This window comes from Carettochelys insculpta, chromosome 3 (genome assembly GCF_033958435.1).
Source record: "Carettochelys insculpta isolate YL-2023 chromosome 3, ASM3395843v1, whole genome shotgun sequence".
In the NCBI taxonomy this organism is placed as follows: domain Eukaryota; kingdom Metazoa; phylum Chordata; order Testudines; family Carettochelyidae; genus Carettochelys; species Carettochelys insculpta.
Window position 1 is genome coordinate 135543693 of NC_134139.1, and position 61526 is coordinate 135605218.

At 43.7% G+C, this 61526-nt stretch overlaps 1 protein-coding gene across 3 annotated transcripts; it reads right to left on the bottom strand.

Moving 5' to 3' along the window:
- Window positions 1-15422: 15422 nt before the first annotated feature.
- Window positions 15423-59526, bottom strand: FHL5 (four and a half LIM domains 5). 3 transcript variants are annotated; one of them, XM_074990862.1, is made up of 7 exons: window positions 59383-59466; window positions 51341-51605; window positions 38171-38341; window positions 33499-33673; window positions 29494-29663; window positions 24524-24710; window positions 15423-20883 (listed from the first exon to the last, which is right to left on the bottom strand). In XM_074990862.1, exons 2-7 carry the CDS (start codon window positions 51347-51349, stop codon window positions 20732-20734), a joined length of 864 nt encoding a protein of 287 aa, XP_074846963.1. In that variant the 5' UTR covers window positions 51350-51605; window positions 59383-59466; the 3' UTR covers window positions 15423-20731. The 3 variants fall into 3 exon arrangements, with proteins under 3 accessions (XP_074846963.1, XP_074846962.1, XP_074846960.1); XM_074990861.1 differs by lacking the exon at window positions 51341-51605 and having other exon boundaries at window positions 38171-38337; window positions 59383-59526; XM_074990859.1 differs by lacking the exon at window positions 51341-51605 and having other exon boundaries at window positions 59383-59526.
- Between the last annotated feature and the right edge of the window lie 2000 nt (window positions 59527-61526).

A 61526-nucleotide genomic window follows, 5' to 3' on the forward strand; every position in this document is an offset into this window, starting at 1 on the left:
AAGCGTACAAGTTGTTCCCACCATTCACTCACTGGAAGTTGTCATTGCATCCTCAGCAGGAGATGTGCAGACAGACTTTTGGCTTCCTGGCAGGCTGGCTTGCTCAGTGTATCTTTGGGTACTTGCCAGCTATCCCTGTCTTGAAATGTGAAACACTCCAACATTCCAGCTGCCATTATCTTGGGCCTGGGTGCCAGAAGAAGGGGCAGTGCATAGCCCTCCTGCTTTTTACCCAGCACTTAAGGATGAGTGGCTGAACTGACATAATTTCCTGTGGTTTAACCACTGTTGAGAACTGCCTTGTCATATAATAAATGGTTAGCCTCAAAAACTTACATAGACCTGAAAGTCTTTTTATGAAATATGCACAATCACCACACTGCTATTCACACCTCTTACTGCAAAAGACAAAACCTCGAAAGGAGCCTTCATGGAGATTAATCTAGATCAGAGTCATCCTGTCTGGTACAGTATTAAATTCAGCTAGGCTCTGCCATTCAGAAGTGTTTTTCAGACCATAGGCTTTGTATCTTGCTTGTCAGGCTCACGTTCTCATCCGTACAATTTTACTCATAAAATAACTGGTCCCAAACCAAAATAATGAAATGACAAAGAAAGCTACTACAGATATTATAAATATACTGCCTCAGTCAAGGCATTTTACTTTGGAATGAGCTAAAAGTAGATGAGTCAAAGCAAGATTCACCTATTACAATCTTCCTGCTACAACAGGAGAAGAGGAAACAGTAATACATATAAATCTAGAGAGCAGCTTGAGGAGCCTGTGACAGGTGAAAAGCAAAACAGATTTTATAATCCAATAAGGACCTCCTCTTTATCTAAATTTCCTCTTTAGCTCTGAAACATGACATAGGAAATAACTTTAATATTAGAGGTCAGTGATTTTTTTTTAAACTTGCAGACAAATTTCATATTTTCATATTTTCATGTGAAAATGTTCACTGTTTCTGACCAGATTGTACAGTAATCAAGATTCTCAACAAGTTGCAATTTTCATGAATAATTTTGAAGCATTTCCTGCTTTCTAAGAGCTCTATTAACTATATTATCTAGAGTGATAGTCCATCTTCACCGTAAATATTGTGCTATCATATCATGGTCATTTTGGTCTCCTTATTCAGCAAGACGTGAAATACCAACCCTCCCCCCATAAATACCCAGAAGAAATTTCAAAGTTATAGTCGACAAGGATATGCTGGACAGGAGTTTGAGTATGATTGCTGAGCTGGATGACCTAACAAAACCTGGGTCTCTTCCAGCCTTGATGACTCTTAGAACTGCAAAAAGATTTTGGAAAGTAAAAAGCAGTCCTAGAGAGCCTAATGAAAAGGCAGTCTAGGTGGTACAATTCTCCTATCAAGCAAAGAGAAATCCAAACCACTGAGACCTTTCCAGCTATTTTTGAACTTAAGTAACTTTGCCACCAGGTTCTGCCTCTAGCTCTGACTCTACTTCCATTAAGGCTGTTCCATTAATGTGATTAAACAGGCAAAAAAGGCATTCCTGTAGCACTTTAAAGACTAACAAAATAATTCATTAGATGATGAGCTTTCATGGGATAGACCCACTTCTTCAGATCTGGAAAATTCTGATAAATTAAAACTGAGGTGAATTGAACAGAAAGATAGAAACAGCCTTAATGTCCTTGAAAGGTAGTTTCCTCGTATTTCAAAGTGGAGAGTGTCAGGAAGCAGCTTGTGAATTTGTTGCCCTTGGAGGTAATAACTCTCTGAGTGTGCCTAATGTGGTCACCTAATCAAAACAGCAGTCTTGCTGAAGGGAGGGGAAAAAAAGGAACATTAGTTAATTCCTATTTTTATTTCACCAATTTTTAAAATAGTGTGAAGTTTGCCTTATTGTCTAATACCTCATCAATTTCATTTTTTTTTAAAATACAGCAGTCCCTTGTGTTACGCAAGGGTTGCATTCCCACACTGCCTCACATGACTCAAATTTCACATAAGTTGGGTGTGGGTGTGGGGGGGGTGTTTCCCTGGGGGAACACACATTCTGCAGCTGGGGAAGCAAGAGGAGCATCTGGAGCTACTTTTGAAAGGTAAGTCCTGGGCTGTACGAGGCAGCTGGGAAGAGTTAAGCCTGGCGGTGGGCTAGGGCCATGAGAGTGGGGCAGGGAGTTAAACCTGGGGTGGGTTAGGGCTGCTGGCGGGGTGGAGTTGAGCTGAAGCCACCTGGCCCTGCAGGGGTGTTGAGCCAGAGCCGTACGTGGTGGTGGTGGAGTGATCTGGAACCATGTACTTGGGGGAGGGGTGAGCCCAGCCTCAGGGGGTTTGAACTGGGGCCATGTGGGGTCGGGGGGATAAACCAGGGCCGGGGGGAGCAGGATTTCGATTTTCACTTAACTTGTGTTAATGTGAGTTAAGTGCAAGTCGAAATTGTGCATTTCGAGGGATTACTGTACAGAGACACAGACTTTTTTCTTCTGGTAGGGGTGAGAGGAGTAGAAGAAAAGCTTTTTTTTTTTTCCCCCTTCCAGACTGAGATCTTTTGACTTTTCTTCTAAAATGCTCACTGATCCGGAACCTGTTTCCCTCATTTTCTCAAATCCATGGATTACTGTAGTTTAGCAGATTTCAGCAGCTATAAAATGCACAAACTCTTAACATAAGATCTTAGCCAATTTTATCTTGCCACCTACTCTGGGCATGCAAAGCCCTTCTGTCCTAGAAAATCTTTTTAATCATTGCTGTCATCGGCTTGTCAGAAAATAGAAGGAAAGGCCTGAAGACAGAGCAAACCTGTGGGCAAGAACAGAAGAAAGAGAGGAAAACAGACAAGTAGGATAATCTGAGAGTAGTGATCAGCACTGATATCCACTGGACCACAATTCAATTAAGAATGGGAAATGGAGAGTGGGATTGTGAGACGGTATTACCCTGCGTCTCATTAAATGTTTCCACATGCTGTTGGCTCTCTACCCACAATCTTCCCCAGTCTCCTAGGGGAAACCTACGGGGGCAATAGCAAAGTGAAACTGACTGGATGCGAGCACATCTTGTGCTGACCACATGGCCTTTGCAAGAGGGCCACAGGAAACATAGCTTTACTTAGTGTTAGAGAAGGAGCCACAAATACTCTCTTCTCTTTCCAAGATTCTTGTCCTGTTCCCTCTCTCCCAAAATCCCCACCTAGGGTTCTGCGATGAAATTCTAGCCCCACACCTCCCTTAGAAAGGAATTTGGCCAGTGACTTCAACAGAGCCAGGATTTTATCCCAGTGAACTGTTATTGGTCCTGAAAATACTGAACGAAGGACAAAATGGAGGAGGTGGTATCTTTTATCAGACCAACTTTTGTCTTGAGAGACATCAGTTTTAGAGCTTACACAGAAATCTTCCTCAAGTCTTGGTGTAAGCTCAAAAGCTTGTCTCTCTCACCAACAGACGCTGGTTCACTAGAAGATAGGTCACCCACCATGTCTTCCTAATATCCTGGGACCAAGAGAGGTGCAATAACACTTCATAATAATAAATGAACAAAGACACCCTTCTTTCTTGCTGTCAGTGCTCAGCAGCTCTTTTAAACCTCATGGTTCAGCCACCCATTGGCTTGATATCTATAAACTTTCAAACCTGTCCCTCCTCCTTTCTCCACTCTCCTAGTGTACATTAGGGTTCTGCTGGTTCTGTCTGCCTCTCTATTTGACTGCACTGTTGACCATGATTTAGTTTAATGTAGCTATATATTGACCACAGAATATAAAGGAGTAATCCCCACCCCCAATTCTTCTGTATGCTAGGCGGTAAGATCACATCAAGATTTCAAAACTAAGGAGTGAGACACCAACATTCTCCAGGATAGCTTTGCTTCACAGAGGTTAGTTTCACCTCTGCATCACCTTCCTCTGCAGTTTTGATCCTTCTGCTCTTGCCTGTGGACAGTTCTCTGCGCATCACCATATGAAGATCCATTTAAAAATTCTTCTAAACCACATTTTCAGCAGTGCTTGCTTCTTAAGGGTCTTCTGTCCAAAAGCAGCTGCAGCTTCATTATATTTCAGAGTTAACACTGCATTTCCCCATTTTTTAAATGGGATGATAGTATCCAGCCTTATAGGAATGTCATGAGTGTATGTTTGTGAGGTGGTCAGTACTACCATGACATTATGGCTCTACTTCCACTCTTTGGTATTTTTTTTTCCCTGTTACCTATTTATTCCAGGAAGTTTTTTTTTGTTTTTTTTTTTAAAAGTCTCAGTTAAGAATCTGTGTGGACTGTCAATAGAACTGAGCCTCAGTGAAGCCTCCAGGAAGTCATTCTGCTCACCACTTGTGCATTTGCTTCCCCTTTATGTTTAAGTCTGACCCTATAGTTCTTACTCATTTCTGTATTACTTTTAGAAGTGATTTTAGTTCACCATTAAGAGTGACACTGCAGTACCACTTACATTCTGAAAATGGGCCCATAAGGCATAGTTACTGAGAAGAAACAGAAACTAATGTGTGAATGACTCTGTATTTGAAATTGACCATTTTAGTCAGTTGCAACTCTGCTTTATCAAGCCACTGCATGTGACACATCAGTAAGTGCATTTTCTTGTGTCAATACCTTAAGATTCCCAGGAGCCTGAACAAATATGCTGCCCATTTTTCTTTGCAGATTGAGCACAGTGGTTTTTAACAGTGATTTCCTGCAAGAAGGCGATGCAATCAGAAAACTCTGATATTCTGCAAAAATTGGCGGGATATTTGCTTTTGTGGCATAGCCATTAGAACTCTGACCAAAGACCACTTGATAGGGGATTAGGTTGAGAGCAATAAGTAATCCCCTTAAATGCTGGGAGCTAACAATTAAAACACAAGAATACATATCCTCAAGCAGAAGCTGAATGAATGTACAATATTTTTTCCTTTAAAATAAATCAATGTCCCTTATACTCCTTGGCTGTAGAGAATGGGGAATCGTTTTTTGGTAAAGAAGCTGTGTTGTTTTCTCCCCTCCTCCCTTACCCTGTCTCCCCAGTTTAAGATGAATTTATCCTTTTCTGCCTCAAAAAATTTGTCATTCACTGAAACAGGATGTTCTAAAAGGTCATCTACATGCTAGCTCATAGGTGCCACTGGGGATTGGGGTTATTTCCCACTTCAGCTCTGTCAGCACTAGCATATTGACCTGGCAGGAAGGGGTGCCTGTGAATCAGTGGTGAGAACAGCTTAACTGGTGACACTTGCTGGTATGTCCTTGTCCTCAGAACCATTACAGAAAGGACGTTTAAAACTTTTCTGACCTTTGTGAACTGAGAATTGTCATACAAACTTACCTTTTTAACAGACTTTCCTTTATTATTCATAATTTAAAAAGCATTTGGGTTTAAATTTTCAATTAAAAAAGCACAAGTATATAGTTAACAGTATATTAGCACTTAAACATATTCAGGGTGTTGAATAAACTGTAGTTAACCTAATTTGTTAAATGTGTAGTATGAGATGAATACATGCACTGAACAAATAGAGGATCATTGTGTTTTCTTTGTCCTAGAAAAGAGAGAAAGGGGAGATGGGCTCAAAGCTACAATTTTACACACCCACCTACACAGAGCTGGAAGGGACCTCAGGAGGTTCTCAAGTCCAGTCCCCTGCCTCTTGGCAGGACAAAGCACCATCTTTTTTTTCAGCCCTAGAGCTCTAAATGGCCCCTTCTATGCTTGAACGTGCAACCCTGGGTTTAGCATGCCAATGCTCAAACCACCAAGCTATCTCTTGGGAAAAAGCTTCAGTTTAAATAAATAGAAATCTTGCCTTTGTAAAGAAAGACATCAATATTGTATTCCATTGAAAAATCATAAGGAAAACTCCATACACCTTTGTAAAATCACCTTCAACAATTGTGCAAATAAAGCAGAATCGGTTCCATTCAAACAAGTTTTGATGATTGTACATTTTACATCTAGTTAAATGTGTTCCAGGAGCACTGAGAAGTCTCAGCTGAGGGGAGACGTCATTCTGCTTCGTGCTGTATGTTTGCATAGTAACAAACAGTTCCTGTCCGGAAGATTCCAATAGTTAAGTAGACCAGATAGACAATGGGTAAGAGAAAAGAAGCACTGTTATTACCAGTTGACAGCTGAAGCACAGTTGTCCAAAATTATACAGAGAGAGAAGTTGAATTCAGATTGCCTGAGTTCCAGGACAGTGCCTTAATAATGCACCCACCTTGCTTGGTTCTTATACTGGGCTCCAAACTGTGGTATCTTAGCATCTAGGATACCATGATCATGAAGGTGGTTTTCCCAGGGTGAGGCTTATCCACTGTGCTGCTGGTGTGCTGACCCCTGTTATTTCCCTATATAATAATATTTTTTAAAAGGAAAGAAAAAACTGTCAAAAATCTCGAGTCTTCAGTTTTTATCTAGGTTTGTGTTATTACCAGCCTTAGGCAGAACAACTATTTCATTTTTCTTTTTGAAACTTTCATTAGTTTGAATTGTGAGTCATGAATTTTGAATGGCAAGCTTGCCTGCTTTCAAATCACTTTGGAAAGAGAAGGCTTCAATCTCTTACTAACTGAGGAAATGTTTGCGTGTCTGTGGCTGTGATTTTTGTAAATGACCTACTTTTCAGGCTATTAAGTGTTTGACACCTCTGATCTGTGAAATGGAGCACTTCCAGAACGTTATTCATTTGTAATTTTCTTTTTAGGTGTGGAAAAAAAATTACCATCTGTAAAGCTCAGAGCATGTACTGAACATCATGCTGGTGGCAGCAGGGTTGCCATTCATCCAGATTTGACCTGGCGAGTCCATTTTTTGGATTGTGTGTCCGGTAGGGTTGCTGACTATTTACCTGAACAAACTGAACACCCTTGGCCCACCACCCCCGGCCTGTTTCTCCTTTGAGGCTCTGCCCCAACCCTTTTCTGAGGCTCTGCTCCCTGCTCACTCCCTCCTCTCTCCCTGTGTCATTCACTCTCCCTACCCTCGTTTGCTCATTTTCATTGGGTTGATTTAGGGGATAAGGGCTTTGCTTGCAATATATTTATGCTTTGGGATTAACTAATGAACACTCCTTATATGCTATAGTCAAGAAAAAACAATAAAATAGAACTTATATTTGTTATATTCATTCCCCTGTACAGCAGTGGTTCTCAAACTCTACATACTGGCAACCAAGGGGAAAAAACACATATTTTTGTATATAAAACTATTTAAAAGGGATTATGTGAAAGTTTTTTAATATTGCTTTTCACAGCAGATGTGCTAGCAAGTTGAGAGGTCTGTGTTCACAAGCCCCTTGCCATAACCTCACAGCCTCCTGAGGACTCATGACTTCCAGTTAGAGAACTCTGCTGTATGGCATCCCTGTTGCCATACAGGTACACTCTAGTGCCATGGTGTCCAATACACTTCCCACTGGCCACATGTGGTGAATGGGAAACCGAGGTGTGGCGAAATGGAGTGCCCTCCATCCACTCTGTGCACACGTCCCACCACCTGGTGGGATAAACATGTGGCGGCAGCGGCTGCAGAGGTGGCTCCTCCTGCGGTACTGAGCTGTGGGACCTTGTGGCCCCGGTGGGCCACTGTGGGGCTCCGGTTGCACCTCGCTCACGGCGGCAGCTCCAGCTGCAGCTTGTGTGGCGTGGATCTAATTGAGTAATATCTGGGAGGGGTGTTCCTGGCTGGGAGGGGGCGACGCCTGGTGTGGGGGGTGGGAGCACATTGTTTGCGGAGGGGGCGCGCTGTAGTGATTGCGAAATTTCTTTTGGACACCACTGCTGTAGTGGTCTAGATCACTGTAAATTCCCAATGACAAAGAAAGTACAACTTACCAATAAGCCAGGTTTTCAGAAAGCCACTTTCAAATTGTGAGCGTGAAGAGGTTGCAATACGTGTCTTTCAGTGGCTTGTGGGGTCCTTGCCTCAGTGTTACCCTTAGGAGACCCAGCAGAGATTCAAGAGTCAGCTGCTACCCTTCTGCCAAACGATCCTACCTTAGGGTGACCAGATAGTGGGAAGTGCAGGATAGGGGGGCAATAGATACATGCATAAGACAGGATTCTGTATGGTGTGACTGTCCCTATAAAATTGGGACATGATGTCACCATATCTTAGCTAGGTGATAAGCTCTCGTGGGACATCACCTAATAAATGATTTTGTTAGTCTTTAAAGTGCTACTGGGCTGCTTTTTTTGTTTTGTTAGTATGTAGACGAGCACAGCGTTCTCTCTGTTATTCTATCTTAGCTAGTTGTGACACCTCAGAGATGGGCTGGATTTCTTCCACTGGGAGAGCCTGGGGACAAAGGGGGAGAAAGTGGTGCATTGCTGGCTGGAAGCCACCGTATGCCATTCTAAAGAAACATATGAATAATGTTCCCTCTAATCTTTTTCATCCATGTGCGGAATAGATATTTTATGTGCACTGTGTCATGGGTCAATGGGCACCACCAGTAGAAACAAAAAACCTATCTGAGGGTGTGCTTTCAGCTGGGCAGCACTGAATCTCTCCTGAGTGGTCACACAATCGCACAGCTTGCAAGGAACACTTCAATAAGACACATACTATTTTCTGATTGCTCTATTTCCTGACGGAAAGAACACAGCCAAGTATGTCTCAGTTTCGTTAACTAGCTCCTTCACCCACCCACCATAAATCTGAATCGCCAGAAAGGTTTCTTTGTGTCACATGTAAGTGTTTTTAAACCTGAGTCACAGCCGAAGTCTCCAGATTCCCAGCTTGCGATCCTGGTAATTGTGCAAGTAAACGTCCTGCTGCACCACTAGCTACTGTTTTGTGGATTTCACTTCACATTCTGTAGGCACATTTTGAGCGTGCTCATATTTTAGTCATCTGCTTTTAAAATCTTGACTCAGAGTGTCCACTCACATTTCAACTCCTTTTTGAGCTGTGTTTTAATTCTTTATATAGCTTTTTCTGTCCTAAAAATGACTATTCTGATAGTTGGCAGAGAAGACCCATTTCATGATTGTTTATCTATACATTTGAAAATGTTTTTCGTGCTTATCTTGGGGTTACAAAGTGACCCCTCAGTGGCTCCTGTGCTGCAGGGTTGGCCTAGTTCCCTGTTCTGGCCCAATGTCTCATTTTACTGCAGAACAAACTAGCAGTAAAGTAGCACTTTAAAGACTAACAAAATAATTCATTAGGTGATGAGCGTTTGTGGGGCAGGCCCACTTCTTCAGATCTGGAGAAGTGGTTCTGCCCCACGACTACCTCTCTGTTACAATTCATTTCACTTCAGGAACTGTCAGAATAGGGATAGGAAAAGGGGAGCAGTTGAGCGCCGAGACGGAGGGGAGGCATTGCCTCTTAAACCTGATGCTCAAGCCAGGGAAGACATGGCAGGATCGTAAGTATCCACTGTTTTAGGAGAGCTTGGTCAGCCCAGACCGAAGCCTGTGCACCAAGACTTCAATGCAATTTTTATCGGGGGGAGGCCGTGTTAGTCTGTAACTGCAAAAACAAGAAGTCCAGATGCATCTGATGAAGTGGGTCTTTGCCCACAAAAGCTTATGCTCCAAAACATTGTTAGTCTAGAAGGTGCCACAGGACTTCTCAGTGATTATGCTATTTTTAGCCATATTGGGTAGATTAAACTATCATAAATTATCCTACCGGGGCAGGAATCACACTTCCAACTACAGCAGAGACATACCCTTTGGGACATTCCTGGACAACACAGCAAAACAAGGTCATGTTGTAGTAACACAAGCTATGGGACTTGGTCTTCAGAGATTTCTGTTCTGGAAACAAAAACCTTTATTTTTATGATTAAACTCAAAACATAATAGATAATTTTGCTCCATGAATCTGACAATATTTCCTTGCCTTAATTAAAATGTAATATTGCGTTTGACTGGTATAAAATGCTGTTTTTTTTAAGGATAATACTATTCCATAAAATAGTCAACACATTTTCCTCCTCTTTCATGCTTACACTGTTTCCTTTCGGCTTGCTGGGCTCATCATCTCTGGAATGCTGTGTTTGTATGCTTAATGTTTGATATTGAAACGAATTCCATGAATGCTTTGGTTTTACTGCTTGTGAAGATAATTATAATCAATAAATGCTAGTTTATTTTTCTACTACCACACTTTCCTGTATCCTATTACACCATTCACTAATATTTAGGAGAGGCTTTCTTTTCTTCCATCAGTTAGACACAAATATCCTAGCAACCATGACGGAAGCTCTGTTTCATCTGCATTGCACAGATAATTCTCCTTAACACAAGACCATCTCATAAAACAAAGAAATTGCCTCAGTTGTCTGATATGACTTTGTCCAATTATCCACTACATACAAAGAATGGCAAAGAGCAGGTGCTGTTGGAAAGGGTTCCCAATTACTTGATAAAATGCTTGAATTGCTTCCTCCCGATTGGCTATAGAAGCACACTACCAAGGAAGAACTATATTATTTCCACTCCTGTCAGTGTTGCCATCTGACCCCAAATCTGTGTATCCTGCGGTGTCTGGAAATAACCGTTGGTCACCATGAGGTAGGGAGACTTCAGTAACAGGAGCATTTAAAATCTTTATGCTTTGGCCAGAATCAGTTGAACGGGTGACTTTTTAGGCTATTTTTCTCCGAATATTAATTTCAGGCTCTGTTCTTTAGAAGCTTGGAACTGACTGGGCTAGTGAATGCCTTGTTCTGAGTGCCACCTTGGCAGGTGCAATGGGGCTCCACAGCATGCTGGCACCTTCTGCAGGACATCTTGGGGATTAGCGCCGGTGGTCAGTGTGCCATCTCCCAGTGGTGCCTCACCCACTGTCACTTCTGCTTCTGGACCCTCATCACTACAGTGATCACAGTATCCTCCTCATAACATGGGCTATGTCACAATCCACACCATTCAGGGGTGAGGCCTGAAGTCCAACTGTCTTGTCACTTTGTCATTAGTGAGGGCAGCCAATTGTCTGGCTATTTACCCTCAGACCCAGCACCTGCTTCATCCTTGCCTCAGACACTCAGCCTGCCAATGCTAGCAACCAGCCAGGCATTCTGCAGGAAGCAACTGATCCTACTCTGTCCTGTTGCTCTCCTTATATGGTCCTGCCAGGCCCAGACTGGTTGTTCCTCACAGCTCCTCTCCTGTTGGTTGCTTTCTGTGCAGCATCCCTATTAACTTCTTAGAGGCCAATGTGTGTGTGTGTGTGTTGGGGAGGGGATTGTCAATGTCTCATCATGGCCTAGAAGATTGTGCTGGTATGTGCTTGAGGTTCTCCAACCCACCAATAGGACTACATGGATTTATATCTGTGACACAATCTGGTATAACTGATAAAAGATCAGGTAACTTGGATTGGGTTGGTGGATACTCAACCTGAATACATATGTAAAGCAATTGGTGAACTAGAGATACCGTGTTTATTTCCAAGCTATGTCAGTGGCAGGTGTGTTTATTTCTTCCTCACCTTTGGTATCACTTTGCAGGCTGCCTACTGCGTTTAAATTACACTAGAATTATATTGGCTGGCTGGCCAAAGTACAGTCTGAGCTGTGCTCTTGGCCAGATCATTGATGACAACAATGCCAGTGTTGCTCTGTGGCTGTTCACTGTGTCTTTGTCTAACTCACATTAGCATGGGAATGAAAGGAAGAAAATCCCTTGCCCAGACCTTGCTTGGTCTAGAGCAGCGGTTCCCAGGCTATATTCTGGTGGAACACTGGTGTTCTGTGAGCTATGGCAAAGTGTTCCACCATTGAAATTGAGTAATGGGTCTCTTCCTCATTCTCAGGGAAGTAATGGTCCTCAGAGTTAGTATGATCATGTAAAAAGATAAAGTGTCCCACAGAGAGCGCCGTGATGTCCAAGTGTACCATGACCAGAAAAAGTTTGGGAACTGCTGGTCTAGATCATGTATTCAGTGTGGTATGATTGTCTTTGTGCTCCTCACTGCAAACAAGTGGGTGGCAAAAGCTGAAGAGAAAAGCCTTGTGGTTACAGATTTTTCAAGTTTAACATAATTTCTTGGGACTTGCAATTAGCCTGGTGTTGCTGTTGAATTTTGACCATGGACCACTGTACAAAGCAACTTCACTACAGATGCAATGAGATATGCATGAAAAACAGGATCATAACTATATATTTCCACTAAGTCTATTGTAAAAAATCCATGGTCCCAATGTAGTGGGCCAAATCTAATTTATATGAGTATTTCCAGACTCTGAAAATAGTTCTTTTGAAGTCCATAGGACTATTCAATCAGCGCAGTCCTACTCAATGTGAGTAAGCATGGCAGAATCAGGCTCTAACTTAGCATTTTCTGTAGCACCCATTTACCTATTTCTAAGCACAAAGTTGCTAATGTCTGAATTGGGGCAATTCTTTGGAGGGTTAATATATTTCAACCTACATAATGGAATAGTTGTGGTTCCAAGTTTGTAGTTAAAGTTACCAATTGTATCATCCCCTTCCATTGACATCAATAGAGATATGTAGATTTACACATCTGAGAGATTGTATGAAGTTTTCTTTTCAATAGCAGGCTTGCACCTTTGCAACATCAGGGGTGCCTGTGGAAGAAGAAAACATTTTTGCATTGTTTACCATTTAGCCAGCAGCTGTATTGCGCCATCTAGTGGGTAACTGTTAGAATATTCTGACTGTATAGTCAGAATAAAAATATATCTACTGTCAAAGGGCCACTTAGCTCATCACCACTTTGCTCCTCAGCTTAAAACAGGTCTACTCTAGACCTGAAAGTCGATCCTTGATATGCAACTCGAGTTATGACAATTGCATAGCTGAAACTGACATATCTATGTCTGACTTATCTTACTGGGGGAATTCAATGGGAGAAACTCCCCCATCAACATCCCTTACTCCCCCTGATAATGAGGATGATAAGATAGTGGCCCTTTTGAAGTCTGGTAAGGAACTATCTGACCCTGCCCCCATTCATGTGATATTTTAAAACTGAGTGACTGCTCCAGTTACTGACCCACTTCTTATCAACAGACTGTCTTTCTCCTGGGTTGGTCAAGCACTGAAGAGTGTCTGAACCTCACTGAACATATAATGGAATAAGGACGGCTATGAAAGGGAACTGATTGCAGGAGCAGTGCTTATCTCTCAGTAGCCTATGACAAAGTCACTCAGTATGGTGATAAGGTACTGAAGGTAAGGAAGACCCCTCGCTTCACAAAAGTTTTGCTTCAGATGGAAATCTAGACAATACAGACCATACTGAAGAATAGAAGAGTCCTTGTGGACTGGGGTTTAAAACAGAGCTGATGGCGAAGACAGTACCACCACTGTCAAGGAAGTGTCTTATTACGTATATTATTCAACGGCAATATAATGACCAGCCAATTTACCCTTGCACTAGGTACTTTGTTTATGCAGCACATCTCTCTATCACCACAAAACAGAAGGAGTTTGGCATATCAGAGAGTACACTTCTGAATGCCTTTAACACCCTAGACAAGTACAGTGTCACCAATCAAATGCATGCAAACTCAGATCAAATGCTTCTCAGTTCATTTCATCTCAAAGACGGAGGGGCCAAGTGTGAACACAACATTAGCTATTTTGGGATTAAATTTACTAATTCCATAAATCCCAGGTAGTTTGGGCTTCTTCTTGACCACACACTTGTCTTTAGAGCCTTTGCTGAGACAACTAAAAATATATATCTACTGTCACAGGGCCACTTAGCTCATCATCACTTTGCTCCTTAGCTTAAGACAGGTCTAGACTAGACCTGAAAGTCGATCCTAGATATGCAATTCGAGCTATGACAATTGCACAGACAATTGCACAGCCAGGGCTGGGATATGAAACAACATTCTCAGCAAACTGTTTATATCAAAATTAGGTGTAGATTCAGTCCCTCTGTGATCAAAAGCACTGGGTACTCCTTGGCTGAATATACCCGTGCAGTGAGGGCATAATCTCATCACTCTAAGAAGGCAGATCGTGCACCTAACACCTGCTGCTATCCTACAAGATGCTTTGAGCCCATTAACATCAAAGGCCTCTAGATCCTTATATATGGCTTCTCTTGATATATAACAGGATATTACTAGTTGAGTGAAGCATTCAAGGTAACGTACAATCCAAAACACCTGTTGTGTGATGTAATACCCACACTGAGTTGGCTTACGGCATGACAAAGTTTTCCTCGTATCTTTATACCTCTACTATTGTCACGCAAACAGGCATGGATTCAGTTATGGCAAATAGGAGTAGAGAATAACTCTGTAGCCTGTGTGCTCCAGTGCCCATCAGTCAAGAACCTGTACCCAGCCCTGGACTATATGCCATTGCCGAGAGGAGCTGAGCAAGGTGTGCCTGGGGGCCCAGCTTTGTATTCCCAGAAGGGCTGGGGTCTTGGGCAGAACGGGCAGAGCTAGGGCAGCCAGCCCTCGGTGCCATGTGGCATGCCATGCCACAACCACTCCCCCCTCCCCCCCACCGCTCCAGCAGTCCTTGGAATTGCCCAGAGAATGCTGTGCAGCGCTCTGATGGCAATTTAAGGGGTATGGGGCTCTAGCCACAGCCACAGTAACATCAGTGGAGGCCAGGAGCCCCAGGCTGTTTTGAATTGCTGGGCCCTGGGGAACTGCCCCCTTTGTCTGTCCTTGTCAGTGGGCCGGAGACTGCCTTAGTCGGATCCACATTGGAACTGGCTGGTCTAGAGATATGATGACCAAACAGGGCTCTGTTGCTGGCCCTATTGCTATGAATGTGGCAGAGTTCCTCTAGTGTGAAGCAATTCCCATGATGCCAACCACACGCTCCATTGCTCTTCTGCTGCCCTGGGGCAGCACGATGATCCAGAAATTGCTTGTGCATGATGTGGTGGGAAGCAACGTGCAGACATGACAGCCAAAGAAAAAATCTGGATTTTCTCCTGTGCAGGCAATAGCTCCCTGCTTCCTTCAGGGAGTCCCCTGCTTCGTCAGTGGCTCTCAAACACCTGTTTTCTTAAGGGGGTCATGCCATGGAATAGGGTTCGTTGGCTCTGAGCCCACTACTCCTTAAAAGGGGATGGATCACCCTGTGCGTTTACAACATCTCAACTGTATTTAAAGAACTTTTACCAAGGTTGTACAGTCAAGCGCTTAGAACTTTTCAGTGGGAGGGAGATACCTAAATACCTTGTAGAATTTGGGCCTCTGTGGCGGAGGAAGGCGTAGATCTCGTTCTCCAGGACAGCAGTCAGAAGAAGGCTCACTGTGCCTAGAATCACGGAAGATTTTTAACTGATTTCTTCATACCCACTGAGCCTGTGTGAACTGCAACTTTTTAAAGGCTTATTACGTGGCCACATTTGTATGGATTTTCCCAGGGATGGCAAAAGGTATGTTCCCTGGGACAAATACCACCCCTTAGCAAGTACGTATCTGGTCCAAAACATGAGGGCACTCATTCTTCTTTTATTTTGTTAAAAAGCAATCACCAGAACTGAACACGGACAAACCACTGTAATTTTCAATAGCCTTATTCGCAGAAATACTCCATGGCGCCAACAGCTGCTGCAGGTGCTGGAGCAAGGTGGGCGAGGACCTAGCTCCATGTTCCAGAAGGGGTGGGGCCAAAGGAGGAAGGGGCAGAGCCTTGCCACCCAGACTGCAACACTGGTTCCCCCTTACAGCTGTGTGCAGCAGCCCTGCCATGGCAATTCAAAGGGGCTCAGAGCTTTGGTCACTGCTGCTGCTACTATCTTTAGAATCCCTTCTCGAACCAAGGTGAATTCTGATAACTAAATGACATTCAGATCCCATATCCTGGGGCAATGGTCACTTCAGGTGAGTTTATTTTGCCAATATTTATTTTAAAAATTCTGCAGCACAGTTGACATTTACCAATGGTGTAATTTCATAGCATAATTTTTGAATATCACAGCATGTGTGTCTGTTGCTATACTCTTTTTTTAGGCTACTCAGCCTCCTCCTATTTATGGTAGCCTGAGGCTTATCAAGAGTCTGTACTTGATGTAAGAAAAAGAAAAGATAAGCAGAGAGTAAAACAAAGGTAGGAACAAATCAGAATATGAACTCTAAAGACTCTCGTAGCAGAAGAGACTAAAAATCTAAACCACCTCCTCATTAAGCAAAAAAAAAAATCCATATTTTATTGATCAGAAAACAGAGAGTTACACACTTCTGGTATAGATTTTTTTGCTATTGCAGTTTGGCTTGGGCCCATTTTCCTATAGTGTACTTTTCCTTTTATGTCTTCTTAATGTAATTATTCCTTTCAATGAAATAAGAAAATACGATTCTTAAGGCAACTGAGGTCAATGAAAAGACTATTAACTGCAACAGACTTTTGCAGCTCGTAGTCAAACACCTGTGCTCCTGAAGTTAAAGTGAGTAAGATGTGCTTTAAAACAGGTCAACTGTGCAGTAAATGCTACAAAACCTGCCCTCAAATAGTTCATTACAAAGTTCTCAATGGCCCAGTATAATGGCAGTTTAATGACATATAATCATGGCACAACAAAAGGAAGAAGCATTTGTGACACTAATTTAGATGGTCTTTAATACAGGCACTTTAAAAGCTCAGCAAGCAGTTGAAATCCTCTTAAAATGACATAAATAAGATTTAGGAATAAAACTACATTGCCCTGTTGATCTATCAATTGTAATGAAAAGATTATTATTAAAAGCAGTGCTATGATGACGATAAATGTATATGGCTCTTAACAAATGAGCAAGACCTGCTGTTTATTCTAAAGCAACTGACAGTCTTAATATGGACAAGTACAGACATAAGAAAAGGCATTGGATAACTGCTCAAAGAAGAGCGAGAGAGGAGAAACACTATTCATGATGAGAAAGAAGGCTGGATTTCTGGAAAAATCGGTTATTGTGGGAGAGAGCTGTGAGTGGCTGATAGCAGGTGACTCTTGGGCTATGCCTGCACTAGAGAAAAGGTGTATGTTTAGTATGTGCTAAAATGCTAGTGTAGACAAGGCAGTGGCAGTTTTGAGGTGAGACTATTCACTAGCACTCTCTCTGATTGATGGGATCATTGATGTTGGTGGCAGACTAAAGTGTACTTTTATACAGGTATAGATATAGACCCACACACAGTGCTTTTTTTGTTAAAAAAGAGGAACGGGTACTCAGCTGGCTCCCTGCCCCTCCCCCTCCAGCCAATCCCTTGGTTGGGGCTGCTGGCACAAAAAACCCACTATGTGTATCTCCTGAGAGTGTGGCATAGCAAAGAAAAAAATACTTTAAATAAAATTAGCTAATTTTGGTAAGGGACTGTACCACAGAATCACAGAATCATAGGGCTGGAAGAGACCTCAGGAGGTCATCTAGTCCAGCCCCCTGCTTCAAGCAGGATCAACTCCCTACTAAGTCATCCCAGCCAGGACCTTGTCCAGCCGGGACTTAAAAACCTCAAGGGATGGAGAATCCACCACCTCTCTAGGCAATGCATTCCAATGCTTCACCACCCGCCTGGTGAAGAAGTTTTTCCTAACATCTAACCTACACCTTTCCCTCTTCAACTTCTGACCATTACTCCTTGTTCTGCCATCTGACACTACTGAGAACAGTTTCTCACCCTCCTTTTTAGAGCTCCCCTTCAGGAAGTTGAAGGCTGCTATTAAATCACCTCTAAGTCTTCTCTTCTGTAATTTGAACAAGCCCAAATCCCTCAGCCTATCCTCATAGTCTTTTGCTCCAGACCCTTTATCATTTTTGTTGCCCTTAGCTGAACCTGCTCCAGCAAATCCACATCCTTTTTATAGTGGGGGGCCCAAAACTGGACACAATATTCCAGAAATGGCCTCACCAGTGCCGAATAAAGAGAAATAACTACTTCTCTAGATCTGCTCGAAATGCTCCTCCTAATGCACCCCAGTATGCCGTTAGCTTTCTGGGCTACAAGGGCACACTGTTTACTCATATCCAGCCTTTCATCCACCATAACCCCTAGGTCCCCTTCCATCATACCGCTGCTGAGCCAGTCAGTCCCCAGCCTGTAACAATGTTTGGGATTCTTCCGCCCCCAGGTGTAGGACTCTACGCTTCTCCTTATTGAACTGCATCAGATTTCTTTTGGCCCAGTCCACCAATTTATCCAGGTCCCTCTGGATTCTCTCTCTACCCTCCAACATATCTACCTCTCTCCCTAGTAAGGGACTGTAGTTCATCTTTACAAATGATTAGCCTTGTAATAGATTTTTGTTAAGAAGGGCTAAGCCTTGATGCTTCAGGACACAAACCAACTACTCAATGATAGGCAGGGCTGGATTTATGAGCAAGCAACCCAGGTGACCATTTGGTGTGTCAGGCTTGAGGGACACAGGACTCAGGATGCTATTTTTGTTGCTAGTAAAAGCAAGGAAAACACAATGTTTGAAGCAAAATGTTTCAAAGATTCTATACGTGGATTCATTTTCACTTACCACGTCAGATGTGCGGGACCTTTATAGAAGCTCAGGGAACCTTCTCCATTTTCTGAGAATTACATTTTCCTTGAACCCACTAGAACGTTGTCAGCCATGCCTTCACAGCTATATAAGCAGCAGGGAAAGAACTGAAGTGAAGTTACACACAGCTGCGATAATGTGAACCTTGTTTTATTGTCTCAGAGGCGTAGCCGTGTCAATCTGCAACTTCACAACTAACAAATAGTCCTGTGGCACCTTAGAGACTACCAAATTTATTAGGTCATGAGCTTTGTGGGTACAACCCACTTCTTCAGATGAAAAAGTTTAGATCTTGTGAAGAAGTGGGTTTTACCCATGAAAATTTATAACCTAATAAATGTATTGGTCCCTACAGTGCCACAGGACTGCTTGGTACTTCTTTTTTTATTGTTTAATTGTGAAAGTGCACTTGTGTTTCCAGACTTAACGAGCGCAAGTGCCAGTTAATCGGGGCATATTTTGTGACACATCAAAGATATCTGAACCCCTACTTACATAACAATCTAAAATAAGTATTGTTACTTATTTTGCCATGTGTAACAAGTAACATTGAACGATTTCCTAAGTTTGTGGAACGTGGGCTTTTGCTCTCCCTAATACGGTCTCTTGGTATTGCAAAGCAAAGTACTATGCTGTAACAGTGGACTGCACTCCCGACATTAGTCACAGTGAAAAGATGTAATTTACAGTAAGATTTGTTGACGATGAGACTGTATCTAAGTAAAGGAACACTGTTTCTGGTCTGTGGGGGGGTCTAGTGGGGAAAAACTTGACTGCTGAGCCAAGACTTTGACAATGGTCTGACCATGAAGAGAAGAATTTGCGGTGTCCAGGCAAGGACCCTTGTCTGGAATCCAGGTGCTTTTTTTGTGCCTCGTGGCTGTCATTCCCTCAGCCTGATTGTGTTAGCTGCAGCATCATCTTTTTTAGATTCAGTATCTCTCTTCAGAGTACTGCAAAGAATAGTTTTCCGCATCAACTGTCAAGTAGAAGATCTTCATGGACAGCAGTAAAAATCGGACCATGAAAACTTTGTGACACTCACTGAGAGATACACATTGACAGCCTAAGGCCAGGGAGATTCAAAGTGACTGAGATTTACAGTCCCCTGATGGAACTGGAGTAGCCAAGTAAAGCATTAGCTGGAATCCAGCCTAAGGCATGAAGCCTGGCAAACCCAGATCACTGACTTCAAATTTCTGGTCTCCGTTGTGGTTTGGCATGGTATATTGTTGCAAATAAATATTATAAGCAAGACATTACAGTCAGTGGACATTGCAACTGCTACTCCTTGAAGAAGATGTCTTGAATTATTGCGGTCTACAGAGACAATGGATTTGAAGATACCATCACTGCTGCCGAAGAAATGGTGGAAATCTTAGAAACGGGGCTTGTCTTCAAAGAAGCTTGTATTTAGGAGAAGGAGAGAAAGATTGTTATGAAGCAGAGTTGAAGTGATGAGAAGCTTGGAATTAAAATTCAAGATGGAAGTTTTTTTGCTTGCTCGGTGACAATGCTCAAATATCCATTAAAGAAAGGTTTGAACAAATAAAACAGCCTCCTTTGTCTGCCCAGCAGCCTTGAGATTGGGCGGGAGGGGGCATTGTTTAACATATTGGCTACGTCTACACGAGCCCCAAACTTCGAAATGGCCATGCAAATGGCTGATGGGAATAAGGGGACTTTGAAGTAGGCGAGGTCCTTTCGAACAGGAGCCCCGTCTGGACGAGACGCGCGGCAGCAAGCCGCATCAACTTCGAAGCGCCGCGGCCGCCCGCATGCTAATGAAGCGCTGAATATGCATTTCAGCACTTCATTAGTAAACTTCGAAATGGCCATTTGCATGGCCATTTCAAAGTTTGGGGCTCGTGTAGACACGGCCATTGTGGCTCAGCGGTGAATGCATCTTCCCACTATCACTACAACTTTACATCTCAGAGTCTGCACTAGTAGAGTACAATCTTTCTTCATTCAGGTCATCCATTATATCTTCTAAATATAGATTCTTCCATAGTCATTCTTGGATTATGTAATATAAAACTCTAATGCCTCCAACAGCAGAGTCCACTATTTTACAAGGACAAACAGACATAGTTCCATTAAAATACATAGAGAAATTTCTTTTTGAAATATTTTCCTAAACTCAGCTGTGTAAAAACCTTTTTAAAAGATACAAGGCATGTGTGCAGCAGCTGAGCGCTGTGATAGAACTGAACTGTTGTGGGAAAGTGACTTGAATGAAATAACTCTTAGGGCCTTTAGATGAATTTCTGACTGCAGGGTAATGAAGTACTTGGTTACAGCATGTGAGAACAACGTGTCTCTCTAACTATATAACAGAGCCACATTCACGACAGAGAATGTCATCCTGCTGCGTGAGAAATCCTTGGCCCACAAGCGAGATGGAACATTTCGAACAGTTAAAGCAGTCACCGTGCCACTGGCGCTCTTCAAATGAGATAAATTTGGCACCTCCAAGGGCTGAAAAAGAAATTAGAAAAAAAGGGAATTCAGTACGGTTGAGAAAAGATCTGACATTCAATGGATTAGTTTTGACTGCATCATGTTGTCGTCTTTCACACTGAAATCTACAAACATCCTATACAAATAGATTTTTCCAACATATGCATGATAGGAACTGAAAAATTAGAGATGGGAAAAATATTTGCAACAAAGAGCCAAACTGTGAGATACTTGCATGTTTTCATATCCCATTATGACCTCTATGCATAGACATGGCTCATATATTAGGTTTACAAACCTTTATAATGGCCATATGCCCCTTGTCCAGCAATCTGCCATAGAAATCAGAGACGATGCTTATGGCGGCCTCTCCACCCCCCAGCAGCTGGACAGGGCGGGGAGCAGAATGGGAGTGACCAAAGCCACCTCTCTCATGCCCAGTTGGCCACTGGGACCCTGTTACACACAACAGCTACCTGATTTTGGGTGCCATACACAGCCATCTGTTTTGCATATGCTATGCTATGGGATAGCCCTGCTGGAATCGGAAGTGGAGAAAAAGGACAGAGCCCCCCCCATTCCTTCACTCAGGTAACATGGGTGGGGAGGAGAGTGCTGGCCTCAGGGCAGGTGTGTGGCAGGGCAGGAGACACATGGGGCGGTCATGTGGCATCCGCTTTAGATTTAGCACCCACAAGCATGTGTCATCCGTGACAGAAATCATGTAGGTTCATGTGGTTACAGTGCAAAACCAGGTGAAATTCAGCCCTTCCAACTGAAGATGAGGTCTGAGATGTAGGGATTTTCATAATCCAGGTCTCAAATGGAAAGTCACTAGATTTGAGCCACGTGTAACACAAGGTCCCAGGAGAACAAAACGAAACAAAACAATAACCATACCCTTTTGGCACAGTGGTGGATTTTTGAAACTCTATCGCTGTGTCCACACTTGCATTCTTCTTTCAAAAGAGGCATGCAAATGAGGGAATTAAAATGCAAATGAGGTGTAGATTTACATGTCTGGCACCTCATTTGCATATCCTTCATTCAAAATAAACTCTTTTGCAAGAATAATATGCAAATGATGCATCACAAATGTAAATCTGTACCTCATTTGCATTTTTAATTTCCCTCATTTGCGTGCCTCTTTTGAAAGAGGAATGCAAGTGTAGACGCAGCCCATAAGTTAATGTTAGTGAACATTTTGTCCATCTCAGATATTCCTGAATCTGTTCCTCCCTCCATTCTATAACATTATCACAGTTGACTGCTCCCCCCCCCGACTTTTCTTGATTTATTTATATGAATAGCATAAAAACTGTAATTAGCTGGTTCCACTACATTTCATCATTGGGCTACAAGAGTAGCTGTTTTACTACTAATAGTCTCAGAATCATCCGAGTGTTGACCTGATAGTGAATTATAAATCATCTAAGTATACAGGGCCAAATCATGATGCAACTATTCTACGAGCAGCTAGATCTCTTCATATGATAAATGTGCCTTAGCTAAATAGAACAGTTAAAAATAATTAACATACTATTGTACTAGTTTTATGTCTAAAAATAAACTGAATTACAGAGATAATGTATGATATGTTTGTGTGCCCAGGAGAATAGGGTGCTATTAAATGTCTCATTATGGCTGTGTCTACACTAGCCCCAAACTTCGAAATGGCCATATAAATGGCCATTTCGAAGTTTACTGATGAAGCACTGAAATACATAGTCAGTGCCTCATTAGCATGCGGGCGGCCGCGGCACTTCGAAATTGATGCGGCTCACCACCGTGCGGCTTGTCCCGACGGAGCTCCTTTTCGAAAGGACCCCGCCTACTTCGAAGTCCCCTTATTCTCATCTGCTCATAGGAATAAGGGGACTTCGAAGTTGCCGGGATCCTTTCAAAAAGGAGCCCTGTCGGGACGAGCCACGCGGCGGTGAGCCGCATCAATTTTGAAGTGCCACGGCCACCCCCATGCTAATGAGGCACTGACTATGTATTTCAGCGCTTCATTAGTAAACTTCGAAATGGCCATTTCATTTGCATGGCCATTTCAAAGTTTGGGGCTAGTGTAGACATGGCCTATGTGTCCTTAGGGATCTGAGTCACTTGACTTCACTTTGCAGCTCTTCCACTGCAAGAATATTGAAGACATTTATGTAAACCACAAAATAAGTCCTTTCAGCACCTAAAAACAATGTAATGCTGAACTCCTACTGAGTGACATGTGATATACATTTACTGAGAAGATATGTCAGCTGTAATATGGAGGGAAGCCAGAATCTATCTTCATTTACATCTGTGACACTCCATTTAGCAGTAATGAGTTTCAGATGCCTAAGGTTGTGTTTGCATAGATAAGAACAGAATTTGGTACATGGAGCTCACTTTCCTATGGCTGTGAGACTACAGTCTGTCCCTTCAATGGGGTAAGTTTTATAGCAAGAAAAGCTTTATGAAGAGGATCAAACAGATTTTGTTTCTTCCATCAATAGCTATTAACCAGGATGGGCCTGGATGGTGTCCCTAGCCTCTCTTTGCCAGAGGCTGGAAATGGGCGACAGGGAATTGATCACTTGATGGTTACCTGTTCTGTTCATTCCCTCTGGAGCATCTGGCATTGGCCACTGTCAGCAGGCAGGATACTGGGCTTGATGGACCTTTGGTCTGACCCAGTATGGCTGTTCTTATGTTCTTATGATTCCTGGCAGCATCCAAGTCTCTGACATGCCCTCCTTCCCTTGAGATAGGAGGACGTCACGGCGATGATGACGCATCACCTTCATCTGATCCTTTCAAAAGGTGCCCTAGGCTCTGGCATTTCAAAGAGGCCTGGAGGCCTGGTGATTGCCACTGCAACTTTGGAGGCAGGGGCTGGAGCTCTGGGCCCCTTTGAATTGGTGTGGCAGCACCGCTACACCACCGTGCACAGCTGTGAGGGAAAGGGGAGCCCAGTGTCAAGGTCTGGGTGGCACTGAGTGCTGAATGCCCTAGACCCTATGGGCAACTGGGCCCCCATCCCATCTTGCCCCAGGGCTTGCTGATGCTGCTTCCCACCCTGGGCTAGCAGGGATTAGAAACCAGGCCAGGGCTGGTGGGTCCCTGCTGCGCTGCCCTGTCTGAGCCTGCTCCAGTTGGAGGAAGAGTTTCAAAGAAAGCCTGTCTTGGGGTGTGACAGAGAGGTAGCCATGTCAGTCTGTATTCTATCAAAACAAAAGAGCAGTCAAGCAGTCAACTTTCTGAGCTAGCCTGTGAGCACATACACCCCAAGACAGAACAAAAAAGCAGTCAAGTAGCACTTTAAAGACTAACAACATAATTTATTCGGTGACGAGCTTTCATGGGACAGACCCGCTTCTTTATATGATGCAGTGTGTGCATTTGAAGCCCCATCTTGGAACTCAGGGTTCAACAGTTCCTAACCTTGGTTAACCTCACACCCTAGGTAAGCAAACCCAGGGTCTGGAAACATAGGTCCTACTATCAGGCAAGTCATATCCAGAAAGTACTTTTTAAAAGCAAGCTGATCATTAACATTCACAACAAGTAAAATTATTTAATTGGAAGGTAAATATTTTGTGTTTGCTAATAGCCATCTGAGCTGAGACAGGATTGATAACATTTCAGTGGCTGATCTACTTTAAATGGTTACGCTCACCAATAATGGGTTTGTTGCAGGCTGCACACTTCTTTGCATAAAGCTTGCTGAAGCAATCTAAGCAGTATGGGTAGTCATCTTGGGAAATAAACCGCTGCCCAGACAGCTGCTTCTTACATTCAGCACACAGAAAGCATTCTTTGTGCCATGGCTGGTCGTGGTAGGTCACTCCACCAGTAGTTATCATCTGAAGCAGCAACAAAAAGCAAATAAGCAAAGTAATGAAAACAAGAATAGCAATCTATAGCAATCAAGTGCAAAACCACAATTCTTCCTTATTTCCACAATTAGGATAATATCTGAACTCTAATTTCCAAGGTGCATGTAGTTTTCTTAAATAAATCCTTAGTTCTTTTCTCTCTGCCATATATAGAGTCGCTCAATTTTTTTCAGTTTGGATTTTAATCTTGACTGGGTCCGATTGACATGATATGTAGCTGCATAAGTTAGTTATGTTGGTTCCATGGCAATTACTGTAATATCTGTGCACCTCACCATGTTCAGTGTATTTTATTCTCACAACACCTTGGCTGTGGCCACACTAGGAAGTGATGGTGAAAGGGGTAATCCCTATCCGTCACTTCAAAGTGAGCTGCTTCAAAAGTAAGCGACTTCACGCAAAACGCAGATTGACGTTGCAATCTGCAACATCGAAGAGATGCCCTGTCATTTCCAAATGAAGCAGCTACATAGCCACAGCTTCATTTCGAAATAATGGGGCAGGAAGTGGCGAGGGCAGGTCGAATGGCTGACAAGCCCTTCCTGGAGCACAGGCCAGCCTCCCTATTAAGCCACCCTCCTAAACACATCCCCCGTGCACATGCTGAGGACCCCGGCTGCTTGCAGCATGCGACCTCCAGCACAGCACTTTGCAGAGCCTTGGTTAGCCACCACACCACTGCCTGCCATGGACCCTCAGCACTTCATTGACAGGGACACCCTTGGCATCATGGGCAGCCTGATGGCCATCCTGACAGCATGCCATATGAGGCTATGTGCTGTGCGACACATGGCCATCCTCCTGCAGCCTACCTCCTCCCCACCCGTCCACAGTACATCCAGAGCACGCCCTGTTCCAGGTCCGCCATCGCCTCTGGCAGTACCCCACCAGCGCAGAATGGTGGGATGGCATCGTCCACAGGGAGTGGGACGATGACCAGTGGCTCCGCAACTTCCGTATGACTCGGGCCACATTCATGGAGCTGTGCCGTTGGCTGGCACCAGCACTTCACCACCAGGACACCTGCATGCGGCCCGCACTCCCCCTGGAGAAACGAGTAGCCATCTCCGTGTGGAAGCTGGCCACCCCGGACAGCAACTGCTCAGTCGGCCACCAATTCGGGGCGGGAAAGGCTACTGTTGGGGGTTGTCCACCTTGAGATAAGGCACCTGGGCAACACACTCACGGCAGAGTCCCAAGAAGTGGGGGTCCCAGGGAGCAGGGCCCCGGGAGGGGTCCCCCCCCATATGCTACCACACACTAATAGGCACCTGTGCCCTCCAACCCCTACAGGTTGTTGCCACCATCAACAGGATCCTTCTGTGCTGCCTGATCTGCCTTGAAGATGTGGACGCTGCCATGGCTGGCTTCCAACAGCTGGGATTTCCCAGCTGCATCGGCGCATTGGACAGCACCCACATCGCCATCTGGGCCCCATCACACAGCTGGGGATGGTACACTAACCGAAAGGGCTACCACTCTGTCGTCCTACAGGCCCTCATGGATGCCTGAGGACGTTTCACAGACATTTGTGTGGGCTATCCGGGCAGGGCCCACAATGCCCAAGTCCTTCAGAACTCATAGTTCAGCTGTAGGATGGCAGAGGGCACCTACATCCCACCCCCAGGAGCTGCTGGTGAGGGACGTGACCATGCCCCCATGCATCATCGCCAATGCTACCTACCCTCTCCTGGCCTGGCTAATGTACCCCTACATGGGACGAGGGCCAGGACCTCTACAACACCAGGACCGCTACAATGCCAGGGCCCGGACCTCTACAACACCTGCCTCAACCAGGGCAGGAACACCACTGAGCGGGCATTCAGCTGTCTGAAGGTGCGCTTCAGGTGCCTCCTGATGCACCTGGAGGTAGGCCTGACTAGCATACCCGCTGTCATGGGCACCTGCTGTGCTCTCCACAACCTCGTAGAGAGCAAGCAGGAGCTCTTTGTGGCACACTGGGAGGCCGAGGCCATGCCGCACTATGAGCAGCCACATGCAGTCCCATGTCGCCAGGCACACTGGGATGGGGTGTGTGTGTGGAAGGGCGTGCAGGAGGCACAGGGAGGGGCAGGGGAAGAGGAGGTGGGGAAGGGGGGAGGCTGGGGCAGAGCGGGGGGCCATGACAGAGGAGGGTACTGGGGAGGAGGAGGGGGCTAGGGTAAGGGGAGAGCTGTGGGAAAGGCCATCCATGAGGCAGGCGGCTGGGACAGGCAGTTGGCAATGGCCTGGGTCAGGGTGTCAAGCTACCCAGTCATCCGGTCCCAGGCCACCCGCTCCCTAGAGAGCCATTCCCGCAGCAAGGGGTTCTGCTCCTGCCATGAAGCCATTTGGTCTGCCACCAGATAATGTGCCCGGCTGCAGTGGCAGCCCCTCCCACCACAGCACCCAGTCCAGGGAGCTCCCGGACACGTCCAGGGGGCTGGGGTGGCTGGCAGACGTTGAGGCTGTGAAGACATAAGGTGAGAGGGTGGTGCCCCATCAGTCATGAGCCTGGGTACCATGTGCCAGTGGCCTTGTCCCCATCACCATCCCACCCTGCTTGTGGTGAGGGGCTCTGGGGTGGCCCGTCTGCTGTGGGCTCTGTCAACATGGGGCTATTAGAGTGGCTACCCCAGCCCTTCCCACCCTCCCAGGCTTATGACCTTCATGGCAGCCCCTGGCCCCATGCAGGGACCACTCCCCCACATGCATGTCCCACATCTGGCAGCGATGATGGCCATCCCCGGGTCCCTGGCCTGTGGCCACGTGCCTGGGCCTGTGCGGGCTGTGTTGGGGACCAACCCCCTGCACAACCAAGGCACCCCATGCCCAGTCCTACTCGAGGGCTCCTCGGGTGGTTCAGGGGAGGCCCGGGGTGGAGGTAGCCCAGCTAGGGCCTTCGGAGGGCTCGGCGATCTACAGTGGTCCTTTGCTTCCCCTGTCTCTGTCCCCAGTGCCAACAGGTACTTTGGATCCTGAGGGGGAGGGGGGCAATCAAGGGTCCTGGCTGGGACTCCTCACCCTGCCCCTCTGGCTCTGCCGTGGCCAGGGTCTCCCTGGGTGGTGGAGCCTCTCTGGGTCCCAACAGCTGGTGGAGCTCCCTGAAGTAGGGGCAGGTGGCTGGTGCTATCCCAGACTACCAGGCTGAGTCCCTTGCTCAGGCATAGCCCTGCCACAGCTCCTTCACTTTGGAGTGGACCTGGTCAGGTGTCTGCAGAGGATGGCCCCTTGCGGCGAGGTTGCTGGTGAGGCAGGCGAAGGTGTCCACATTTCTCTTTCACCCCTCCATCCTGAGCAGGACGTCCTCGTCCCCCCAGACAGCTGGCAAGCCCTGGACTTCAGCTTCCAGCCAGAAGGCCCCCCTCCTCTTTGAGGGCTGCCCAGATCCCTGGGAGCCATATCACCTGGAATCCTTGGCTCCATGGGGATCCTGGGGGTCTTGGCTGCTGGCCATCGGTCCGGCCACGGAGGGGTGTCACTTTCTGTGGGTGTTTCAGAACGTTGTCTGGCCACCTCGTGCTCCTATGGCTGCCAGCACACTCTCAGCTTCTTGCACGGGGTTTCTGTGTCCCTGCAGCTTTAAGGCATCCGTAGCTGACAGCCATAGAGCTCTGGCTACTGGTCAGGGTGTGTCTGTGCTCTGGGGAGGGGCTGGCTCTGTGGAGGACTTCCCATTTTGAAATGGCAGCCGAGGAGCGACTATACACATTTCATTTCGAAATCAACATGGAAAGGAGGCATTATTCCCAGTACGGGAGTGGAACAATGACTTGGAAATGAAGGACGTTTAATTTCAAAGTTGATTTTGAAATGAGCAATTTCTGTGTAGTCGCTGTCCTGCTTATTTCGAAATGAATAGCTAGTGTGGCCACAGCCCTTGTGAGGTAGGCCACAGCCCTTGTTGTCCCCATTTTACAGATGGGAAAGTGATGCACAGACACTAAGGAGCTTGTCCAAGTTCACACAAGAAATCTATGAAACAGCAGGAAATGGAACACTGGTTCTCCAGCTTCCAGACTAGTATCCTAACCACTGGGTCATCCCTCCTCTTTAGAATATAACCTGTCCAGGGGACGAATAAATTTAAGAGTATGTCTACACTTCAGCTGCAAAGGGTGATTACCAGCACAGGTAGCCAGACATGCACTAGCTCTACTCAAGCTAGGCTGCTAAAGAAAGCACGGTAGACACTGGCTCCTGATGACTGCCCAAGTCAATGACTGCTCAAGCTCTACTGCCTGTGCCACAGTGTCCACACTACTATTTGTAGCACCCTTGCGCAAGCAGAGCTAGTGCAAATCTATCTACAATGGTTGGGAATCACACTTCTCAGGTGTAGTACAGACATACCCTAACTTTGAAGTTGCACCATGCTTAAACCATGGGCCTGCTTCTTGACTCTAGGGTGCTACCATAATGCTAATAATTAAGAACAGCAGAAGCAATTATGCCCCCAGGTTTGGCTGGTATGAGACTTCCGCTCATTACAGACTCATTTGCAATCCCTCGGTGACATCCTGTGCAAAGGTCATTTGTAAACCCTGTGCCCTTCCTCCTGTTTCATGTAAGTTCAGATTTAAACTTCTAGGTGTATATAATGTATGGTGTTTACAGAGCTTATTTTAGCCTCATAGTTTCTGTCATCAGGCTCTGCCTATGGTCTCCTGTGCTGCATACATTTTGACATTAGGCTGCCGTGACCCAAACCACATTAAAGAGAGTGTAGTAGTGCTTTGCAGTGTTCTAGTTCTTCCGATTGGTTAATTACCTTCTGGCAGGCATAGCAGTGGTGTGTAAACTGTTTCTCAAAGCACGGCACACAATAATTCTCATTGTCTTTGGCAATCAAAGGCTGTGTGCCCAAAGGTTGCCGGCAACACTGACAAACAAAACAGGTTTCATGCCAGCAACTTCCTTTAAATTCCATTTTACGAGAACCTGAAAAACAAAGCCAACATGTGAGTGCTGCTGAAGTTACGGGGAATCATCTGGCAGGACTGTTCCTTCCATCCAGATGCACGTGCATAAACGTGGCTTTGTTGAGCCACTGACGACCACTGCACTCCACATCCAATTCACCTGCAAAGCCGAAACCCTTGCATGCCCACGGACTGTAGTGCTTAGTTCAGGGACTTGACATTACAGTTTCCCCTGGTGGTGGTGCCTCAGAGCTGAGAGAGCACAGACCTTGAATTGTCACCCAGAGATCCCCTTGTAGGGAAGGAGACATGCTCCATCATCAGGCAATGCCTCTCCTCCCTGCAGGATGTGCCCATGTCCTGGATACAGGGGGAGCTGTAGAATTAGTTTTGCTTTCACACGTAGGGTTGGCGTTTTCCCAAAGCACTCGCCAGTGTGGGTAGGAGAACTGACCTTGCTGTTCTGGCCTACTGGGGCTTATCACGCCAAAGTCAGGGACCAGAAAAATGAAAGCTATTAACTGCATCCAGGGCAGAGACAAGCAAGTTTTATTTTGTCACCTTGCCAGCGTCCTTTGACTTTTCTCCACACTTCTCAAATGAAAATCATCCTGATAGCACTCATGGCTTTTCTTTCTGTTGAACTAGAGGACAGTTTACAGTGTGGCAAAGTAAACACGAAAGGACAGTCATGGTAAGGCCACTAAAGTGAGCCCTGGCCTACACCTAAATAGCTCAACATAGGTACATCATGCTGGAGGCATACAAAATTATGTACCCCACAGAGATGTAGCTGTGCTGACCTACTCAGTGGTGTAGACATTAATAGGTTGATAGAAAATGCATCCTTCACAGGGGCGGGCAATAATTTTTGATGGGAAAGCCACTCCAAGATTTTGGAAAGTGGTCAGGGCTGCACTATTTTATGGGGGGGGCGGTGCAGAAGCACAGAGCCAGGCCCCCTCTCCCACCTTGCACCAGGACCACAGTGGCTGTTGGCCCCAATGACCTGGGGCAGGGCATTTGGGTGAAGGAGAGGGTGGGATGCCAGAGAGCTGAGGGGTTGTGCTGGGGACAGGAGCAATATGCATAGCCTCCACCTCCCCGCAACCACTTGGTGTGGACAGCAGTTTTGAGATGAGGGCCCTGGTGGGGCAGGCTGCAGGCTGGATTCAAAGGTTTGGCTGTCTTGATCTTGCCTGCCCCATCTATCAGCTGGGCTGAAGCTGTTTAGGCAGGTGGAGTTAGCACAGTTAATGGAAAAACTCCTGTCTCTGTAATGTGTGTGTCTGCACTACAGGGTCCCAGAGACATTGCTACAGAACTGTAGCTACATTGTTGCACAGAGAAACCCTTAGACATCACCCTTGTCATTTACAGTAGGGGCTTGTCTACACCCAAGTGTCGTTTTAACTATACCATTGTAGTTAAAGATGTATAACATTCCTGTGACTGTACAGCTATATTAGTATAAAATGTGCTTGTATTAGGGTACGGCTGCTCATGGGAGTCTATACCACTAGCTACAACATTGTAGCTGTGCCAGCAGAACCCCGCTGCAGTATCTAATGGTTAGGGCTTTCCTATCATTGTAAGGTTGTACCTACCACAGCGAACTTACATTACCAAGCCAGCTGTGCTGCTGTAAGACAGCTCGTGTTGCTGCTCCATGGGGATAGGTGAGAGCTCTCTATTGCCATAATAAAACCACATAAATGAGTGGTTTGGTTGGCGGGAGACGCTCTCCTGCCAACATAGCACTGCACACAAGTGTTATGCCAGTGAACATTGTGTCATTCAAGGATGTGATATTTCACACTCTCTTGAGCAACATATGTTTTTGCTGACGTAAGTGGTGGTGTGGAAATAGCCTGAGACACCTCCCAAAATGATGGTAGCTAACCTGACAGAAACATTTTCTTGACATAGCTGTGGGGGTTAAGTTGGCCTCAGTACATCATTGGAATGGATTTTGTTCACCTCTGACCTACATAAATAATCTAACAACTTTTAATGTAGTCCAGGACCAAGTATAGTTTATACAGGTTGAATCTCTCTCATCCAGAACCCTTGCAACAGGACCGGTGCCAGACAAGAGCATGTGCCAGACCTTAGGAGATCAATATTATCTAGCACATTACCAACACTTCCACTGCTTACTGGGCTCTGAAAATACATTTAGGGGAAAATTACAGCTAAATAACAGCAAAGAACACCGAGAGCCAGGACTGGTGGCTGTAAACAAACTTTATGGGACCACAGGAAACTAGGCCACACCCATGATAAGTGGTCATTTGGCTAACTAAAATCATGCCAGATTATGGATGTTGCTGACCAAGAGAGTGCTGGACTAGAGACATTCAGCATGTACCTGCAAGGGAAGGGTAATGAATTACAGCACATTTACATTTATATGACTGCATCCATATCATATGTTTTATCAATAAAAAAGTCACATTCCTAACCAAAATAGGTACAATTATACAACAACTTTGTGTAGACCTGACCTAAGTATTTTAGATCCAAGGTCTCCTGAAAAATTAGCCAACCGTCTTTCCCACTGGCTTCTCTTAATGTTTGCCAGATCTAAGTCATTAGTGCCAGTCCCTGTGATTTCCTTGACATAGTTTAGGAAGGCAACAAGTTGGTCCCTGGTGCCCAAAATGGTTGAAAAACACTGCTCTAGGCATGCTAGTTCGTCTTCCCATAGATGAGGTCCCTTTGTCTCTTCAGCTGCAAGGTATTTTCAAGAAATCTCTCACAATCTCATGAGGATTGAATCAGCACAATTGAGTCAAAAACAACATTAGGGTAAATCTGGAACAGAGTTGCTTGAAATAAACAGAAAGTGAGTTAGTGACAAGTTTAGAAATGTCAAAGTGTTTTAAGTTTTGCTGGGTTCAAAATAAACTAGGTATTTTTATTTTTTTCCACAATGTTGTCAGTTTGACTGAAATCATTTTTGAAACTGCTTTTACAGTAAATAAGCCAACCCCCCGCCCCCTCCCTCCAGTGTTTGGCAAGTAAAAAATACTGAAAATAATTTTAAGAAATTTGATAAAAATTCAAGTTAGGACTAATCCTAGAAAACATCACAAAAGCAAAACATTTTGACAATTCTTAATGAAAAGTTTTATCTTCAAAGAAGCCATGTTTCAACAAACATTTCCTTACAAAAAACAGAAACAACAACAAAACCCCTTGCCTGCCCCCCCAAGAAAAAGGCAAATAAAAAAACGCTGTAACCAGATCTGATTCCTAAAGGTCTAGATGATATAAAGGGAAAACACATGCAGTAGCATTCTCTGCACCAGTGGTTCCCAACCTTTTCACCAGCGCAGGCCACCAATCACCCTCTCCCTCACGCTGTTCTCTGACCCCCATCAAAGCCAATTCTATTTTGTATGATTATTTTTACGTATCTTTTTTTCACAGACTCTCCCCCCGCAATACCCTTGTGGGCCCCCAGGGGAACCACGGACCCCAGGCTGGGAACCACTGCCCTGCACTCATACTAGCACTCCTACTGTAGCCAGTCTATTGTGGATTTCCTGAAAATATCCAGTGTAAGCAAAGTCAATGAATCTATGTGGGTGAATATGATTTTGTTTCAAGACTGTAATGTTAGTCCTTGTGGGGTACTAAATTACAGAAAAGGAGCATGTATCCATTCGCCTTCTCCCACCTCACTGACAGCCAGAACGATTAAATTAAGGAACATAGCCCCCTGCATGCTGTTATGAAAGCCAAGGAAATGTACTTTGCTTGTAGCTTAACTATCCAAGTGCTTGCATTTAATTAAAAGTGCCATATAACCATTCCATTGAGTTAGTAAAGAGCCCTTGTTATCTTACCAGGCATAATGGCCTTCTGACAATGGAAGCACTTTGATGAATACTCATTAGAATAACAGTGAGTACACAGTAAGAGCTCATCCTTGGCAGCAAAAGGCTTTTCCACCAAAGAGCGATTGCATTTGGCACACTTGAAGCACTCTTCATGCCAGTGGCGGCCTTTATAGGCGAGATCCTTTGAGAGAGTAAATATGTGTTAATGGAAAGCATTTTTTTTAGCCTCACCACAGCGCTATACTTAAAAAGGCTGAACTAAAAGCATTGACAGAATGATTGAATCAGTGGCTTCTCCCTTTGGCTGGAGGACAATTGTCAAAGATAACAAACTATCTATCCATAGGGGAAAAACAGTCAGGATACACTTTAGTTTGCTTTTATTGGCCAAAAGGAGGTGTTTTGGCTCAGGCTATACTTGTTATCCATGCCTCCACACTTGAAAAGTATTTTTTTTGTTTAATTGGCAGGATTGTTTTTGGTTCGAGCATTGGCCTGCTAAACCCAGGGTTGTAAGTTCAATCCTTGAGGTGGCCACTTAGGGGTCTGGGGCAAATAGGAAAAAAAAAAAGATGGTGCTTGGTCCTGCCAAGAGGGCAGGGGATGGGACTCAGTGACCTCCCAAGGTCCCTTCCAGTTCTATGAGGTGTGTGTGTGTGTGTGTGTATTGTAAAGAAGACAGTCCCAGGAAACTAATAGGCTACATCCCTTTACTAAACACCATCAGATTTTTTTTTTTGCATGGTCCACACATGAAAAATGTAGGCTTATTTTCCCCCTTTTTGCCCCAGAAGACACTACTGACAACGGAAGAAATCAAAGGGTTCTGGCCTCACACATAAGCTGCGTCTACACGTGCACGCTACTTCGAAGTAGCGGCACCAACTTCGACGTTAGGCGGCGAGACGTCGAAGTCGCTAACCTCATGAGGAGATAGGAATAGCGCCCTACTTCGACGTTCAATGTCGAAGTAGGGACCGTGTAGACGATCCGCGTCCCGCAACGTCAAAATTGCTGGGTCCTCCATGGCGGCCATCAGCTGGGGGGTTGAGAGATGCTCTCTCTCCAGCCCCTGCGGGGCTCTATGGTCACCGTGGGCAGCAGCCCTTAGCCCAGGGCTTCTGGCTGCTTCTGCGGCAGCTGGGGATCTATGCTGCAGGCACAGGGTCTGCAACCAGTTGTCAGCTCTGTGTATCTTGTGTTGTTTAGTGCAACTGTGTCTGGGAGGGGCCCTTTAAGGGAGCGGCTGGCTGTTGAGTCCGCCCTGTGACCCTGTCTGCAGCTGTGCCTGGCATCCCTATTTCGATGTGTGCTACTTTGACGTGTAGACGTTCCCTTGCTGCGCCTATTTCGATGTTGGGCTGAGCAACGTCGAAGTTGAACATCGACGTTGCCGGCCCTGGAGGACGTGTAGACGTTATTCATCGAAATAGACTATTTCGATGTTGGCTGCACGTGTAGACGTAGCCATAGTAAGCAAGTGAAACCTATGTAACTGGTGCATAAAGCAATGTTCTGTCAGACTATTAATACCTTCGTGTTTATTCGTTTTTTGTTAACACCTAATTAAGTCAGTCACCCTCTAAAATATTGGAAGGAAGTATTTTCTGAAACAATTCAACATGTTTAAATGCCAGGAAAATACATACATTATCATTCTGTTTAATTAAAAACATGTTTTAACTCTCCTGATATTTCTGAGGTTCGAAACAAACCACCAAAGAGCAACAAATCCTGTAAGAAAGAAACCAGATCCTTCCAGGTATCCTTTCTAATGACAGTGGTAAAAAGGGGCACAAATTCTTTCTTTTTCAATTGCCCTTGCAAGTACCCCTTAAGGCAATAAAAGGGGAAAAGAAATACATAACACTTGGCTTTAAAACTTTAAGAGATGCTGAACATCTACTGTGCTCTCTGGGTGGCTATAAAAACAGAACTGTTGTCAGAGAGTAGCTAAGGCAAATATACACACAGACACACAAAGGAGAGAGGAAGAATGCAGAGGACTGGCCCCTTAATTCTGTGAGGAACAACCAATTGTCACCCTCTGTTGTAAGTTCTTCATTTCATTCCTGTTATATTTTCCTCCAGGCTATCCTGGTGTCTCAGGCCTGCTGTACACTTAAAACTTAGGCCAACCTAGTTAAGTAACACAGCAGTGTGAAAAGGTCACACCGCTAGGAGCCTTTCTGTTCAGGCAGCTGAAGTCCAGGTGTGGAATTCTTCCAGCCACTTAGTTACCTCCTCTCAAGCAGGTGAGTTTACTACTGTGATGGAAAATCCTCCTCTGGCTCTGTAGCACGTGTCTACACTGCAGCACTGCAGTAGCATAGCTGCAGCAGTGCTTCTAACATAGACTCTCCATAGTCCTAGGGAGGTGACTCAATCGCCCATCTAGGGAAACAAAATCATTAATATGAAATAATGCTGCTGCTTAGTTGGTTTTAAATTAAATTTTGGATCAGGCAGGTTGGTTGGGCTTCAGAACACTTTTTTTTGGGGTCACATGGACAAGTTAGCTGCTGAAAATGCTGGACATAGAGTTTTGTGGCAGTTTTCAGCATAAATAAATGGTTTGTCCTTGATAATTGTCATATAAGACATAGCTGGGCCCTGTACTTTACCTCTATCAGGACGGCTGACCTTTTCTCAGAAGACTGAGAGCCCTGCCCAACATCACCGTCTGGCCCCTTGGGCTCTGATAATGTGTCGGGGCATACAGCCAGCAGACCCAGAAACTATTAGGGGTTCTCCCGATGGTGGGGTGCTTCCCCAGGGTGATTGAACACCCATAGATCATCTGCTGCAGATACTGTTGGCATGGGGAAATGCTGTGGCACTGATGCAGAGACAGAGGTGTGGTTGTGGCTGTCTTGTTGTTGTACCCTGGCTAATCCACCCTGCTGCAATGGTCATTTAGGGCTATGGACAGGAAATCACAATTTCAGGCAGCTCTCAGGCAGTTCTACCCTGCACTGAGGGCTGAACCATCACCAAGACAGCCTGGGATAGGACAGGCTTAAAGCTGAAATAAAGAAACTTCCACTCAGCCCCAAGCCCCGGGACAATGTCAGCTTCAATGATGAATGAAGTAGCTCTGCAATTTCACACGAGTGCTTGTAGAACTTTTGGGTGAATATCATCTGGTCCTGGTGACTTGTTACTTTTCAGTTTATCAGTTTGTTCCAAAACCTTCTCTAATAACACCTCAATCTGGTTCCTCAGATTTGCCACCTAAAAAGAATGGCTCATGTTTGAGAGTATTCCTCTCATCCTCAGCCATGAAGACAGATGCAAAGAATTAATTAACATGCGCCCTTTAAACATGGCAGCAAGTGTAGGCCCAGCCTACAGGTGTGTCTGCAATTTCATTTAGAAGTGTGAAAGTGGGTGTGCTCACAAAGGAATCACTCCCATAAGCCAGGCCTTCTGGATGACTAGCTGCCAGCAGCACCTTGATGTTCAGACAATAATAGCAGCTGAGCCCTGCCAAAGAACCCACCTGAGAAACAGGTCCCATCAAGAGAAGAGCAAAGTCCCATCTGTTTTTAGCTGATGACTCATGGTCATACTGGCTCTTGGGACAGTGGGACAGGACAAAAGTTATGGACTGAAACATATAGAAAGATGGGTGCAAAACTGTAGGGTTGGGATCTTTTTGCCATCACCACTCTGCAGGAATCCCCACCTGGATCTGGTTCCTCCCTCACACTCAGTATGTCTGATCAATGGACTGAGTGGGGCAATAGAATGGTAAAACTTATTCTCAGCTGGCAGGACTGTGTGGCCATGTGTTCAGAGCCCCGCAGCATAGCGCTGCTGCGGCTATGAGGTTTCTAGATATTGCAAATGATTGAGGGATACGGGATGGGCGACAGAGAGGGGCTTAGCTGGCAGAGAAACGGCCACATAGCCTCTTTACTGCTGGCACCCCACTCTGACGAGAGCAAAATCTCATGTGGCTATGCTAATTAGCTATATGAGTATTCAAATGGAGAACCATTTTCAATCGTGTTAATCTAGAAACCTCATTAGCATAATGCTGCCAGCAGCAGCGCTATGCTCTGGGACTGTGCAGATATGGCCTGTGTGTGTGTACGTTTGATTTCTTTTCTTTTGATGCAATAGTTGCACTTCATAAATCAATGCAAGTGTATCCCTGAGAGGTCTTTAGTGTAAATAAAGTAACATAACCCACACAAAAGTATAGGTCAGGCGTGTCCAACCCACAGCCTGTGGGCTGCATGCGGCCCTGGACAGCTAGTAATGTGGCCCCACAAGATCGTAAACTTTTAACATTATTATGTGATTTATATACATTAACTATATTATATATTTTATATGCGGCCCAAGACAATTCCTCTTCACTCAATGCGGCCCAGGCAAGCCAAAAGGTTGGACACCCATGGTATAGGTCCTCTGGCCTCTGCTTCCAAAGCTTCTTTCTGCAGCAGCATATTTCCAGGCACCAAAGAAGCCCCCTACCTAGCATGGAGGGATTCAGAGTTTCCGGCTCCCCTTTGCACAATGGCTAAGTCCAGGTGTGTGCAAGGATTCCGTAGATCTTTGTGGCACAGAGAGCTGTGGAAGGAACTCACCCACAAAGAAGTGGATTTCATGTTTTGTGACAAAGCAATCTCAATAAATACAGAAAAATGAGACCAAACTAAATGCTTACCTTGGCATCACATTCAATGGGCTTCTTGCATTCTTCACAGGAATTAGCGAATAGGTCATCATAACATGTAACACAGTAAGAATTCTCTTCTCTCAGTGCGTACCTCCTGCCAAGAAGGGATTCCATGCAGTAATGGCAATGACTGCTTGTCATTTTTGGTTCTTTAGCTGTCTGGGTGAAAGAAAAATTAATAAATAACATGAATGGAAGAGTTCAGGCCCAAACAAACGTTATTCTGTGGTTAGTAATGCATTACTGGTGTAACTTAGAGCAGCAATTGCCTCAGTTACTTGCATTGGTTGGGATTCCTAATGTTGGAGCCACCTGCCAACAAAATGGCAGTCTTTAGAAAAGTGTAACATTCAGGAATTGGTTGTCTTCATTGGGATGCAGAGGCTCCATCTCTCACAACACATTAGTTATGTTCAACCTCGAACAAGAAGATTGCGTCAGTTTAGATCTGCTCTTATTTATTGTCTGGTGCTGGAAATCTGTTACCTTCACATCCTCTATGGCTAGTACCAAAGCAAATCAGGCAAAAGAAGTAGAAAGAAATCAAGTTACATTCCTTACCCTCTCCCACTTTAGAATAGAACTATTATTCCAGAAAATTAATAAACCTCAATGTTTGCTACTGGTATTTCAGTCATTAAGAAAAAAGAGCCAGCAAATACAAAAAATGTAGAAAAGGCTCCTGAATATTGAATATAATTCAGTAAGTTAAAAAAAACAGGGAAAAATCAATCACAAATTTGCAAGTGAACTTATCCCCACACTAGCCATAGTCAGAGGATGTGATGAAAAAGACCAGAGGTAGAACGTGAAGGCACACAGTCTTTTACAGAAAGTAACTAGGTGTGTGATGTTTCTCAGTCACTCAGCGATGCTGGAGAAAATACATTGCATTGTGAAGAGTAAATTATCTAGAAAACAATCACACTGTCTGGACAAAAGCTACTAAACTGTGTAGTAGATAGGCAAAAAAGAAAGTAGGCTTGTGACAAAAGTTTTCAGACTTTCCCTAACCAACACCTTCCCAGAAAGTCCACAATTTCCTTTCTTTCTCCACTGTGCCTTCCTTTTGGAAAACCCAAAGTCTACCAGATAGAAGATGGACAAGTTAGATAGTCGATATTTAGCTATTGAGAGAAGTAGCCTTGATACTGATGCATCCCAGAGGAGGGAACTGGATAATAATGATGAGCCAAAGGACTGGAACCAGAAGGGCCAAGAGGGTGAAAACTCCATCTGCAGGAAGGAAGCCCTGGGGACACCACTCTATTCCAGAGTGGGAACAAACTGAGAGACATTGCAGAGGGCACAGATAGAGGCCATGATAGATTTGTACTGTAGAAGGGATTAGTTTTATTTTGGCAAACACACTGTGTGTGACTCCACTGGAAAGCTGAGTCACCAAAGAGCCTCAATAAACACAAGAGAGCACAGGTACATGCACTTTGACCAATGTGCACTTATGAGATGTGCGCATAACCCTGTTACACTCTTTCCTTGCTTATCCTAAGAAAAAAGGGAGAGAGGGATAAACCCGGTAAAATCAGCCCAAGTGTTCTTTAGTTGTTGTATATGCTTAGTCTTTTGTTTTTCTTACAGACACGTTTTGCCAGGTTCCACCCAGAACATGACTTGGAAATACCAGAATATTGTGAGAAAAATGCAGGAAATACCATACATTTTTTGAGACCCAAGACTCGGGCATTTCCCTTTCCTCAATTTTACAGGCTGAACTTATTTCAATAATAATAGAAATTTGGGGCTCTTCAGTGTCTGGAACTGTGAACTTTTTGAGGCTTGTGAGAAAGAAGTCTTATTTCAGTCTTGTTATTGCTAATTGGATCAGCAATCCTTTGCTAAAATTGGATCATGGTTCCTGGGAACGAAGGAAACTGCCTCCATAAGGTTCACAGGGAAGCAAAACTCAGAGACATCTGCTGGACTCATTGAATTACACATTTGATTGGCATGAGTAAGGTCATTCCACAGTTAATGTCAACAATCATAAAGAGTTGCAGAGGATTTAAGAAACACTAGATCTCAAACTGTTTACATCTCCTTGACTGTGAGCAGCTGGACCTGAGCTCTTGCAAGTAAAGAGCAAGGAATAAGTTACAGCTGAGTTGAACAAGATGCAACGAGCGAAACAAAGAAAAGAATAAAAATAAATAACATTTCAGGAAGCCGATAATTTTAAAATCAGATAAATTCTATGCAGTTATGCTCAGACCTAGCCATTCTCATGCAACCACTCTTCAGTTCATGGCCAGGCTTGGAGTTCCAAGCTTTACAGAAGTGCTATTGTTTTTTTTCCTTCCTTCTTGAGGACTATTAGATGTAATGCAAAAGAATATTTTAAAGAATAAAATATTTTAAGCATAACTGTCTGTCCCCCACCAAAAGCAAACTCAAAGCCTAGGGCTCTGTTTTCATTCTGTTCCCCGAGGATATGACATGACTATGAAGAATGAGAAGGGGAGGAAGATGGAATGCTTATCTTAGACCAAAAATAATGGCTCTTTCATTTGGCACAAGCTGTGGAAACTTGTTGTCTTTATGCGCTGAAAACATATTTAGTTGAACTGATTTACTATTTTTTTAACATTACTAAATCATTGCATTAGCCAGGACAATGTACAATAAAAAGGTCAAATAATCTATAAATCATATTGGTGGGAATCAAGTGCTCCTCTAATAATAGTGCAGATGTATTTTATATCCCGTTCCTGAAGTCTCATGTAACAGCAGTCTTAATCTGGCCTTCCATATATTGAGGTCCCAACAACATCCTCTTTTAGATTAGAAAGTAAAAGTTTGACTACACAGATTTCTATGTTGAAATTCTTTTTTAAATGTGTAATCTGCTTTTGCATGTAGTGCATCCTATTCCAGTTATACTAATAATATTAACAAATATTGACAACCCTGTAGATAATGGAGGAAGCTTATTTATTACCACTTCTGCAAATGGGGCAAACAATACATCAACACAGATTTGGTCGCAATTGATCCCCTTCTATATTCCTTTCCAACCCAACACAAAATGTGTTCCACAACTTTTGTTATTAATAAAACAAAACAAATCATCAGTCATGTAGCACTTTAAAGACTAATTTATTAGGTGATGAGCTTTCGTGGGACAGACCCACTTCTTCAGATCTATAGAATTACCAGTCTAGACACAGTTATATAGCACAGATGTCCAAAAAATTGCAATAAAAACTGACACATCAAATACATAGGACTGAAGGAGGGGGATGATATGATCCAAACATGAAATGTAGTTAGTTAGTCCTCACAGCAAAGTCATTACTATCATTTAATAGAACCTCAGCTGTTCTAAACGAGCTTGTGTCTTGTGAGTCCGTCTCAAGGTGCAGTTGAATTTTTATTTAGGTATTTAAGTTGACAATTAGTGGATTTCCAGCTAACTTAGACTTGATGGTAATAAATAATGTCCCAAGAAAAATCATAGCTGTAGCTTTCTGATCACAAGGGTTTCCAAGTTGAGGAATATTTAACTCTCAAAGCTCAAACTATATAACATGCAAGAAAATGAAGAAAAACTTGACTGGATGACCAGAATTGACAACTGATTAAATACTTTGAGCTTAGTTTTAATAAAGTATGTTCCTAGTCCCACATTCACTTCTGCTGCACTAACAATTACTGAAACTGTATTGGGCATTTGGACATACATATTGCTCTGAATGGCAATTTTATGCACAAATGCTCCCTTTGCGACTGCTTTTGTGGGATGTATCAGTGCAATGATTAGAAAGAGGCATATCTTGCAGCCTTGCCACAAAGAAACCTTTCAGTAGGGCCAAGAGTTTGTGTGCATAAGGAGTTCAGGAAATGGTCCATGATTTCATGTACACATCTCATAGAGCTGGAAGGAACCTCAGGAGATTATCAAATCCAATCCCCAGCCTTCTAGGCGGGACTTTTTTTTTTTCTTTTTAATCTGTTTGCCACAGAGCTCTAAGTGACCCCCCTCAAGGTTTGAACGTGCAACCTCTGGGTTTAGTATATCAATTCTGAAACCCACTGAGCTACCCCTCCCCTTATAGTTGGGTACAAAGCAGGAATGGCATGGCAACAAATAACACTTCGCAAATCTCTTGAAGATCTTAGTGAACTACTTTCACTATAGGACACCATACAAAATAACTAAACTCTGTCTCCCTGAATCATCTCTAGCCACTGCCTGAGAAATAATGTTATGAGCAGCATGTAGCTGAAATGGATTTTTTTCTTGGTGCTTTGATCCTAATCGCTACAGAAATATGCTTACTGGAAGTTAGCTGGAAGTGAGATTTTGTGTTTTGTGGAGGTCAGTTCAGAATTCTCTCAAGAGCTGAGGTAACGCATGCTCATGGAATGACATGCTGACTCCAGCATTCCATATGGTTACTTGTTTCCTAGACACAGTAAAATGCTGAAATTTATGTATTTCTTGGGGAAAATTAGTTTGTTTTTTAGCTATTATAGGGACAAAGGTAAAATATAGTTGATTTTAATCTACAGAACAGGCACATGTCATGGAAGCAACAGTATTAAGAATTGTAGATCTAGTGTATCTTATCTGACTTCCATGAGAACACAGGAGTTACCATGGTAACCCACAAGGATGCAGCTTTGGGGTTAGAGCTGAGAATGTAGTTAAAGTACAAATTATAAAGCAGATGAAAACAGTACACAACAGGGTCTGGTTGTTCTTCCAATAATTTCAACAGAAGATAGAACACAACACGTGTGCCCGGGAATTTCAGCTTAGTTAAAATGTTCTGGGTAAAGACTGGGGACTTAGAAATACAATAATCTTGTAGACTTATGGAGTAGCAATATATTCATTAATGGGAAATTTTTTAAGCCTATCTACGTCTGTTTAGCATATAATCAACAAGAAAGGGGACTATACAATACATACAAAATGATGGGTGTCTAAACTAGCTGTTATCACTTGAGATCTTGTAGTCAATGTGGGTAGTTCTCTGAAAATATCCATTTTATGTGTGGCAGCAGTCAAAAAAGCAAACAATATTGGGAATAATTCATAAAGTGATAATACAGATAATATATTGCCTCTATATAAATCCATTGTAAACCCAGATCTTGAATACTTCATGCAGATGTTGTCACTTCATGTCAAAAAAGGTATTGTGGAACTGGAAATAGTTCAGAAAAAGACAATAACAACTATTAGGGGTATGGAATGGGTTCTGAATGAGGAGAAATTAATAAGACTGGGACTTTTCAGCTTGGAAAAGATACAGCTAAAGGGGAATATAATAGAGGCCTATAAAATAATGACTGGTATGGAGAAAGTAAATGGGGAAGTGTTATTTATTCCTTCTCATAATACAAGAACTAGAGGGTCACTGAATGAAATTAATAAGCAGCAGGTTTGAAACAAAGAAAAGAAGGTATTTTTCAGACAATGCACAGCCAAGTTATGGAACTCCTTTCCAGAGAATGTTGTGAAGGCCAAGACTATAACAAGGTTCAAAAATGTAGGTAAGTAGTGGAGGATAGGTCCATCAATGGCTGTTAGCTGGGATGGACGGGGATGGCATATCTAGCCTCTGTTTGCCTGAAGCTGGGAATGGGTGACAGGGGATGGATCACTTGTTGTGCTCTTTCTCACTGGGGCACCTGGTTTAGGTTACTGTCAGAAGACAGGGTGCTCAGCGAGATGGACCTTTTGTCTGGCCCAGTACGGCCATTCTTATGTTCATATTATCTTCTGTTACTCTGGAAGTAATACAGGGACAAAATACTATTTTAATGTCTATTACATTGATGTTTCGTATAAATGCATTTTTCCTGTTTTGAGTGTATGATGTTTTTGGATATTATTCCTATTTATAGAGAAATGAATATATATAAATTAATATTCACATTTGTTTTATGATCCCTTGGTGGAATATTTCCTAATCTCCCTTCATCAGTTTGCCCTTGAACTGCATCAATTACACACAATGCATGAAGTAGGATTCTGCACTTGGCTTTGAACAGGTACAAACAAACAGTAATGGTGGCATTAATGATCATAACAACAGTCTTGAGGGGGAAGAAAATCCCTGTTACTAGGGCTGAGTGTGCATGTGCATGAGACAACCCAGACAACACAGTTTATCTGCATCACTTCCTGCACACTGTGTGTTTTCTTTCCTCTGTGCTTAAAACATAGTTTTGCTCTTTGCACATTCAGCCATCATATTCACTTATTTTCCCTATTCATCAGGTGATGGTTCCTGAGCATTTCATCAGCTCAAAGAATTTTTTCCAAAGTAATCTGTAGCTCGGGGGTGGGGGTGGTGGGTGTTTGATGGCTACTTCACTTTTTTTTTGTAGCAAACATCATCCTATGGAAGTTAAGGTTTCTAAAAACCCCGTGCAAGGAGCAAGCAAAGGACTTTATCCTTTCCTAAGTTCAGAGGTTCATGTGAACATCTCAGTTTCTTTATAGATAGGCTTGGCCTACATTAGGAGATGAATTAGAATTTATGTGACTGAGGTGGAATTTGTAATGAATCAGTCCTCAGTACAGGACCACTCTGTTGATTTTAAGGGTTCCTAAGGTTGACACTTTCACTCCTACCTTTCACAAAGAATAATGCCAAATTCAACCTTGCATGGTCGACGTTAGGGTAGCAGAGATGGAATGCTGTGAAATTTGACATTCTTGGCTTCATGAGGTGTCTCACAGTGCCCCAATGTGACTACTTTGACCATCACTTTCAGCTCCACAGCTCTCCAGAGTTGTGTCTACAAGTGCACGCTACTTCAAAGTAGTGGCACTAACTTCGACGTTAGGCGGTGAAACGTCGAAGTCGCTAACCTCATGAGGGGATCGGAATAGCGCCCTACTTCGACGTTCAACGTCGAAGTAGGGACTGTGTAGATGATCCACGTCCCGCAACATCGAAATTGCCGGGTCCTCCATGGCGGCCATCAGCTGGGGGGTTGAGAGATGCTCTCTCTCCAGCCCCTGCGGGGCTCTATGGTCACCGTGGGCAGCAGCCCTTAGCCCAGGGCTTCTGGCTGCTGCTGCCGCAGCTGGGGATCCATGCTGCATGCACAGGGTCTGCAACCAGTTGTTGGCTCTGTGGATCTTGTGTTGTTTAGTGCAACTGTGTCTGGGAGGGGCCCTTTAAGGGAGCAGCTTGCTGTTGAGTCCGCCCTGTGACCCTGTCTGCAGCTGTGCCTGGCACCCTTATTTCGATGTGTGCTACTTTGGCGTGTAGACGTACCCTCGCAGCGCCTATTTCGATGTGGTGCCGCGCAACGTCGAAGTTGAACATCGATGTTGCCAGCCCTGGAGGACGTGTAGACGTTATTCATCGAAATAGCCTATTTCGATGTTGCTACATCGAAATAAGCTATTTCGATGTTGGCTTCACGTGTAGACGTAGCCCAGGTGTGCAGAAACAGCCAAGGAAAATGTAATTAATTTCCTGTTTGGCCAATGGGGTGAGCCAGCAGGCAGCACACCTCAGGAGCACAGCTGGTCATGAATTCTCAAGGTTGCAGACAAGCTCCATCATAGAGTACACTGGGGATCCAGGACCTCATTGCTCTGTGTTTGGTGAGGAGCAAGATCAAACTAGGCTGGTGAAACTATGAAGCAGCAAAAGAGATGTTGACATCTATGCCAAGCTCTCAAAGGGCATGGAGGAAAAAGGGTGCACCAGGGGCAACTTCTTAATGTGCCTGGGGCTGGAGCGCCGATCCTCCTTGCACATCTCCATAAAGCTCTTGGGTACTCTTTAAATTTTTCTCACAAAGTTTTTGGGGAGGTCTGCCTTATTCCAACCTCCGCGATAAGACACATTTCCTCACCAAGCCACCAGTAAGGAATCTGGAATCATGGCACCTGACAGCAATCAGCATAATGACTGGCCCCATGCCCACGTGGAGTTAGTATTTGTTCCTTATGAATTTTTCTTATTCTAAGCAGACTTAAGTCTCTTTTTGCAACCTTGAAGGAGGTGAAGGAGCATTAGGTTACTGTATGAAAGTACAAATTGCACTGCCATGCCTGGACCACCCTTCTCCATCTCCCAGGATGCTAGAGGGCTGGAAGTTTTCGCTGTCCCAGCAGAGCAGGGTGGCCATGTCATGCCCCAGAGAGCTGCAGGGAGATAAGCAGGGTAGAGGTGGTAGTAGGGGAGAGATTAGCCCATGCAGTGACTGAGAGAGCAAGGTACACAGCCAAAGAAGCTGCTCTGCCATGCTGGAAACCCTCCCTACCCCACCCCACACAAACCTTCCCTGGGCTTCTGGGGAAAGGAAATTTTCCCTGTCCCAGCCAAGGGGTTGCGGGAGGAGACCACGTGGCAACAAGCTACAAAGCAACTTCTGTATCTATCAAACTGACCTCCAGGATATAAAGAGTAGAAAGTAGGAAAGGTTAACAATTTTGGGCCCAATCCTATAGAATTTACAGGGGTAAACCTTTATCAATAGTCCACTGATGTCATCAGACCAAGCCTTTTGAGAGGAATGGAAGAAATGTCCAACAAAATTTAGGAACTCCACAAGTATTCAACCAGAAATCAAACAGAGGCAAAAGATGCACATGAAGAGTTATAGGGTGAAATCCTGGCCTGGGAAATTTGCTGCTGAGCTCAGTGGGTCCAGAGTTTTACCACAGTTCCAGAGAAATAGAGAAACCAGAGAAATATCCAGAGATCTCTGTTAAGAACAACATCTTCACCTAAAAGTCCCACTCCAAAAACAGTGTAAGTAGTAACAGAGACCTGACTGTTCATTATACAACTCATTGTCAAAATGGTATAAAAAGGGTAAATATGCCAGTGAAAACCAATGAAACTATACTGAGGAAACAGTGGCTTCTTAAGATGGTCCTAATGCAACTTTCTGGGAACACATCTGCCAAAAAAAAAGTCCGCATTGCCTTCAGGCCTGGAAGTCATTTTGGGGAGAAAAATAGGAAATGATGCCTCAAAAACAGTGAGGAGCAACAAGTTCACAAGCAATGAAGTGAAACAACTTTTGCCAGAGATGAGAAGCAGCAGAGCCTTAGTAGATCACACCAAAGCTGAATGCAGCCGTTAAATTCTTACCCCAAAATAGACCCTGTGCAGAAATGTCAGCAACCGAAAAAAATATCTTCATTTTAGTCCAGGGATGAAGAGGAAGAATGAAAGCTCCCTATCTCCTGAGAACAGAGGCTGCAAGCTAGTTAAATTAGGTTTAACAAAGAAAGCAACTACGAGATTCACTTTTCCTAGCTTGGTTCTCTAAAACCCAATGAGACACTCTAAAGCAGCTTTGAAAAAGTAGCAAGAACATGATTAGAAATGCCAGGCATTTCGTAAACTGAAAGGCACTTTGGTTACCCAGGAAGAAAAAAAAGAAATCAGTATGAAGCACAAAAAAAAAAAAAAGAAAACAACCTCCATAGAAAAGGACAAAGCAAGGAACACCTAGTGCACCAGAGCAGTCTGGTCTTTTGCATCCCACCCTCCTCTGGCCACACACACACACACACACACACCTTCCATGGAGACACTATGATGACGTCACCTAGTTTTCGCAGGAAAAAAAACCGCAGTTCAACAGAAAAAAAAAGAAATGTCACAAATAAAAATGAATCAGATACAAAGCTTTCTGAGCTCAGCACACTTACAAGGTTGAATCCAGTGAGGTGGCGTCTCAGAAGACAAACAATGACAAAACCTGTCTTATGTGGGCTAATATAAGAATAGAGGATTATAGGATCCTGCATTGTCTATGGTGGCGAGGGAAAGCTAAATGTGGCAGGAAAAAGTGTGTGTGGGACACATGAACAAACACACTCCTACATGTAATTTGGGTATTTGTGCACTCTGGGGAGGGAAGGAGTAAGCCTAGGGCAGCTCGTGAGGAGGAAGCCAAGGATCAGCTATTCTTGGCTGCAGATTCTCTATGCACTGTGTGGCTTCCCACTGGTTGCAGTCAATGCTAGCAGCATCAGCAGCTGACTTTTGGAAAGTGGTAACTAAGGCTGCATCTACACTACAAGATAAATTCAAATTTAAGGCAGTTAGCATGATATTACTACATGACTATCTTCACTGTAAATACCATTGGCTTCGCTTTAGGGAGCACTCATATGGATATCATAAGATCATCAGTACCTGATGGGTGAAGTGTCAAGCTTGAATTCAAAAGTTCGATTAAAGGCCAGTGTGGAAGCGCCACATCTTAAAATCAAATTAATTAGCCTCCAGAGGTGTCCTGTACATAACCCACAATGCCCCTCAGTGCTCTGCTCTGTCTGCTGCTCTGCAGGTGCACAGGAATTAGGTAACAGGAAGACTGTGAATTTCAAATTGGGAGCAGCAAGCCTGTGGCTGTGGACTCATGTTTGTATCAGAGCCCTGAGAAATGGCTTTCTTTCTTTGCTATTACCTCTGTGAGCTCACCTACCCATTAAAAATAGCCCCAGCATGGATTCTGCGGTTCTCGCTACGCTGGTTATTTTTTTCTGCTCTGCCTGGCGCCAGCCGCTGCCCCGCCACAACATGTGGCAGCAAGGCTGTTGTGGGGGCTGTGTTTGCATAAGAGGCCAAGAAACGTCTTCTCAGTGGTTTACATTTGTGCGTGAACCCCCTTCCTCCACCACAGGCACCATGCAGTTGGGGTCTTTCCTGCGCTCAGCCACTTCATATGGGTAGCTCCCGACCCCATAAAAGGATGGGCAGGCCATTCGGTGCTGCCCATGCTGCCAGGCAACACCATGTCCTGGCTTGTGAGCGACTAGGGCTCCAAGGGCAGGAAAGATACTTGGGGGCTTGCTGCCATCAGGGAGGGAAGTCTTCTCCAGTGACTAAGATATTTGTGGGGAGTAACTCATCTGCCCCCCGCACCCAAACCCTCTCAGTCCCTAGCAAAGGAGCAGTGGGCTTGCGGCTGCCGGGGAGGAAGTCTCCCCAGGTGGCTAAGATATCTGGGGGGACTAATTCAACTGGCCCCACCACTGAAACCTCTGCATTCCCCTAGCAAGGGCCCCATAGGAATTGCTGCCGCTGGTAAGAACTCTCCCCCAGCAGTTAAAATATTTGGGGGCACTACTTGAACTACTTCAACATTTCAACCGGCTCTGCAGCTGCAGACCACAGCCCCTCCCACCAAAGATATTTTCAGGGGCTTGCTGCCCATTGCAGACACCTGCTGCTTTGATAGTTCTGTTACAAAATCTAACATTTCCTGTCTGTCTTCATGCTTTGACCACCCTCCCCCCCAAAAAAAAACAAAACAACACAGGGCGAAGGGCCAGTTGAGATTCCTGTTTGCCGTATAAGTTCAGTGTATGAGATTTCACTGCCATCCCCCATGTTGACAATGTGTGTATAGTGAAGAGGGAAGAAAAAGATCTTTTCTTCTAGACTTTTCTATCTGCTTTTTTCTAACTTTGAGAATACAGTCTGTTCCTGTGTTATTCTCAGGGATCAGATGCAATCACAGGAGGGGGAACACTCATTGGATGGCCAGATGAGAACACAGTTACAGAAGAAAGATTGAGGTTAATTTTGCCATCTCTGTGGATGCCCTACTTCTTCCTTTCAACAGGAAAAACGGACATTTGCTTAGCACAGGAGGGGAATGAGGACAATGCAACGTGGGAAGATGATGTCAAAGACCAGTGAGCATACCCAGAATGCTATGGGAATGAGAGAACTGTGGGATAGTTTCCTACAATGCACTGTTGCAACAGGAGGTTTGTCAGTTGAATGTGGCAGTAATAAGTCGACTTTGTGTGGAGCACGTGGGGAGGTGAGGATAGTCCAAATCAAATCTATGAATTCCAGAGTTACGGAATAGATATTAATAAATTAAATGTTATCTTGTTCTGTAGATGCAGCCAGAGCTTATAAACAGACTGCTAGGTGCTAATGGACTATGGCAGGTCTGTTCTGTTGTGCCAGTGCTGAAGAAAGACCACAGTCTGTGTTCCTCTCTCCTGTTATTGGGTTAATTAACTGGGGCTGTATTAGGAAATGTGAAAAATTAGAAGATAACAGGTGAGTGAATCCCAGGGATTTTCAGGAAAAACACTCCATCAGGAATTAAACAGAAAAATAACTTTTGGGGTTGGAATTCAAGCTGAAGTAAACATACACTTTTATGATTATTAACTGTAATCTCCTTACAACCTTTCTGACTGTAAGACACATTCATTTGCTGTGCCTTTGTGCAAAATCAGGGCCTGGCCTTGGATAGCCTTATGCAACTTTACTGATGTGAGTAATCCCATTGACTTTACATGAGTCAACTGCTGAATGGGATCATTTTCTAAAATAGGCCTTACTTTGCAAACTCTTTCTATTAAGGACCGTGTTTTCCTGAATTCTGCGTAACACCAATGAAGTCTCAATCCCAAATGGAACCTTGCATGCTGTCACAACACACCTAATACCGGTTGAGCCTCTTTCATCCAGTACCCTGGGGACCTGACTGGTGGCAGATGAGAAAATTTGCCAGACGATGGGTGGTCAATATTGTCTAACACATTACCAACACTGCCACTGCTTACTGAGCTCTTAGAAGACATTTAGGGGGCAATTACAGCTAATTAACAGCACAGAACATTGAGCTCCAGAACTGATGGCTGTAAACACACTCTATAGGCTCATGAGAAACTTGGCTACACCCATGATAAGTAGTCATACAGCGAACTAAAACCATGCCAGATTACGGAGTTTGCTGGATGAGAGATTCTGGAACAGAGGGGTTCAACCCGTACTGCAGTACTTACTAGTCCCTCCCTGTGTGTTACCGGGCTTGCCTATTACTTTGGGGTTTACTCATTTATTAGTGTTACTCTTTTGGGGGAGGGAGTTGATAATTCTTTTAATGTACTGTACCTTATGGGACCTAAATTCTCCAAGCGTGTATTTTTCCCAGCCTAAAAATCAGGCACACACATGCACACTCACACACCCCCACACCAACAGAGCATGCCTGAGAGGAATGGTTACACTCACAAGATGAACCTTAGATGTCCCTGGACTCAGTAGACTGGGTTGGATAGCAGTGCCAAGCTGCCACCCTCATATGCCCACTCCCTCCCCCAGGTTCAGCATACAATTAGACAGCTTCAGTATTTTGAGGCTTTATTATTGGAATTTGTCTGATAATTACCAATCCCATGTGCAGTTGTGGGTTTATTAATATCTGGAGCAGAGATTTCTCATCAGACAATGATTTCCTGTTTTCTGTGTCCCAAAGTTCAGTGAGGTTCTTGCCTTGGAATCGCTGTTCTCCATTCTGTATGCTAATGGAGATGTCCCATCTTTGATATAAATGAGGCTCAGGGCATTTCCAGAGGAGTTAAGGTGTGCCTTCTCCTCCCCTTTCATTGATTTTTGTAAGTCCTTCTTCTGATTGGCTTTGGTTCAAGTGGAAGCTGTGGGGGATGGAGGCAGGGAAGGTTTTTCATGAGTCAGACAACGTGGTTCCCAAGAACACAGAGATGGTGGGTAATGTGGTTACTCTAATGATTACAGAATTAATAATTTGTTCTTCATGGTAGAGGAACAGAGCAAAGAACCACATACAGGGAAAAAAGAGGGTGCTTTTTTTTTTGATCAACCCAGACACACAGACAAAAATAGAAGATTCACCCAGAGCTAGAGCAATGATGGGAGATTTAAAAACAATGCCTATGTATGAGGTGATGTAAAGCTACATATTTTTTTTCTTCTTAATGAGGCCCCAATTCCCATAGTCTTTCTCAATTGCAGACAAAAGAAGCATTGCCCCCAAATAGGAATATGATAATCTGATTCCACTCAGCCAAATTGAACTGACTGTCATGGAAAGACCTACCTTTGAGAACCTTATAACCCTGGATTTAGCAGGCCAATGCTCAAACAACTGAGCTATCCCTCCCCTGAACACTACCCACACTAGCCTTGTTACCATTGAAAGCAGAGTCAGGGAATCCACTGAACTGCTGGAAATCCTGCTTATGGTTGTCAATCATCATAGAATCATACTATACTAGAACTGGCAGGGACCTCAAAAGATCATGAAGTCCAGTTTCCTGCCCTTACAGCAGGTCCAAGCACCATTTGTATCATTCCTGTTAGATAGTTATCTAACTTGTTCTTAAATATCTCCAGGGATGGCGATTCTATAACCACCCTAGGCAATTTATTTCAGTAATTAACTACTCTGACTGAAATTTTTTCCTAATACCCAGTAATAGCCCTAAGTGGACCTGGGAGTAAAGTGGTGCCCGTGAGCATTTTGTGTGTTAGGCACATGCACCTCATATACAAACACTGATGTTCCTTGCTTTTATTCTCTTGTGAAAGGTAATTTCTACCAGCTTTTCAGGAAGAAAATGGTGGAGTTCAATCCTTGGCTAAATTTAACTAAATCTGTGGATTTACATCAGGGTGAAATTTTTGCTCATGATCTTCACCCCATAGTCATTTTAAGAATGTTGCCACACTGGAGTAGCACAACAGGATACATACAGCAGACCCAAGTGCAGAGCAACAGTGGGCTGGTGGTAGTTGGAATTGGTAATAAAGACGCAGAATTCAGGTACAGAAAGAGCACTGGGTGAACCTAGGACTGGGGCAGGCAAGCCCCTAGCTCTGCCCCTTCTGCCTGAGACCCCATGGCAGCCAAACTCCCACTGTTCAGGTCCTTCAAAGTGTCTCAGTACTTAAAATTTGGATTAAAATAATCTATTCTTAAATTATCAAAGGCGATATTGGTAAAAACCAAAGGTAAAAAATGATAAGTTGTTCACTTGGTCCTTGCGTAACACTTGACATTCCTCAACTCCCATACTTGATCTAATAAGGAGATCATCCATTTTGGTCTTGTGAGGTATCCACTCACTTAAAATCATTTTATTCCAAGGTCCAGTGACCCCAATTAAATACCTAATATATTTATCACTGTCAGTTGGGGCATCAAAACCAACAGCAAGGGCATTGTTTAACTGGTCCAGCACCAATTTGCTGTGAAAATAAAAATTCCCTTCCTCCATAATTAAAAAAGACATAACCCTTCTCAGGAGGAAGCTATCCCTTACTGGGGGAGGCTACTCTTGCCAGGGGTAAGCAGAAATCTCTCAGGGCTGCTCAGCCCACCCCAACATCCCTATAAGGAGAAGGGAACACTCTGCACTCTCACTCGGAATCCAGGTACAGACTCTCACCATGAGGAGTTAGCAACAGGACTTGCTATCCAGAGGCTTTCCTCAGTGAGCGGACCCTACAGTTTAATGTCCAGCCCTTACAGGAGTGTAAAGGAGGCCTCAGATCTTGGCGGAGATTGCCCCATGAGCTAGGGTTCACACCCTTCTCCACATCACTGCTTACTCAATTCTCAATAGCCCTTTGGGTCTTAAAACAATCCAAGCTTGGCAGCTGATCCAGGTCCAGAGATGCATAAATGGCCATTAGAGGACATTAGGTTAGTAACCCGTCAATTACAGTTCTGCTGTTTTGTTTTTGCAGTTGCCAGTGCATAAAAGATGTATCAAAACAAACCAGCAGTCACGTAGCACTTTAAAGACTAACAAAATAATTTATTAGGTGATGAACTTTTGTGGGACAGACCCACTTCTTCAGATCATAGTCATACCAGAACAGACCCTGTCCCACAAAAGCTCATCACCTAATAAATTATTTTGCTCATCTTTAAAGTGCTACATGACTGCTGGTTTGTTTTGATAGAATACAGACTAACATGGCTCTCTCTCTGTCACCATACAAAATGTATGTGTTAAACAGGACCTGTCTTTGCTGTAGTATAATTTTCAAAGTAGATTTCTTACTTTTTGCAATAAGCATGTCTTTTATAGAATTCAAATTATGTGTAATCATTCTAGTGTCTTCTTTTGAGTTGTAGAAATATGAAAGATAAAGACTTGCCACACTCCAGAAATGTGGAAATGTGATTAGGTAAAGCAGAAGAGATAGAAATCAACACTCCAAGTCTTTGAAATACTGATGCAAAAGAGAAATTAAGACAGTAAATTCTTCAATAAAAGAACATTTTAGACACGGATAATTTATTTCAAGCCAATAGTGGAGTGACGAATCTGTTAAAAATAATAATGATGATGTGGGTCTAATCCTCAAAAAAGGAAAAATGATTATTTTAAAAATCTGGAAAGGAGCTAATTTATTAATGATTGTAAAGTGCATTGAGATCCATTAGTGGGAGGCACTATATAATTACAAAGCATATTGTTGTTCAACAGGAGACTATTCTCCAGTCTCATTTTACCTCTGTAAGCAATTAAATGCAGCAGGAATGGAGCTCAGCAACTTCAGTACTTGAGGCCTTTCTTATTCCAAATTATGATTAAGTCTAACCCCAGTCAGTTGTGTGGGCTTGGTGAGGACAGTTAGCAGCAGCTGTTTCTTAACCACCTGTTATCCTAAGATGATTCAAATGATGAATTCCTGCTTGCAGAGATGAGACAAGAAAACCTCAGCACACTTTGCATTCATTAATACCTTAGTCTTCAGAGCATCCTTATGAGATAGGTATTATCCTCATTTACTGACAAGGAAACCAAATCCCTCATTTTACAGGTGAGGCACAGATAAGTTAAGTGACTTTCCCAAGGACTCACCGGAATTTTGTGAAAGTCAGGCACAAAGCTCAAGCCCATGACTTAACCATAGGCATGGTTTGACTTCTACATTAGGAGGAGCAACTCCAGTCAGACCAATGGGGCCACAAGTGAGTCAGACGGGACAAATTCTGTGCCTGTTAAAATTTTGCTGTTATGAGGGAGCAAAGTCCCCATGTCCCCTCCGAACAGTGCCAATGGCCTTAACCACAAGGCTATCTTTCAGCTCACAGGTCTCTCACAGTAATGCTGATGGATGGTTTCAAGGACAAGGGCTGCCTGATGAGTAATTTCAGACTGAATTATCATCAGGTAGTAAGAATTTGTACAGAGCAAGCAAAACAACATGCTCTAGCCATCTACTTGAGAACCTCAGTTATGGATTAAGGTTGTGACTAATGTTATACAATATATACCCAGTAAAGCCTGAATGTTTTTGTGTTAAGTAATACTGTGGAAATGTGTCCCATGCCAGCTGAAAGATTTGCTAAGAAAGGTGAGTTTTTTCAATGAACTGGAGATCATCTTATAGCAAGCCTGCACTGACACGGTTTTGCATTGAAATTGCACAAATTTCATAACGAAGGCAGCTGGAATGGGCAGGTTTGACCAAGTTCCATTTTGACAGAAGATTTTTTTGAACTCAAACTGTGACTCTCACTTGCATGTAATGTGAAGAGGGTCACCCCTAGCTTAGCATGAGGAGAAAGTAGGCTACGCCCAGTTGCAAAATGTAAAAGCCTCTCAGGCCTTAATGACTGTAATGTCTGGGAGTCTAAATATGGATGAAGGGAGAAGAGAAAAATGAACATTCATCAACTGAAAAAAATTCTGGAAGTTGCGCCAAGTTATAAAATGACATACAAAGTTTCAGTTGGAATTCTACTTGTTTTTAATTATTGGTTCATGTATATCTGTATATGCTTACATTACCAGAATATCTGAGTACTTCAGAACCTGTGATGGATTTATCCTCACAACACGCCTGTGAGCCAGGTACTACCATTTCCCCCATTTTACAGATGGGGAACTAAGTCACAGAAAAGTTAACCTTCCTAGGGTGCGTCTTCACTTGCATTCCTCTTTTGAAAGAGGTATGCAAATGAGGTAAATCAAAAATGCAAATGAGTATACATTTGCATATTTGGCACCTCATTTGCATGTTCTTATTTCAAAAGAGCTTCTTTTGAAAGAAGAAAGCCAGTGTAGACGCTGCTCTTTCGAAAGTAAATCCATCTTCAAAAGAATCCTGCTTCCTTTTATTTAATGGGAAGAAGGAGTCTTTCAAAGCTGGGTTTACTTTCAAAAGAGCAACATCTCCATTGGCTTTCTTCTTTCAAAAGAAGCTATTTTGAAATAATATGCAAACGAGGCACCAAATATGCAAATTTATACCTCATTTGCATTTTCAATTTGCCTCATTTGCATACCTCTTTCGAAAGAGGAATGCAGGTGTAGACGCACCCCTATTGCCACACAGGGGCTACATCTACACTAGACCAAAACTTCGAAGTGGCCATGCAAATGGCCGTTATGAAGTTTACTAACGAAGCACTGAAATACATATTCAGTGCCTCAATAGAATGCGGGTGGCCACGGCACTTCGAAATTCCTGTGGCTCACCACCTTGTGGCTCATTCAGATGGGGTGTCTTTTCAAAAGGACCCCAGTAACTTCGAAATCCCCTTATTCCTATCTGGCCATTTTGAAGTTTTGGACTAGTGTAGACATGGCCAGGAAGTCTGTGCTGGAATATGGCATTAAACCTGTCTCCAAAGTCTGAAACCAGCGCACTACCAGTGCCCTGTCCTTTGTTCCAGAAGGGTCATAGGTATTGGAGGTAGCAGGGGAGGGAGGGGAGAGAGAGGAAAGCACATACTGCCAATACAGTAGTCGTCACAGAATAGGGAACAAGACTGAAGCCTGGCACTGAACCAAGGCAGCTTCCTTGCAACCAAGGTCTCATACAAGATGGAACAAGGAAAACCTATTAAAACTTTGATGGATGTGGAACAAGTTCAGATAGACCTAGAATAAATAAAAACACAAAAGCAGAAATGCAGCTGTTGGCATGGAGAGAAGTACCCTTGAATCGTGAGAGTAAATGAAGAGTCACAAGCACCCTATTAAGTTATTTAAACAGCTCTAAGCCATTGGACAATATCGATGTATTTCAGAAGACCTACTAAAATGATCATCTCTAATTTTAGCAGGGATTGGGATGAGGTAGGAACCTGAAATGATGAAGAACCTGACAGGGGAAAATTAAAAATCAACACAACCTCAAGGGCAGAGGTCTGCAAAAGATGGGACAGAGCAAGATGTAAGTAAAAGGAAAGTTTTAAAGTAGTAGTATTAGCGAGAGTCAAAGAAAAGCTGTAGCTCTAAGAAAAGGAACCAATGAGAATTGAGACATGACTTCTTTGGACTACAGTGCACAATTTCATAGATTATATCCCTGCCATAGAAATCTATGGGATAAGTTCATACAGTTCTCTGTTAACGTCCCTCTATTTGTGGAGTAATTTATATGCTGCCTTGTTAAATATCTGTGAAACATTTATTAATTTTATCTTTTCCCAGTTCTATAGGATTTTCCCAGAACTTTAGAAACCCACCTGAATATTTTGGACGACCATTTCTCCAATCCACTCCCCCTCCAAAAAAAAAAAAAAAATCTACTGGAGAAAAGCAGGTAGAACATACATTGCAAACTTGCAATGCACCGTTCTACTCTCTGTAAACTCAGTGTTTGGAGCTCCACAGGTAGCTAGCCTGGCAGGGCATTAATTCAGTGGGAGCGCTACACAACTTCTTCTCCTAGCAAACCAGCAGGGAAGTGTTTCCAGGAATTACGGGTGATCCTATTCCTAAGGCTCTTAGCCCCCAGCCAGGTGAAATCTGGCCCTCGTGAAATCAATGGGAATTTTGCATTGATTAGAGAGAGGAGTGCTAGTTTCACCCCTTGACTTAAGGCTTTCCATTAGTTGAAGAACTCTTCTGGAGAGCCTGCACACCCCCTCTCTTTATATTCACAGTTAGGCAATCTTGTTGGACTTCAACTTTTATGAGAAGTAAAATTCAACAACAAAAGTAAAAGACAAGAAATTGAAAAGAAAGGTGCCTTCACTAGCAAAGGGACAACTGTGGCCAAAAGTCAACTGACTCTGCATCTAACAATTTCTACCAAGCAAGCAATAAATAAAATCCTTAAACTTGTAATCCTATTGCCTGCAAATAACCTTGAGACATTATGGGTCAAAACAGGTCATACACCTTCAAACAGTCTTTTTTTTTCCCCCACTTTTCTTTACAATTACAGGAAGATTGTATAAAGCATCTTACATTTCTACAGATAATGCAATCTTAAATCAAAGGGCCTTCTGTGACAGTGTGATGAAATTATATTGCAAGACTGTCAACAACGTGATAACATTAATACATAAATCTGTTCTGCCCTGCTCTGTTAAAAAAAAAACAAAACAAACTTCAAGAAATTTCAAATAATCATACATACGGAAAACAAATGTGGTCAAAAATTTTAGATGTGAAGAAAAGACATCATGAAGTTGTTTTCTTAATATGAGATTCTGTGCCAAGCTTTAGGTATGTAACAAATCTGCTGAAAATAAGGAAATCTACAAAATAGCAACTTTTAGAAAGGCATATGATTCCAATCTAAATTGTGTTTGATAGTTTTATTAAAATTTGATTTTGGGGCTCATTAGTAAACAAATAATTGAGTTACTACACACAGGTAGCACAGCAATTTATCTTTTTTGTTGACCAGCTAGTATGCAGAATTTCATTAGCCTTAAGCTTTTTAATGAAAACAGTGTGAACAGACATTTACAGAATGATTTTTACTAAGCACTGTCACATCCTTCCATTGAAGTTCTTAACACTTCAAGGCCACATCTGCAGCTGAGATCTTTAAAAAGCTGAGAGGCAGACATAATAGTGGAGGAGAAAAAAAATGAAAATGTTGATTTAGATTTATGTCATGGCTAAAGTTTGAAATTTTAGGAGTCCTACAAGTTAATTTTGCATTAAATAAGCAACAAGAACAATCCACTGTTTGCAATGAAAGCAACTTTGGGTACCTCATCATAAAGGTACAGTTGAATGCTTGCTCTCACTGACAAGTAGCTAAGAAGTTTGGCTAGTAGAAGAAAATAGCACATACCGTTTATGGTTTGACTTCTAGTTATCTGATTTTTAAAAATTAATACATTGAAAAGAGCTAAACCAGCAATAATCTTGGGTGTGCCTCATGGCACCTCCAACCAAAACTGTTTGAATATGTTCACAGAAGTCTGTAGGCAATCCTAGGAAGATATATCATAACTCTTTGGTTTATGTCAGAAACTCTACCAATTATGAACAGTAATAATATTAAAACACTACTAGAAACAGGAAAGAAAATCAGATTCAATCTATGACCAAAGAAGTTCTTACTTAGTTGTTCATAAACTTTCCATTGGTTACCAGGTCTATTGACCTAAATATTTAAAAACTATAAAATAAAACAGTTAAAAGACAAAGAATAAGGGAAAGGCAGTACTCTAATACTCACATTTGGTTTCAAGCCGCTGCTTCTTATGACTTGTGTAGCAAAATAAAGGGGGGAAATAATTTGATGAGCTTTCACAGAAATAAACATTCATCAAGTCCAAAAGAAACAGCGTAGTCTGCCAGAGCTATTTGAGGGTCCCATCAGCTTTTGGCTCTGCAGAAGAAGGCTGAGGGCCAGTTTGTTTTCCTTAGACCTCATGACATGCAAATAGCTGGTTCCCTTGTCACTGAACCAAAATCATTCTTTGTCATATTGTGTTTACAGATGGTAGACAAAAAACAGCCCACATAGGAGGTTCTTAAAGGAGCATGCATCTGTGTTTGAAAGACCAAGCTAGAAAGAGGCACTTAGGAAAAATCAGTGTGTGTATGGGCAGGGGGACGGGAGGATGGTGGGGAGGAGGATAGACTGAACATGCTAATGTTCAGCTTGTTTGTGCACAGATTCTTTGAGAAGTACATCCAGGGTATTTGTTACAACTCAGAACTAACATTACAAATCCCAATTACACAGTTTTTGGGGTATTCTGCACAGGGTCTGTGGGTAGGGCTAAAAGGGATAGGTTAAAATTTTACTCTTCCTATTTAGGGAAGAGCTTTGGGATGCTATATAATACCCCAGCTACCTACTAGTGTAGCTTACCAAGTGGAATGGTTACTGCTGCCCCCCAAGACAAGGGGTCCTGGTGACTGGATTCACATCAGTGACAAGTGAATGGCTTCTCTCTGGACCTTTCCCACTGGTCATCTCAGTGCTGGCCTCATTAGAACTGGAGCAGAAGTAACCCCTTCAAGTGACTGAACTATGGTCACCCTATCTCCTATGTGGACTACAGACCAACTTACTCATTGCACAGGGCTTTGTGCAGGCCTTCAGTGAATTTTTATATCCCGTTGAAACTATAGGCTGAAATTAAGCAGCTTAAAATGAGAATGGCTGGTTGTGGCTTGAGCCACTGCAGACCCAAGGACATGCTTACCACCATTATATACCCTGGATTACATCACACAAACCAACATATCTCAGGGCTAAATCAAGCCTTGACAAGTGTGCAGAAGCACAGTTCACGTCATTGCCAAGAGAGAGACTGCTGTCATTCTTTTCAGATAAATATTATGTTGGCCCCACCCTCATCTGGCCACATGATCTCAGGTGGGCAGTTCTGATGACAGTAACGGTAAGGTCTCTAGGGTCAGGCCTCAAGAGAAGCACAAGGGGATCATACATAGAGGATTCACAGAATATGCTGAGTATCTGAACCCAGTGGCCAAGCTCCCTTAGCTGCTGGCCCTTTAGTCACAGGGTCATCAAATGGTGGCTTTACAGATTAAGGTGTTCCAGATACGCCAACAGATGCCATCTTGTTTCTGAATAATCTAAGTGTTCAGCTGATTAAGTCCTAGGCAGACCATATGGGGATGGAGTGGAGGCGCCCAGACTCATGCTGTCATCTCCTCCTTGTGGCAAGTTCCCAGAGCGGAAAATGGCCAATTTAGACTCCAGATCCCAAAACATAAAACAATGGGGATCCCAAGGGCATCTCCTTACTTCAGGGTCAGTTGGAGGAGTCAAATGTGCGTCTCTGGCTGGGATAGTGTTCTGAGACCACCCCCCTGTTGTGGTGTTGTGGGGGTGGGGCTGTCAAGGTCCCCTCTCACCTCCACTCTGAACAGTGGAAGAATGCCAGTGGAGGCACCAAAAAACCATGGATTCTCTCCCCTGTGGCAAAATCACCCAAATAGGACCCCTGGGCTGTAACTGCAGTAGGCTGTTCTCTGAAGCTTGGGTATAATTTGACCCAAAGTTGTGGCCAGTTAAAGCCCATACCATATGGCCTAGCCTCCTCCTGTATGATAAGTACACCAAATTACAAACAGTATGTTCTTTTCAGAGAAATGTACAAAATATATGTTCATTTCCCCTCGAGCACTGCTTTCTTCAAACGTCAAGTATTCTTTCCAAATTCTCAAAATAAATTTGCATGATGGAGATTACACCTGTATAGCCTACCCAATTTGTTCTTTTAAGCATTTAAAGCAAAGTGAAAATGTTCACTAATAAGGAGTATGAAGTGGAGTTAATTTGAAGATAATGTGTAAAGTAAAAGTCAGCTGCACTTTTCTCAGAACCTCAAATGGGCTACT

Excerpts from the sequence above, each read along its gene's own strand:
- FHL5 (XM_074990861.1), bottom strand. The coding sequence starts at position 59,473 with ATGAATGTTTATTTCTGTGAAAGCTCATCAAATTATTTCCCCCCTTTA. Across the intron at positions 29,664-33,498 it reads TCAGAAGGCCATTATGCCTG|GTTCTCGTAAAATGGAATTT; the intron begins GTAAGATAACAA and ends TTTGTTTTTCAG. Across the intron at positions 20,884-24,523 it reads CTGCAACAAACCCATTATTG|CCCTTGGAGGTGCCAAATTT; the intron begins GTGAGCGTAACC and ends TTTCTTTTTCAG.